Source organism: Nothobranchius furzeri, chromosome 5 (genome assembly GCF_043380555.1).
Source record: "Nothobranchius furzeri strain GRZ-AD chromosome 5, NfurGRZ-RIMD1, whole genome shotgun sequence".
NCBI lineage: Eukaryota > Metazoa > Chordata > Actinopteri > Cyprinodontiformes > Nothobranchiidae > Nothobranchius > Nothobranchius furzeri.
This window is the reverse complement of record NC_091745.1, coordinates 72,186,543-72,258,631: the sequence shown is the minus strand read 5'-3', so window position 1 is coordinate 72,258,631 and position 72,089 is coordinate 72,186,543. Positions and strand designations below refer to the sequence as shown.

Genomic DNA, 72,089 nt, shown 5'->3' with positions numbered 1-72,089 from the left:
TGCCATGTGGGTCTCTACTGCCTCTATAACCATTCCAAATATGAAAAATAGATCCTTAAAGTTATTTTCTGTCAGTGTTTGGTTTTAGGAATTATGTGTCCAAAATTTGCCATTTCAAAAAGTCCCCATTTGTGATGTCACACACGGGGAAATGTTTCACCCCTCCAGGGTTGAGGAACAGCAACTCTACTCTGAAAGCCTCCATCTGAGCTTCTCAGCTTATAGCAGCTTGAGTGGGGGGGCTAAACCCTGATTTATACTTCTCCATGAGCTCCGCAACGGAGAGACGCACACGGAGTGTCGGAAAGGTTTTCACATTCGAACTTCTGCTCAGGCAGCGGAGTGTTGCAAAGCAATTCCCCACCAGGACAACAGAGGGCGTAGCGCTGTTCTGTGGTATCCTGCCACCATAACACTCATGTATCCGGTCCCCGATAGTGTATTTACTAATGTGTTTATATTTTTCAGAGACTTTATAACACAGACAAATTTGTCCATCATTCTCTTCCACCTCTTCATGTGGTCGCAACCTCTAAACCCACATTTTCCATCGTTTCCATCCACTTTTGCTCCGTATTTTGTACTCCTTCACTCACGGGTGAATAAGAGTTAATATTTTCTGACTTTTTTTGAGATGCGTTCTTCAGTCTGTTCTGGGTCTGCCACTAAATATCTGTTTACTTTTTAACGGAGCTACAGTGGTGCTGGTGACAAATATACAGGAAGCAGCGTTCTGACCAGTCACAAGCTTGCGGTTTCCATCATTTTCGCCAGATGTTTAAAATGTTGGGCATGTCTCCATCACCCTCTGTAAGCCCGTCAGAGAGCCCTTACGCCGATGCATAATGGCGTTGTGTGTCACCGCACCGACGCAGACAGAGAAGTATAAATCAGGATTAAGTGAGCGTCGCCAGCTCCAGCTTGTTTTCTTAGAGGGAAAGAGCCCTGAAATGGCTCATTCTGGAAGGTACTGAAATTGTCGAGAGTAAACCTGCAGAGATTTGTTTGTGTGAGAGCGATTTTAAACAAAAACCTTCAAAAACATGTTTTTAAGTCATAAAAAATCTTTAAAGATAATCCATCCATCCATTGTCTGAACCCGCTTGTCCACGTAGGGTCGCCGGGGTGGGGGGGGGGGCTGGTGCCTATCTCCAGCGGTCAATGGGCAATCAGGCGGGGTATACCCTGGACAGAGTTCCTGTCCATCGCAGCCTTTAAAGATAATGACCATGTAAAACAATAATATTTGACTTTTTGTTGAAACATACCCACTTTCTATAAGTTTATAGTTCCTTTTCATTTAAGTTCAGTCCATGTTTGAGTAAGACCCAAGGACTAGAACATGCTCTAAATTAAACTTAATGTCAAATAATCCCCTTAAAATTTAGAATATGAAAAGGTGACAACATAAAGACTATTGCTTTTTGGTTTTAAGAATGTTAAAAAGAAAAACACTTGAGCATTTGGTAGAAAAAACAATAACTGAAAACAATGCAAGTCATCATTTCCTGTTAGTGATAAGCTTGACTGAACGTATCCTGCAAACACATCAATTTTATTGCGTGTTTTGCAATATGTCACAAGGGCGTGTCTTAGCTCTATCTGTAGCCTATTGCTATTGTAAATACAGTCACATGATCCCTCTCTTGTGCTCTTTCTTGCTGACATGCAGCCACACATGCACACACACACACACACACACACACCATCCTAAGGATAGAAATCAATAAATGTTAGAAGTATGGCAAAGATCTCCTCCCAAAGCTGTCATCACACCAGGAACAGATCTGTAAAACACTAAAATAAAACGCATGGGAAAGAATTGAGCAAGTCTCCAAGACAACTACAATAGGACAAGCTGCAATTTACTCATAACTACATTGCATATCTTGCGGCACAATCATGGCTGATTAGGACTTCATGCAAATATCCCGGGTTTAAACAGATGCAGGGATGTGATTGATGAGTTCTAAATGCGAAGCACACCCTCGGCTGAAAATAAAGACTGTTTTGATGTATTTTGAGGGGCCTTGTTGTTACATTGACACAAGCCACCGTAGCCTTGCACACGTTTGCTCATCTGAAGGAAAATCACAACACACAGCAGAAACCTATGTTGATTCTGTGCTTTAATTGCGCTGACTGGCTGGGTGATTTTCTCAAGAGTTTCCACACCTGGGAGTGGCTTACTTAACATCAGCAGGCTGCTGGACAATGCCAGACAATGACAAACCCCCTCACTGATGGGTGCATGTTTACAGACAAATTCCCTTGACAACAGAGAGCCTCGACTGCCTAAAGTGGTTTCATTCATTTGCAGCTGCAGGCAAGAGGCTGTTGTCCTAAAGTGAGCAATCAGGAGTGCATCTGAGGAGTGGCTGGGCAAACACACACACACACCAACAAACACATGCTCGGACACGCAGGGACAAGCGTGCATCTACAGTCACGTAAAACGCATAAATGAGCCGAGCTTGCGTCCATCTACAGCTGTAGTCAGCGCTGCTGCTTACAAACTGGGTGGCTCAGAATAGCACAGAGGCTACATTCCTCTGCCCTCCCTCCACTGCCTTGCTATGAGAACACACAGCAGACAGGGGTTGCATGGACCAAGAGTGATCTAAGATGAACATAAACTATCTACTCCTTTTTAAAGTACCGATTTAAATGTGATAAACAACATTATTTAGACAGCCAAGTTCACTTTCACCGGCCACACCCAGGCCTGGCTACAGTCAGATCTGTCAAATTAAAATATCACTTCAGTAGAACCTGTCTGACTACATGTAGGCTAAAAGATCTCAAAAAGAAGCACACCATGCCCTGTAAAGGACCCCAGAACAACACCCTAAAACTGTAGGCTTGATTTACTTAAGGCTAAGGTCGAAGGTCATGATTTAACAATATGAAAGAAGCCCAGCAACATTCTGAAAAAGCATTTCAGAATAAAAGTTCAAAATGTTAAATATAGTGGTGGCGGTGGTGTTATGATCTTATGATCTGAAGAAATTATTTTGGATGCAAACATGGGCTCAAGACCAAAACATCTTGCTGACCAAAAAACAAACAAACAAAAAAAAAAAACACTGAACACATTTTCCAGAACCTTTTGTGGACTTCTGTCGGTAGAGAAAAATATTTTGTAATGTGTGTTCCATTTTACCCAGACATAAAATTGGAAAAGAACACCATACTCAGTCAAAAATGGTGCTGTTCACGCTGGAAAACCCATCAATTCAGCTGAAATAAAACAGATAAGGCAAATATTCCTCCGCAGCAATGTGGAAGACTCATCACCAGTTATCACAAATGCTTGATCACATTCCGAGGTTGACACAACCAATTATTAAAGTTAGAGGTCAATTACTTCTGGTTTGAATAGCTTTTAATCCCCTTGGAAATAAAATGATAATTTTAGAACTTTTTTTTTTTAACTCATGTCATATTTATTGTTATTAAAATGTATTTCTTGATCTGAAACATTTCAGTGAAACTGAGAAACCCGAAAGAAACGATCAAAAAGTAAACACGTAAACAATCATTATTCAGAGATAAATTGTTTGGTGGGGTGATTTAAATTCACACCCGTGTCCCAAATCTGGCCCGGCCCCCTTCTCTCTACGCCCGTGCACAATTATATTAAACAGGGCCAATAGGAACAAAGAAGCGACAGGACGGAGGCTCCGCCTCTCCCTGACTGCCTTCCTCTCAGCTCTTTACATGTACATAATCCCTGAGCTGACCCAGAAAATAGGCAGTCGTTTCAAGATCTGATGCGGTAGTCTTTGTGCGCGCCGTCCCCGCTCGAGCATGAACCCCGCGGAACACGCACCACTCTAATCCCGAGGAGCTTCGCCTCGCACAGGATAAGTGTTTTTGGGCAAAGGAAGAAGACGGAGCCGAAAGCAAAGTCGCGCAACTTTGTGAAAACGCAGCGGACACGGGTGAGCGATTTGGATCGGCTTGGTTTGTTGGAGGAAAACGGCTCTTTCTGCTCCGCCGTGGTCTCCTGCTGCTGCTGCTCCCATTGTTTGCACGCTCTTGCTAAAGACGAGTGAAAGGTGTTATCGCAGCGTTTTAAACGTCCGTGTCGAATTTAAAGCAGGATAAAAAAGCAGCGTCGCGGGCGGAGGAGGGCAGCAGGAGCGTGGTGTGTTTAATTGCACGCCTTCCTTGTTGGTATTGTGGTGATTCGGCTGTTGGGGAGATGTTGCATGATGTCAGTGGTCTTTGTTGCAACCTTACGTGCGTAAAGATGTTCCAGATCTCGCCACTTCAGCTGCTGTGCTGCACCAGGTCCTAATGTTTCCCCCTCATCTTGTTTTTCTGGATTTTATTGCGCCTAAACTGATAAACGCTCTCTGTTTGTTAACCTGTAATTTCCACCTGGGCGTCCTTGCTTTGGCACAAAGAGGGGAGGGTTTTGTATTTATTTATTAGGATCCGTGAGATTTTCTGTTTTAAACGCGATTTTTGAGTCACGTGTAGAATGAACTTGTGATTGGAGGTGTTTCCTAGGTTTGTAAAGTATCTGAGAAATGTGAACAAAAATCTCGTGGCCATTGTTTACCTACACCAGTTTGAAACTGGTTCAGATGGATCTTCTCTTTACTTTGTCCTGACTGCTTCTGCTTTCTGCCCTATGCAGGAGGCATGGCGGATCATCTGATGATGCCCATGAATCACAGCTCAGCAGGCGCCAGTCTCCACGGTTACAGGATGGGCATGAATGGCGGCCTGCAGGCAGGTCATCAGCAGCATGCCAACCAGCAGGGCATGCGGGCGCTTCCCAATGGCCAGATGATGCATTATGGCCAGCAGGCCAACATGGAGACGACCATGAGGCAACGGCAAGGCATGGTGGGCGGGTCCATGAATGGACAGCTCAACGGGGCTCAGATGGCTCACCATCAGATGACCTCTGGTAGCATGATGTATAATGGGCCTCAGCAGCAGCAGCACCAACAACAACACCACCCTCAGCAGCAGCAACATCACATGCATCCACAACAGCACCAGCAACAAGCGCAGCACGCGCAGCAGCAACAACAGCAGTTCATGAACGGAGGACTGACATCCCAGCAACTCATGGCCAGCATGCAGCTGCAGAAACTCAACACCCAGTACCACGGACACCCACTGGGACCAATGGGTGGGAACCACATGGGGCCAACAGCCCAGTACCGCATGAACCCAGCTCAGCTGGCTAGCATGCAGCACATGGCTGGTCCCGCGCTAGCCTTGAATGGGATGGACGCGGACATGATTGACGAGGATGTCCTCACGTCTCTAGTTATGGAACTGGGGTTGGATCGGGTGCAGGAGCTACCAGAACTCTTCCTGGGCCAGAACGAGTTTGACTTTATCTCGGACTTCGTTAGCAAACAGCAGCCCAGCGCTGTTAGCTGCTGAAAGGATCTTACATCATTACGGGCCACAAAAGGAGAACGTCCAGAGTGGATGAAGAAGAGGCGACGGCTTTGGTTTTTGTACGAGCACAGACCCGTGCAGAACTCTGGATATCCACCGCAAACACCGCGTCTGAGTCTCTGTTTCTTCTTCGGCTGGATTTAAAGCATCTTGGCTTGTTTTAGTATTTTCTGGACATGGATGTAACAAAGAAATGCTAAAATTCCTACAAGCCGCGCTGAACAACTCAGTGACACTATATAGCTTCTAAGTCCGGACTCCATGACAGTTTACCAGTAAACAGGTGTATTTATTTATTCCTATCTGAGAAAACTGATATTCAAATGAACCACCTTCTGTTACGGGATCCAACTTGTTCCTTTTATCCTTTTCCTGAGAGTAGGTTTTTGGAGAGAAATACTAAATTTATGTTCTCTGGTCATGGTTTTTGGCTTTGTAATGAAGTTAGCTTGGATGACATCTACAGGAACAATAGATTTCTTTTTTTTTATGACAAAAGTACAATGTTGTCTTATTTCAATGGGAGCGTCATCCCAACTTTAAAAAACTTTTTAAAAACGCGACGTTCTCAATTTCAGAAAAGATAATTACTGCTTGTACTGTATGAAGCTGTATGACTCCAACATGTCCACACTGTTGTGTTCTCTTGGAGATGTAGAACCGCCTTAATCACGCAGATCTTTTATTTATTGGTTGTTTATATTGTCCCTTTTTTTGTGGTTGAGATTGAGGGGGGTTTCTTTGTGAAAGGGGTTTTGAGGATCAATAAAAATGGCCTGGATAGAAGTGTGGCCTGATTTTCCATTCATTGCGTAGCTCTTTCCCCCCAGGCTCTGAAAGCAAGCTAACTGCTTTGGTGAAGGGAAATCTCGGTTTTCTTTCACGTCTGGGATGAGAACGTTAAAAACCGATGTGATGTTATGATATTTAGGAAGGGTATGCCTTAGGAAAGCCATGTTTCTTATTTACCATTATCATCTCGGAGTTTGTACCACTGAAAACAATACAATTTATTATTGGAGGGTTTATTTTTTTTTTGTCGTCAGCATTTTATCTGATATGTTCTACAGTGAAATTCAACATAAATAATATTTTGACAGGTTTTACTTGGTGAAAATGTTACAAAAACTATTATATAAACCACTTAAAGGTGCAATTTGTAAGAATTATTCTGTGAAATATCCACAACACAGTCCAATGTCTCAATCGTGTTGGAAGGAAGGTTTCATTCACAGTCAACTGTCAGGTTTTATCCTTTCAAAGAACGACATAGTTACTGTTTACGCTCCGAGTTTGTGAGGCTGCCGAATCTGCAGCGAACCAACGCGGGAGCGCAGGTATTTGCAATTAGGCACCCAAAAAACTCCAGTTGTTTAATGAACCAAATTCAGTAAACAGGAGCGACCTAGAAGTTATTTCTTGTACCGCTAAGAAGCCACAGCATCTTTTGGTTTACTTTGGCTACAGGCTAACATTGAGCTAACAATGCATGTCTCCTCATTGCTTGACTTCCAGAATCTTCTGCTGCTGATGCGTAACTGGCAAAAGCCATGAAACTCGGGGACACCAGTGAGAAAGAAATATTTTTGCTTAAAAAATGAACTGCAGTAACCACATTTGGCCACAAGATGTCGTTCCTACAAACTGCACCTTTAATACAATAAATATATAAACTTTATGCAAAAAGAGAGGAATATTTGTGTTTAGGTTATTTCTTTGTTATGACGGTGCCTCTTGGTTAAACATGTACATAGTGTAGCTTGCTGGCAGCACAATAACAAAATGTTGGAAGAGATTTCGGGATGTTTTTGGGGAGTTAATCCTACATGGTTATGCTGTGTTGCTTATTCCACAAATTTACAATCCATACAAGTTGAATCTCTTGATAAAGACTACCTATCAGGCTTTTATTTTTTGCCAAGAAACATCAGAATCAGAAAACTTTATTGGCCCCCCATCAACCAATGCCTGTAAAAGAAAGAATTAATAAAAGAAAATATGCAGAACTTGAGGAGTTTTGTCGAAACTCGGCACAATGACCAAAAGAAACGGTACCTTGATTTAAGTAGTTTTACATTTTTAAACCCTAACATGAACACAGAACAAGCAAAAGCTGACTGTGAGTCGTTAGCAGTGACTCAACAAATGGCCGAGACTATTTCCAAGCAGCCCCTCACTAGTCTGCACTGTTGCCAGTTGGAGGAATAACACTGTTGTAATATAATTGCGTTCATTACGAAAAGAGGGTGCAGATTCTCTGTGGTGGCAGAGCTGTTGAATTGTTTTGTGACTCCAGGCTGTGAAAAATGCCTGATTGAGGTCACGTTGGGAATGCTATCAACACAGTTAGCATTCCACACCGTCAACAAAGGCGTCTTTAGCTGCATCATGAGTAACAAGGGGGAAATGAGAGCAGTGTTATAAAAATAGCGTGAGCTGATTGCTCAATTTTTAAGTCAGCTAGACTCTTAAAACACCCCCCCCCCCCCCCCCATCCCTAGGCTCTATTATCCACTTGCAGCGATGGTCGAAGTGCTCTGCTTCTAACGTGGTGTCGCCGGTGATGCAAATTGAAATATATTTGACTAAAAACAGGGATTGTTTCAAAGAATGATGACGAGCTTGAGGGTGTGTGTGTGTTTCCTGAGCTGTACTCTGACAAGAGAATGGCTCATAAGTAGGCCAACAGTCTCTGGCACGGCGCTCGGTGTCGGTTGCAAGTCCGTTTTGCTCTGTGCCAATCTGGTGAGATGGTCTTCTGATGTGTGGCACATGGGGCACGCTGTCACACACTTAATACTCCCGTCTCCTCATAAAGCTCATAATTGCACGTTTCTCTACGAGCTCCTTGTTTTGCCACAATTAAACACAGAGGTTTGATTGTAACTATAGAGAAGGATGGTTAAATATGCCAAACAACCGTGTTTGCTTTCCCAATCCCTTGTTTTGACTGCCGCTCACCTTACCGAGGCCGGTCTAGACGCAGGCTAAGCAGGGTGGGACGTTTACAGTTACTTCTGTTTTTCTTCTCTCGTTTTCAGCCCACCCACAGCAACCGCTCAAGACAACACAGTGTCTTCCTGTGGCAGCTCGACGTTTCCACCATAAAAAGCCACAGTCTGATAGACGAGCAAAGTGAAAGACAGAAGGGAGGAGAAAGAGAATGTGAGGATCTCTTCGGTTTACTACTAGAAATTAGCTGGAGGGATTTTCTTCAGCTCTACTTCTCGGGGATTTTTCTTTCTCTGGGTTTTTCCCACAAAATTTACACGATTCCTTTGTGAACCCTTCAGCGTACGTCACGCGAGGCATGTGAAAAACAGTTCGCTTTGCATCTCTCTTTCAAGGCCCTAAGATCTGAACATTTACAGCAGGTCCGTATCGAGTGCTGTCTAGTCTTCTTTCCAGGCACTGGTCCAGCTGGTGCCAAGCCCGAGCTCGCGTTAATCTCTGGCTCTGGCGCCAGAGACGGATAGGTGGTCATTTGCTATTGTCACACATGGCCGGGTCTTCACATGTACACACACATACAGAGAACCTGTGCACAACCTGATCAAACAGACTATCAGTGATGCCAGTGCGGAGTCAGGAGAGAAGATAGATTGTCTCATCTCTGCTCGTCGTGATCCCCTTTGCCTTTACCTGCAGCGTGTTGATGGTTTCACTCGAACACTGATGGTGTAAACGAGCGGTGAAGGAGCGTTAAGATGATGTAAATGGATTTTGTAACGTTCAAGACGGTGTTACTACACCAGAGTGGTTTATTTCATAACAGCGGCGAGGCAAATTTGCAGAGCAAGAAGCAACATGAGAAACAACAAGAGATTTAGTTCCATCAAAGGGGACATTTCTGTTAAGTGTGACTGCTGCGTGAAGGAGACACGTGTCAAAGCTTGTTTTTTTTAATTTTCATCAAGTGAATTATTTGCAGGCTTTCTTTGCCTGCTTTGCATGAACCTTGTGCAGGTTTGTGTTAGCAGGGGGTAAACAAACAGCAGCTCAGTGGACATGCTGCTCAAGCTGGACTTCCTGGTTTCCCAGCTGAGCAACCACCACGTGCTTCTTGCTTGACCTTTGGTCTGATTGCACAGTCTCCTTTGAAATTTTTAAAGACCAAGTGCACTTGTTCTTTCAATGCTTTGAGTCAATCTCTGTGGGGAAAACGCTCTGTCGGTTCTGTTTCAGGAACTAGAAGTGAGCCAAAGGAGAGGGGAGCAGAGGACGAGTCTTATTTCCTGATTTTCAGACATCTCGCTTCTGATTGGCTAGCAGCAACACAACTCCACCACTGTCTCCATTTGTTTTGCTTCATTGATGTTTTTTCTCCACAAATAACACAAGTCTGAAGGAGTTCTGCCGTGCTGTTGAGTTGCTAATGCTAACAGTTAGCTTCTACTAGCCAAGACGAGCTCTGCTCTCTCCTGGATGCTAAATGAACATCAGCCTATCCCGTCGTGAGCCAAGAAGAGTGAGTCCATGAATGTTAATTTAAAAAATGACGTACAATTGACTGGCTATTTCTAACCCGAGCGTTTCCTCGTCTATTTTATGTCAGAAGCTAATGCAGGAAATAGGGCTAAATAAGACTATTTTCATGTTCAGCCTGCATGTTAAACTCAGAGGGACGATCATATTTAAAAAAATAACAAGTAAAAACAGTTTAACAGTGAACTTGCTCTTTAAATATCACCTCTTCCTCCCTGGAGATGCATAATTTAACCAGTGTTGTTTTAGTTTTCCTAATGAATTCTGCAGAGGAGGCTTTTCAACGCTGGCCCTTTTGTTTCTGAGGCCTCCAGAGGTAAGTAGCTGATTCTAGCATGCCGGGGCAGGTGACATAGAGGTTGCTTAGTGACGAGCAACTCCTCCTCCATCCCCCTTACTGAAATCTGGGGTCGAGAGTGTTCTCAGCTCTTTGAAGTCAAAAGGAAAGGGTGTAAATAATTTATTTTCCAGCACGCAGCTGACACGTCTCAGTCAGGCTGCCTCGAGCACACCAAATGTGTCTGAGCAATGTTAGAAGTGGTAAAGCTTTAAAGGTTGTTTGACCCCAAAATGATTTAATCATCATAACGTTGCTCGACGCCAGTTCCAAACCAGTGTTTTCATTTTAAAACACAAGGAGGGACTTTTTAAACACACCTGAACAAAACTACAGAGATCGTCGTAAATCACCTTTTCTAGGACACGGTTAGAAACCCATTGGCTTCAAATGGTAGTTAAGCCTTACAGTTAAGGTTCACATCACATTCATGTGATACCCAGTGCCCTGTTCTATGTCCAAAGAGTTCTGGGAGGATGACAGAAAATTCAATGGCTTTGGCCTCCCAGCCATTGTGTTTACATTCAAAATTTGTCCCTTTAAGGAAATTGCGAAGACGTCAGTTCATCACATCCGTTTCGGAAGTGAGTGACATAACTAAAAGGTGTCCGCAGACATTAAAAAAATGTTTTATTCTGTTAAAGTACCCTGAGGTTTAAAGGTTGAATATGGAACAATTTAATACAAAGCTACATATTTTATAAAATAATTCCTCCACAGACATTTAAAGGTGTGCAGAATGAAGGTACAGTACTTCCTTTAAAATCTATATTTTAATAAAAATATGATAAGATATTTATTTTTGACGAGTTTGTGTTTACGTCTACCAGCCAGCAGAGGGCACCACTTCGGGTTGCCACATACGGTAAACAGTCCGCTCAACGCAGCGAGGTTTGCACTGTGGAGAATGGCGGACTCGGCATGTCAAGCAGCTGCTTCTGAGCTCAGAAAAGGCCGTCATCCTTCTCAGAAGAGGAGCAACCATAAAAGTGAGTTTAGGTGAAGCCTACAACAGATGAAAAACTTCACGAATCGGCCGCGAACCTGTTAACCCAACAGCTGGAAACTTTGTTCTGTTGTTGCAACTACAGCCTCCACACACTAGGTGTCGCTTTGGTGTTCATGTTCTATATTCAAACTTTAAAAGACTGAAGCGATGCCATGTGACGTTGAAAAGCAGCGTTCAATAACCAGAAGAAGCGCATATTTTTGCGGTGCTCTGGGTCAGGCGTTAAGAATTATGACGCGTTTTTCTGTGCTGCGTTCTTTTTTTCTCTTCCGCTTCACTAGCAAGTCTTCGAATCAACATCTGCTAATATCATTTCCTACTGAGTCACAAATAATCCACATAAGTTAAAGTTGCTATAGCGAATCTACAGAACAAGCTAGCTTTTTAAAGGAGACCACTGAGTCCACTGATGTCAGGCTCAGGGGGAGAGAGTTCCAGAGTCTGGGGGCCACAGCAGCAAATGATCTGTCACCTTTGGTCTTTAGCCTGGTGCTGCACAACCAGTAGGCTTTGATCACTGGACCTCAGGGACCTGCTGGGGGTGTAGGGACTAAGAAGATCACCAATGTAAGATGGTGCTTGTCCATGTAAGGCCCTATAGACCAGAACCAGGATCTTGAAATGAACCCTGAAGTTGACTGGCAACCAGGGAAGCTGGAAGAGAAGCGGGGTGATGCGAGTGTGCTTTGACGATTTGGTCAGAAGCCGAGCACAGGCATTCAGAAACACCTGCAGACCGTTGCTTCCTGAAATGGCCTGGAAAAAATTCTTTCTGGCAGGATTGGTGAAACGGAGACACGTGAATGCCGGTAAGGTTTGGTAAAATTCCTTTAAAGTTCTGATGGCAGGAACGGGTCTAACGGGTGAAACTTGAAAAATTAGAATATGATGCAAAAATCCATTTATTTCAGTAAATCTACTTAGACTGAGAAACCATTTAAAGGCTCAGGAACCCTTTGCAGGTGTTTCAAGTTGATTAGTGTGTGATACTTTGAGCTAGAATGTTGAACCTTTTCACAATATTCTACTTGTCAGAGATTTTAAACTTGGGGTTTTCATAAGCCATAATCATCACAATTACAGCAAATAAAGGCTTGAAACATCTGGCTTTGCATGCAATGAGTCTATCTCATAGATTAGTTTCACAAACTGATTTACTGAAACAAAAGAACTTTTGCACAATATTCTACTTTTTTGAGTTTCTCCTGTATATTTTGTTGTGTGGTCTACCCAGTTACTGCAAATGCAAATCATCCTTGTGACTATAATCCAGCATATTTACATCTGCTGTTGTTTGAATAAAAGTTCATTAATGTGCACTGTCCAATCAAATAAGTACAAACATGCATTAAGCTGTAAAAACTGAACACCTCAACTGCAACACAGACGATTCAAGCTGCATAAAATTAGCCTTGAGTCTCAAAAGCAAAACAGGGAGGTTTAAAATGTTTTGTACCTCTCCTGAACCCTTTGCGTAATTGCATTTGACCAGTTTAATGCCAGCTGGGAAATGATTTGGGCCGGCCCATGGGAGTGAGATTCATAGGGATGAAATAGATGGCAACGGTATTAGCACAGTTTATGTTCTGTCTTTGTGAGTAGGGCCTTAAGCCTTCTCGCTAATCTGGTGGTGGCAGAGGCAGGCACATGCTACCAAAGGCAGAGAAACCTGCTAAAGGATGTGGGTGGAGTTACTGCAACAGAGCAGGCATGTCCGGCGTTTTCCCGCAGGTGACACTTTAGAACAATCTAGCATCAGTGTTTGTGCCTTGCTTTGTTTAGTTACTGTTTAGTTACTGTTTAGTTTCCATGTTTAGTTACTGATCAACTTCACGTACGTACAGGTGGCTTATTTGACACATCAGTTTTCGTTCCTTGTTTTCGTTGAGTGCAATCCTTTGTTTGCACCTGTTGATAGGAGGTGCATGCTCTGTTGTAGGTAAGTAAAGTTTATTTATATAGAACTGGTCACTGTTGTGTGATCAACAGTTTCCTCAGAGCACAATCCCTCCATTTGATGGCCCTCCTCTGCATGCAGGGTGTAGTCAAAGTTTCAACACAGCTCATACACGTCAATAACAACCGAAAACTCCTGGAATTCTGTTGTGGCTTTTGGTTTTGGTGTGCCAGCTCAAGATTAGCGGCCCTCATTTGGCCACACCTTTGAAAACTTGCTGAAGGTGCCCCTGATAGCTGATCATTTAACCCTTAGAAGTGATTCTGGACTGAAAAGTTGGACATTAAAATGCAAATAAATAAAAAGACCTAAAATCAATAATATGTTGAATGTAATCAATGTTGCAGCTAAAGTTCAGTCTCATCAGACCGGTTCTTCAGCTCTCTTATTGTTCAGTTTTGATGATCCTGCCTGAATTGTAGCCTCAGTTTCCTGTTAGCTGATCTGTGTGGTCTTTTTTATTATTTATTTATTTTTTTATTTCATTCAAAATAAAAACAAATAAAGCATATAAACAATAAGAAATACATAACAAAAATCAAATTTGAGCGAAAAGGAGCAGAATGAAGAAAAACATCTTATAATTTCTGCCCCCTTTTCCAGAAGAAATAATCAGTTTATATATAATTACCATTTGTCAGACACACAAACAGATTCATTTTAAACTTTTTCCTGTTCTAAATTTCAGTGCGATCATGATCATTGATTTAATTTACATTTTCATAATTATTTAGTACACTCAATTTGGTACATTTTTTGAATATATTACATGACAGAGTTTTTTTAATTTCCCTTTTAAGGTTATTCCATAATTTAACATCATTTACAGCAGGGGCGGATTTAGGACTGAAGAAGATCCGGGGCTTAACACACACACACACACACACACACACACACACACACACACACGTGACACGTGACACGCACTAGTCAACATCATATATATTTGTCTTGTACCACATATCTTTTAATCTGAAGCTACATAATAAGCATTTTCAGGGCAGAGTATTGTTCCTGTTAGTGTTTAGTGTGAGATGATGGTAAATATTCCCTTTCTTTCTCCATCAACTTTACCTGATAGTAAGCTAACTTTAGGCAAACCAGCAGCACAACAAATATTTTCAAATAAGACTCACAAACCTGAGTCAACACCAGTCTCATCAGAGCTGGGGTTCTGGTGCGGTACTTTTGGTCTAAAAAATGTCCTTATGTCCATCTTCACTCATGCGTTTCAGGCAGAGACTGTAGAAGAAGCCGGTGGAGGCTCAGGCAGGCTGTATACAAACTACTGCCAGCTGCTCCCTCTCTGTTGGACTTTGGTACTGCATGTTACCTCCACGATTTAGATCCGGGGCTTTTCATAAAACATTCGGGGCCCAAGTAGCCGGGCCTAACGCCGCCCCTGATTTACAGATATATTCCTTTCCTTAATTTTAGTTCTAAATCTATGTTTTGTAAACACAACAGTTTCTTTCAGCATGTAATTACTAGTTCTCTTTTCAAATATCCCCTGAATGTTTGTTGGCAGAGTACCTAAATTGGCTTTTTGCATGGTTTGTAAGATTTTCCAGTCTTTTAAATCATGAAATTTCAATAATTTATATTTAATAAACAATGGGTTTGATGGATCTCTACAGCCACTATAACTGATGATTCTCAGAGCTCTTTTCTGTAAAATAAATAAGGGTTGTGTATAGTTTTTGTATGTTGCTCCCCAGATTTCTACACAATAAGTCAAGTATGGAACAATCAGTGAATTGTACAATGCCAACAAACCAGAATTAGTCAGTAAAAACTTGACTCTATGTAATACTCCTAAGGATTTGGCAATTTTACCTTTTATGCAACTAATGTGGGATTTCCATGTCAAGTCTTCATCAATAAGAACTCCAAGAAATTTAGTTTCTTTTACTCTTTGAATTTCAACCCCGTCTTCTCTTTCTCCTTTTGCTTCAAGGTTGAATATAGTGTACTGAGAGATGGTATTCTGCAGACCTTGGTTGTAATGGCTGGTTATTTGAGCTACAGTTATCTTTCTATTATCTTGACCCAGTCTGCCCATTCTCCGCTGACCTCTGATCTCAACTTCAGTTAAAACTCTCCAGACCCAAAACACGATTGTGTGTGAAATTCCCAACAGCTTCTAAAGTACTCAGACCAGCCAGAACAAAAGAAAGTCTTCATTCTACTGCTTGGTTTCAACTTCAGCAGATCATGTGATTGGCTGATTGGCTATTTCTGTTGAAGGTGCAATGAGCAAGAATTTTACAGTGATCTAATCACAAGGCAGTCAAACGTCTCCATCACATTCAAGGAAGGTCACGCTTGGAGCTGAAACAGGTTCTTCAACCGCCAGCTGAGGTTGAAGAAGGACGTCGGTCACTGTTTACAATCTGTGAGCTCACAAAGCTTGCTCCGTATTTTGTACTCCTTCAGTCGCGGGTGAATAAAAGGTTCATATTTTTGGACTTTTTCTGCAAAGCGCTTTTCAATCTTTTCCATCTCCACCGCTAAATATCTTTTTACTTGTTGACGGGGGCAATGTCGGTGCTGTTGACAAATTTACAGGAAGCAGCGTCTTGACCAATCACAAGCTTGCACTCTTTATCACTTTTGATGGATGTTTAAAGATTTGGACATGTCTCCATCACCTTCTGTGAGCCTGTGGAATAGCCCGTGTGTTGTGTTGCGTATCTTTGCATCAACGCAGATGGAGAAGTATAAATTAGGCTTAACATTTTTAATTTGACACCAGCCTGCAAAAGCTCCAGAGATGTGGGCAGTAAGTTAGCCAATAACAGAAGTGACCCAGATGTTATTTCTTGCACCCCTAAGAAGCCACGGCATCGTTTTGATTTAATCTAATATAGGGTGAAGCAAGCTAGAGGCTAACGTTCAGCAAACAATGCTATGCTAGAAACAAATAATCGTCTCTAAAAGTAACTGAAGCTACTTTTTCAGTTATCAACAACTACATGTTACAGTGAAAACTACTGTGGATGAATCGTCTTTGCTTGTCATCTAGAAGCTTCAGGTTCTGAACGGCGACAGTCACGAAACTGATGCAACAGGAGTACGAGATCTTGTTTGTTTTGAAACATGGACTGCAGTACCCATGTTTGACCACAGGATGTCATTACTTCATGTGCCTTTAAAGGAGACATATTATGATATTTTTACTTGAGTTATAATAGTTCTATGGTCTATAAAAAACATAAGTCCTTTGCATAAAATCCCTCTTGCATAAAGCAATTTCAGCAGTTTTATTCTTGGCAGTTTCAGTACTTTCCAGAATAAGCCATTTCAGTCCTCTGTCACTTTAAGAAAACCAGCTGGAGCTGGCCACACCCACCCATTCCCCGTGCCGGCTGCTGCAAGATAAAGTGCTTTTTGCAAAAGGGGCTTGGATTAGAGCGCTATTCCTCCAGTGTAGAAAGACGAAAGATGGCTACATGCTAATTTTCCCATTTGTGACATCACAAACGGAATCTTTTAAATAGCTTGTTTTGGGCATAAAATTCCGACAAGCAAACACTAACAGAAAACAGATGGACCATTTTTCTCTGTTTATAGAGACAGTAGTGACCCACATTACAGCTCTAAAGGATGAAAAGGTGAGTTTTGCTACTGAACAGGTGTCTTCAATAAAGAGTCTGATGAGTATATAAATGACAGGAAAATCCCAAGGATCAGATGAACAGAGAAATCCAAAGTCTTTGTTCTTAAAGCACACTGGGACGCTTGGGAATTCAAGTGCTATCTGTCCAGGAAGAACAAATTATTTTTGGGTTATGACTTTCAAACTGTATCCACAATTGTCTGCCGAATGCAACACCCAGGGCTTGTTCAGCAGAAGAAGAAGAAAAAAAGTGGCAGTTTTATGCCTAAATGTGAAGGTCATTTTCTGTTTTTAGTGACGCCTGATCTGCAAGCCCACAAAACTTTCTTTTGTACGTAATAAAACTGTGATTTTAAAAGGGGTGTCAAACAGAGGAACTCTGCACGTTACCGGTAAATATCAAAGGCAGGGTTTCCCGGGTGTTACTGTATGTGACAGCCAAAAAGGCTGATAATAGAAAAAGAAGAAAATAAATCTCACAATAAATAACGTTAAGAACTGAAATGAAAGTTGACTCCACAACCCTCAGAAACACAACACACATGACAAGGAGCTGTTACTTCTATATATAGCTGTGGCTTGGTGCACAACAACACTGGCTACTATTTCACATCAACAAGCTCAGGCATCAGCCACGAGCCCCTTGCTTGTCACGTGTCAGAGCAAAACAAACATGGCACAGATGTGTGTGTGTGTCATATGCTCTCTCTCTCTCTCTCTCTCTCTCTCTCTCTCTCTCTCTCTCTCTCTCTCTCTCTCTCTCTCTCTCTCTCTCTCTCTCTCACACGCACGCACGCACGCACGCACGCACACACACTGTATCGGATTTGGTCACCGTTGACAACAGTTTGTGGTCTGCCTTCCTGTTTTGACTCAGGTGTGGTTTTTTGTTTTGTGAAGAGTTGCTTCTTTAGAAGTCAATCTAAAAAATATATTTTACCAGAAACATGAACTTTAGATTCATCTAACCGTACGTCTTATTTTCCCTCCACACTAAGAAATGTTTCTGATCAGTGAAACTTGATCTGTTCAGGGAGTTCGACACCTTCTTTTAAACATTTTCAAGGAATATATTTGCAAACTGGAACAAATAACATTTTTAGACACAGTTTTGTAACTTTTTCTGAGTAAATTTTGAGTACGTCTGTGTTTTATCATAATATTAGATATAATGTTCTGTTATGGATGTTAAATCAGCTTCTGAAAAGTGACAGGTGGTGTTTGGGACAAGGATTTTAAAGGCCTGAGTGGTGATGGCGGTGTCAATTTTGGTAATTTATGTTCAATAGACCTCATTTACATAAAGATCTAGCTTATTTCAGTAAAAATAAGAAATCCTGAATGAACCAAAGTGTCTTGTGAAAAAGTGGTGGTGGTGCTGCTGGTTCCCACTCTGTCCAACCTTAAATGATGTCCACATCTCAGGAAGGGTCTGCTGGGGGGAATGGTGCCTATATCCAGCGGTCAATGGGCAATCAGGCGGGGTACACCCTGGACAGCGAGCCAGTCCATCGCAGGGCAACACAGAGACACAGGACAAACGATCATGCACACACACTCACACCTAAGGACAATTTAGACAGACCAATCAACCTAACAGTCATGTTTTTGGACTGTGGGAGGAAGCCGGAGTACCCGGAGAGAACTCACGCATGCACAGGGAGAACATGCAAACTCCATGCAGAAAGATCCCAGGCCAGCAAGCGAACCCAGGACCTTCTTGCTGCAAGGCAACAGCTCTAACGTCTACGCCACCCCGCAGCCCAACAACATGAGCCAATTAATACAAAAATAAACCACAAAGTAAAAAGATCCACACTGTTGGACGAAAAATATTATTACTTACATGTCCAGTAGCAACAAAGATAGGTCATCATCAGTCCGTGACTTTGTATCCTGTCTGCTCAAATCTAACATTGTGCAGCTCTACTCTCGAAACTATTAGGTGCAGTATCTGGCCAGGGGAGGGCTGCAGAGTGGTGTCAAATGTGAAACTGGTCAAGTTACTGACGCAACAATCAGAGATCAATGTTAAAGCTCTAGTTTGAAGTTTACAAAACTATTGTGTGACTTTAATGGGAGACTAGGAAAATTTGGCTTGCTCTTAGCACCCCCTAGTGTCCATTTGTAAAACCTCCTTGCTGTGCTTTCGTCTTTTTACCACCTTAATCTGAAAGCTGAAATGTCTACAGGAGCGGTTTGTCACCAAATTAAACAAATCAGCTGAGTTCATAAGCTAAAACATGCAGGAAAAGTGCTGGAAGCAGACTGCAGGGCCAGGTATGTCAGCTCAACAAACCGAACTGGCACTCTGAAGTTGCAAATGTCATATAGACCCTTTTACTACCTACGTCATCAAAAGTTGCACGCGCAGCCTGGCAACGAGACTGATGGCTTCCTCATTCACACTCGATACTAAAACAGCGTTTTAAACCCTTTGTTTTGAAGTTCTGAGCACATAAAAATGTCGGGTTGTTGCGTGTATGGATGCCAGAATCGCTTCTCTTCAAGCAGTGGACTGAAACTACAGAATTCCGAAGGGAGCAAATCCATTTCAACCAAATCGGAGGCGTCTGTTGCTGCAGGCCATCAAAAGGGTTGATGAAAACTGGACTGAAAACACGATCCGAAATGCTCGAGTTTGTAGCGCCCATTTTATATCAGGTAAGGTAATTATGTACTAAGATTACGTAAAAATTTATATGCTTTATTTCATGCTTCAAATTAACATTTCATTCTAATTCATCTGTATTTTCCCACTGCATATTAGTATAAACTGTATTTCTCTAAAATGAACACGATTGTACTCTGAGCACGCTAAAAAAGAAACCTATGCTATACTCACCCTGCCATGCAGGTACAGTTGGCTGTGAAGACGTAGTTCTCTGGTTTGTTTACTATGACCCAAGCCTCGTACATAGCAGTCTTGTGTCCTTGTCTTTGGCTAGGAAGGACTTCTGCCTTCAAGACGCAAAACTCAGAGTCTATGTCGTGATATTTTACTTTCTGTACGTGGCCACAGACAACATAGTTGTATGCATCTAACGATTTGTATGCCCGTAGCTTCTCACGTGTGTACTTACTGGGCCTCTCCGCTAAAAACGTATATATATAGCATAGGATATCTGGCCACGCACCTACATCTTCCACCCATTCCGTAATGCCACAGGGATCCATTAGTCTGTTGCCATTCGTTAAAGTGAGTTTAATAATATAATATTCGAGATTTGCCGGTGATAACCCCACAGCGTAGCTTGATAAAGCCTGAAACAACGCCATTCTCTGTTGCCAAGCTGCGCGCGCATTCTCGCTGACGTCATATTGTTTACAAACAGTAAAAGGGTCTATTCTGACCACAAAGGGCGGTGGGGGTCCGAGTGACATTTCATTAACACTGTAAAGTCATTTTAGCACATACTGGCTCAAGAAAATGATTTAAAATATGAAAAAGTAAAAAAAAAAGTAAAAAAAAAAAAACATACTGTTCCCGATACTAAAACAAAACAAGGATATGAATATAATGATTAATAATAATAATAATGTTTCAAGTTCACTAATAATAATGATAATAGCAGCTTTAACAGCAGTAGTAATAGTGATAATAGCAGCTTTAATAGCAGTAGTAATAATGATAACAGCAGCTGTAATAGTAGTAGTAGTAATATTGATAATAGCAGCTTTAATAGCAGTAATAATGATAACAGCAGCTGTAATAGTAGTAGTAGTAATATTGATAATAGCAGCTTTAATAGCAGTAGTAATAATGATAATAGCATCTTTAATAGCAGTAGTAATAATGATAATAGCAGCTTTAATAGCAGTAGTAATAATGATAATAGCAGCTTTAATAGCAGTAGTAATAATGATAATAGCAGCTTTAATAGCAGTAGTAATAATGATAATAGCAGCTTTAATAGCAGTAGTAATAATGATAAGAGCAGCTGTAATAGTAGCAGTAATATTAGTAGTAAATAATGAGTAAACCTGCACAAAACTAATGTTGAAAGATTAAATGAGTCGGCTATAATGTGTTACATCTTTTTTAAACAGCAGGCATGGAAAAAGATTGGAAAAGGTGGCTTCCAAAGTTAAATTGTTTATTTTCCTTCTCTTAACTGCATTTTCAGGATCACACAAGGAAAGCAGCTGCTCCATTCACACACCTGTTCTCATTTTCATTTCAAGGATTTAGCTTAATGTGTCATGTTTGATGTGTGGTTAATCATTTATTCAGTAGAAACTCTGAATGTGTGGAAGGATTGATTTAAAATCAGCAAAGGGGTCATTTATACATTCAGCATAAAAAAACTTGTCATGATGCTAAAAAGAAAAATTTAAGCACACAAAAATAAAATATTTTGGGATAAATGTCAAAAAGATATTCAGATATGACCAAATGTCTTAATATTTTTTTTAGCAAATTCAAATGTTAAGCTGACAGCAGCCCATATTTCTTAATCGACTGAAATATCACTAGTTTTCTGGTTTATTAGGCAGAAACCTGATTTTTTGTACTAACTCTTCAAGTGGCTCTTCAATCAAGCAGACATCTTGAACGATGCTGGAATCCTCTTGAATTTTATGGATTTGCATAAAGATGGGTTTTGATTTTATTGCACAAGGAGAAGGCATGATTTCTCAATCCTGATAGTCCTTAGGAGTTCAGCAGGAATGATTTAAAGGAATAATTCTGGAGCCCGACAGGAAAAACTCTAATATTTGGAACAAACCCTTGTGAAGTAGGTACATGGTATAAAAATATCAAATGATCGCGCTGAGACAACCAGATGGAAAGATGACCACCCATGGCAATGCACTGCAGAGGGAGAAATTACTGAAAAAGGGTTATGCTGCCCTCTGCTGGTGAATTATTGATCTGCGTGCATTTTAAGGTTTTAGCTCGAAAACGTTTTTAAATAAATACATTTTTATCAAATGATCCAGAAAAAAATAAATGTTTTAATTTAAATACATGCTGCGATGTGACATTTCAGGGCAAAAAGAAACAAGCGATAATAAAAAAAAATAAATCTGTGGAATTATACATTTATTAAACAAGTTGATTACAGGATTTTTCCACATTGGAACATTAATAATATAGTATAAAAAACTAAAAAAAAGTACAAATAACAAAGACATGACAAGGCATTGTAAACATTCAGGATAAAATAATATAACAGCTTTTCTCATGGCAGTATTTTTTTAGAATAAAACTTTATCCTTTTTAACTTTATAAAACATGTTTTCCCCTCCAGGATTTAGCTTGAAATTGCAAAAACGATGCCTCAAACCGAGACTATTAGAAAAGTTCCCAATTATTGGGATGAATGAAATGTTTCTTTTCCTCCTTTAGGGGTTTCTGCTCTTTTCACACAATACAACACGAAATATCGAAAAATACATATCCATATATTCATGAAGTAGAAAAATGAAATGTACAGGATGAATTTAACATATTTAAAATAGTCACACCGGATTTCAAGTTATACTGAAATGCAGATCTGATGAGAGGGCAGCCGGTGATCCTACGTTTCCCATACTGCCTTAAGAGTTGGATTGTGCTACACAAATTAAAACACTCCTCATTTTATGAGGCGATGAAGGAACAATGGAGACCAGATATGGAGGTGAGCTGGACGTTGCTACATGGAAATGGTCGGTTCATGTCTGTCAGGAAGTGCGTGATCTACTGACTCTAAAACGGGGAAGTTGGGGAGAGAAAAGTCCTTTTGAAGGCCACATTGGTGGAGAACCTCCTCAAGCCCGTTTCAGCTTATCGATGTGGAAGATGAGTTTGAGGGCGGGGCCAAGTTTCAAACCCATGTATTTCATCATGGTGTCGCTGCGCAGCAACAGGAGGGCTTTACCATCAATCTCCTGCAACAAAGAGAGAAAAGGATGTTTTAACTCATGGCTCTAACTCCTCAGGGCTGTGTGCCTGGAATCACTTAGATTTTATGATTAACGGGCAGATTTTTAAAGCACCACAAATTGGTTAAACTCCACATAAACTTGTTTTAAGAGCCAGACCCTGTTTGGTACTTACATGTTTCCTGAAAAGGTCAGCATGTGGGGCAAGCACCGGGTCAATATCGCGAACATATTGCATCACTTCCTCTACAGTCCACAGATTTGGATCCTGACCACTGGGCCTGGGGCTCGCCTGGAAACTTCCTGAACCTGCGAGAAGAAAAGCACAAAATTAAAAAGACGAGAGTCAAGTAAAGAGTTCACTTTGATCCAAATTACTGTAACAATCTAATAATCTGACCCCCAAACACCAAAGGTTCAGTAGGGTTGCACAATGTTGGAAAAAAGGCACATCACAGTTTTTTCTCGTCCAGCTGTTAAAAAACAGGAATATGACAACCTGTTGGGTGTTTAATGTACCGTGGGTAGCTAGTTACCTTCTTTCAGGGAAAGTTAATGTTTTGTTTCGCAACATGATACAATCACAACCATAGAAACAAAGATTACCGTATTTTCCGGACTATAAGCCGCTACTTTTTTCCCATGCTTTGAACCGTGCGGCTTATGATGAGGTGCGGCTTTACTGAAGATTTTCCTTCACCTGCCACTAGGGGGCGCTTTAGCAGAAAGTGAAACAGGTGGAAGTCAAAAGTGGAAATCGAAGAAAGTGCTCATTTTAATTTAGCACATGCAAGCAGCCGGCACGACGAAGACTTTGTTTCAAATCCATACCCCCTCATCATGGTAACTACACGTATGAGTTCATATGTTGCCGCATTTAAGTTGAAGGCCATCGATCTGGCAGTAAAGGAGGGAAACAGTGCTGCCGCACGTAAGCCTGGCATTAATGAATCCATGGTTTGGCGCTGGAGACGGCAGCGGGAAGAACTCATTCAAGCCAGCTTCACCCGGGGAGGATGACAGCAACACGGACAGCGACACTGACATCGCCACAGAAAAGGTATGTGACGAAGCTCTTCTGAGGCTGTTCAACTCAGACACTGAAGAAGAGGACTTTAATGGCTTTAGTGCGCAGGAGGAAGATGAGAGCGAATGACTTTTTCTGGTAGGCAAGTGTGTTTTATCAGGGTTCCCACTCTTTTCTTGAAATTATTTTCCAGGACTTTTCCAGGACATTTTCAAGACTTTTTCAGTGTACAAGTCAAGTTATCATAACTATGGTTTGCCGATATCCCGATATATTTAGAAACATATATGATATTGTACCTACCTATACCGTTATTTTGACAATATAGTTGTGGAAAGATTTTTGTCTTTCGCAATCCCACCTGCTTTCCTCTACTTACAATGCAACACAACTAAAACAGAAGTTATTCTCTACTTTAGTTCATACCAGAGATGTGACATTGTGGCATCATCAAGTCATCTCCATGTCATGTTTTTGTTCTGCTCAGCAACTGAACCAGGTTAATTCACTGTGCTGATTGAAATCGTCGTCATCTTCCTCCGCTTATCCGGGTCCGGGTCGCGGGGGCAGCATCCCAACTAGGGAGCTCCAGACCGTCCTCTTCCCGGCCACCTCCACCAGCTCCTCCGGCAGGACCCCAAGGCGTTCCCGGACCAGATTGGAGACGTAACCTCTCCAACGTGTCCTGGATCGACCCGGGGGCCTCCTGCCGGCAGGACATGCCCGAAACTCCTCCCCAGGGAGGCGTCCAGGAGGCATCCTGACCAGATGCCCAAACCACCTCAACTGACTCCTTTCGATCCGGAGGCGCAGCAGTTCTACTCCGAGTCCCTCCCGAATGTACGAGCTCCTCACCCTATCTCTAAGGCTGAGCCCGACCACTCTACGGAGGAAAGTCATTTCGGCCACTTGTATCCGCGATCTCGTTCTTTCGTTTATTACCCAAAGCTCATGACCATAGGTGAGGATTGGGACGTAGATTGACCGGTAAATCGAGAGCCTGGCTTTCTGGCTCAGCTCCCTCTTCACCACGACAGATCGGCTCAACGTCCGCATCACTGCAGATGCTGAACCAATCCGCCTGTAAATCTCCCGATCCCTCCTACCCTCACTTGTGAACAAAACCCCACGATACTTAAACTCCTCCACTTGAGGTAGGACCTCTCTCCCGACCTGGAGTTGGCAAGCCACCCTTTTCCGGTTGAGAACCATGGTCTCAGATTTGGAGGTGCTGATACTCATCCCAGCCGCTTCACACTCGGCCGCGAACCTACCCAGCAAGAGCTGAAGGTCAGAGCTGGATGAAGCTAGGAGGACCACATCATCCGCAAAAAGCAAAGACAAGATTCTCCTGCCACCAAACTCGACACACTCCACACCATGGCTGCGCCTAGAAATTCTGTCCATAAAAGTGATGAACAGAACCGGTGACAAAGGGCAGCCCTGGCGGAGTCCAACCCTCACCGGGAACAGGTCCAACTTACTACCAGCTATGTGGACCTAACTTACGCTCCTCTGGTAAAGGGACTGAATGGCCCTTAACAAAAAGCCACCCACCCCATACTCCTGGAGCGTCCCCCACAGAGAGCCCCTGGGGACACGGTCATAAGCCTTCTCCAAATCCACAAAACATATGTGGATTGGTTGGGCAAACTCCCATGCCCCCTCCATCACCCTTGCAAGGGTATAGAGCTGGTCCACAGTTCCACGGCCAGGACGAAAACCACATTGCTCCTCCTCAATCTAAGATTCAACTATCGATCGGACCCTCCTCTCCAGTACCTTGGAGTAGACTTTTCCAGGGAGGCTGAGGAGTGTGATCCCCCTATAGTTGGAACACACCCTCAGGTCACCCTTCTAAAAGATGGGGACCACCACCCCAGTCTGCCACTCCACAGGAACTGCCCCTGATTACCACGCAATGTTGCAGAGACTTGTCAACCACGACAGCCCTACAACATCCATAGCCTTGAGATACCCAGGACGAATCTCATCCACCCCGGGGCTCTGCCGCTGTGTAGTTGTTTGACTACCTCAGCAACTTCTGCCCCTGAGATTGGACAGTCCATCTCCAGGTCTCCTGGCTCTGGTTCCTCCTCGGAATGCACGTAGGAGGGATTGAGGAGCTCCTCTAAGTATTCCTTCCAAAGTCCGACTATAGCCTCAGTTGACGTCAGCAGCTCCCCATCCCCACTGTAAACAGTGTGAGCGAGTTGCTGCCTTCCTCTCCTGAGGCGCCGGACAGTTTGCCAGAACCTCTTTGGAGCCGATCGATAGTCTTTCTCCATGGCCTCACCAAACTCCTCCCACGCCCGAGATTTTGCCTTGGCAACTGCCACTGCTGCACCCCGCTTGGATATCCGGAACCTGTTTGCTGTCTCCGGAGACCCACAGACCAGTCATGCCCTGTAGGCCTCCTTCTTCAGCCTGACGGCTACCCGAACCTCTGGTGTCCACCAGCGGGTACGGGGGTTGCCACCATGACTGGCACCGGCCACCTTGCGACCACAGCTAACAGCAGCCGCCTCAACAATCGCAGAGTGGAACAAGGCCCACTCGGAGTCAATGTCCCCCACTGCTCTCAGGACGTGGTCAAAGCTCTGCCGGAGGTGGGAGTTGAAGACCGTCTTGACAGGTTCTTCTGCCAGGCGTTCCCAGCAGACACTCACTATGCATATGGGTCTGCCAGGTCTATGTAGCATCTTCCCCTGCCATCTGATCAAACTCACCACCAGGTGGTGATCAGTTGACAGCTCCGCTCCTCTCTTCACTCGGGTGTCCAAAACATACGGCCGTAGGTCAGATGATAAGACTACAAAGTCAATCATCGACCTGCGACCTAGGCTGCCCTGGTACCAAGTGTACCGATGGGCATCCTTATGTTCGAACATGGTGTTCGTTATGGCCAAACTGCGGCTTGCACAGAAGTCCAATAACAAAACACCACTCGAGTTCAGATCAGGCGGGCCGTTCCTTCCAATCACACCCCTCCAGGTCATGCTGTCATTGCCCACGTGAGCATTGAAGTCCCCCAGTAGGACAATGGAGTTCCCTGATGGAGCACTATCTAGCACTCATCCCAGGGACTCCAAAAAGGGTGGGTACTCTGAACTGATATTTAGCCCATAAGCGCAAACAACAGTCAGGACCCATTCCCCGACCCGAAGGCGCAGGGAAGCTACCCTCTCGTCCCCCGGGGTAAACCCCAACACACAGGCAGAGAGTCTTGGGGCTAGCAAAAAGCCAGTTTTGAAAAGTTTTGAATTTGCACCGTCTTCCTGACATCACACTCTCCTGCCTATAAAGGACACAAAGACATATTTTGAAAGATTGTTACTGTTTATATTGACTGTTTATTCAATAAATTAGGCCTGCTTTTCAAACCTTAGCTCTTTCATATCTTTCATATTCTATGTATTATACTTACTGTACACACCACATTACACTTTACTGCTTATTTCACATAGTTGGATGTTAAACTGCATTTTGTTGTTCCAGTATTGGTCATTTTAGGTTAGTCCAGTCATCCAGAAACAAGATTCAGGGTAGATGACTAGGCTAATATCTCCCGCTAACACCACAGACATATTGGACCTGAGAAAAATTTTTTTTTCTACCTCAGAGATAAGTACTTGTAGTTGTTTGCTACTTTTTTAGTCTGGACTGTACGTAGCGTTACTATGATAAATATATAGTTACCACTTAAAATCATTCTAGTTATTAATTTAGCCGTGTTGAATTCAATTTAATTACGTTAACAAGTTTGTTCAAACGACCATGCCAGTCTTCAGTTCTCACTGCCTCCTGGCTGCGGTCTGTGTAGCTAGCTAAAAACAGTATGAACAGCTGAGGCTCTGTCCTCTGAGCACATACTTAGTATTTTTGATAGAATCAAATTCATGACATTTTTCTCATTCACATATTTTTGTTTCTGCTGTCGGACGATAGAACTAGTATGAATTACTGAGTGGAGCGCGGGTCCGGTAGACTACCTGCTATCCGTTGCTATCCTGAAGCTCTCGTCAGGTTCGCTCGTCTCAATGCAGAGTGAAAAAAACAAAAGCTCTCCGCTGCTCCTTTGTCACTCAACAGAGAGAAGGAGAAAAACCTCTCACTCTATAAACTGCAATAAAGCAATACTCGTGAACCGAGTCGCTACTTTTGGCCCTTCTTTGGGGAAATAAATCTAGGGGTGAAAAATCTGTAAATCTAGCAAAAAAAAAAAAAACAGTTAGAAAAACAGAAGTGGAACTGGAACTGAAGGGGAATATGCAATCTGATTGGTTGGAAGCATCATGTGGGGCACTGTGCCAGCTAGATGCAGAAATGAAAGGAGAAGCGCTGCAGCCCAATATTGCCCAATAATCCGTTTGTTTATCCACAAGGAGGGAAAATTATTTTCCAGGACAACTCAAAAATTTCCAGGACATTTTGCAATTCCCCCCATTTTCCATGTGTTTTCCATGACTGGAAAATTGGACTATCATTTTCCAGGTTTTCCAAGTTTTCCAGGACGCGTGGGAACCCTGTTTATTTACTAACCAGGCATGTTTTGTGTGCAGTTTTTATTTTCTAATCATCCAGGGCTTATTAATGCTGTGTCAGCGCTGTTCTTTTCTTCTAAACATGCAAATTACCGGTAATAACGTGTCAGTTCTGTTTTTATTTTAGAACCATCCAGAAATAACCATCCAGAAATAAGAATGCTATCAGCGCTGTTTTCTTTTCTAAACTTGCAGGCACATTCACCCATGTTTAAAATTCGTTTTGTTGAATTAAAACAACAACGAAAAACCTCTGTGTAGCGTCTTTCTGTCTAATTATCTTATGTTATGGCCATACATGCGCCTGCTGCGCCGCGGCTTGTATTTGAGTGTGGCGTGTGTAGAAAACCTTTTTTTTTGTTGGTGCGGCTTATATTGAGGTGCGCTCTATAGTCCGGAAATTACGGTAACCTTCGGACACAAAAAAATAATTTCCAACTTACAGGTCAAAGCCTCACGTCATCGAGAGCAGAATCATGTAACAAAACAGTATTTTTACATCCACAAGGCCCCAATTAATGTCCTCTAATAAAAGTGTTGGTTCACAAGTCTTATGTCCACAATCCAACATAAAATACCCCTGAAAAAATCTAATTTTCCTTCACGTGTCTCTTTCTAACAAAGTTTTCATCGTAGCCATTAGCATCCTCATCTTAGCTTCAAACTTTAGACTGGCACGTTACCTGAGCCAGCCGGTGAAGGGTTACCCCCTCTGCTGGGGCAACATCTTCCAACTACTGGTCGACAGGTCTAAGGGGTCGCCCCCCATTCTCACGTGTATCTTGAACCAATATATCGTTGAGTTCTCCAACACCATAGCGGGTCTTTTAATGTGGCTATCACTCGGGTTGGGTATCATTTGAATTTAAACAATTCCAGTTCCGATTCAAAGTCCTTGTTTTGATTCAGATTCCTAGCAATTCCCGATTAGGAAAACTGCAGGTATTAAATGAGCCAGCTAACTATAGGTCTTACTTGACAAAACAAACTGAACTTCTACATGAATTTTAATTCTACGATCTTTCTCCTCGGCTCGTTGTCGACGATTGCACGGAAAGGCAAAAACCTCTGGCAGATTCTTCTTTGTTGGTATTCCGCAGTGGATCTGGTTCAAACTATAAATCGGAATTAGAAAATTTGTACAATTCCGAGAGAAAATGGTCCCCGTTCCAACTGATGCCCCACCCTAGCTACCACGTACGCTGTGATGTCGCTGCTGAAACGTAACATTGTGCAGCTCTACTCAAAACAGTTTCTATACAAACATAAAAGGTACGTGTCAACACCTTAGAAATAATAAACCCATCCTAAATACAACACACCAACTGTATTGACAACCAAAATGTATGGGTTCCCTACCCGTGGAGGTGTTAGGATGAAGCAGTTTGGATGGAGATCTGGGTCCAGGGGTCGCTCCCGGGGACTTTAAGGGGATGGGGACCTTCTTTAAGTGCTCTGGTCCTCCAACTTTGCTCTCACTGAATGACTCACCTGTGGAGAAAGCAGGAGCACCGTCACCAAAAGATTCCAACAAAACAGAAACAAGTTTATCCCGATGGCTCACCCTGTGATTTAAGTGTGTGTTATGGGCTTCAGTAAAATGGCACGGGCACTTTCAGGGAGGATATCAGGCCCTGTCCACACGTAGCCAGGGATCTGCCAAAACGTAGATATTTTTCTACGTTTTGGCCTGTCATCCACACGAAAACGGAGTTTTTTCACACGAAAACGGATCTTTTTAAAAACTCCGGCCAAAGTGAAGATCTGCGTTTTCTCCGTTTTGGGTGTCTGCGTGTGGACAGACAAAACCGGAGTTTTAAGGTCCGCAACGTCACTTTCCGCGACAAAAAAGTGCTGACATCACGTGTGCGACCTGTGTTTACACTAGCCGACAGCATGGATGCCCTCAGAGCTGCGCTCGCTTTATCAATTGTCCAAGCGCTTTTTGCTTGTTTGTTTTTGCAAGCGGAATTACTGCTCCTTGCGGAAGACCACAGACGAAGGACGAGGTTAAGAACGGGGGAAGTACTGCCGCCTACAGGTCTGGCATGTCCTTAACAACGTCTTTATCCGGGTACGTGTGGACAGAGTTTTTTTTTTAAACGAGGTGGAGTGGATACAAGTTTTTGGAGGGGCGGATATTCGAACCCGGCTACGTGTGGACTAGGCCTCAGTGTTTTAAAGGAAGCTCTTTAAATATTCCATTAATCTAATTAAAATCTAAGGAAATTGAAAAATGATTACATGATTAACCTCCTTCTCCTAAGACTTCACACCACTTGCTCTCCTCCTATCTGCTCCTGTTTAACAAACTCCTTTATTTAAAGCTTTGCTGCACAAGTCAGAGCAGCCAGTTCTTAAACACTTTGTCTTAAACGTGGTCCACCAAGAATTGACCTTTTTAATGCAAAAAGCTTCGTTTTAGAAAAGCTTTAATGAACTTGCATACCATCAGTGATGAGTCGGGGGATTTTTGCAAGTTTCTGAGACAAAGGACTACTGAAGTCCAGATGGGAGCGCTTGGTGCCTCGGCCTGGGCCAGTGGTCAGGCTGTCTCCACAACCTCTCCTCTCTAAAATCAGCACATAAGGAGGAAATAACAGCAGCTGTGACACGGCTAGAGACTTCTGTGCCACATGAAGCAACACGGAAGAAGCGGTGTGTGCTTTAGATGTAATATGCGGCTCAGATTGTGGAAAGCCCAACAAGCTCAAAGAATCAGACACATAAATAAAAAGGTCATCTGTTCAGAAGCCTCTTCAGTTTGAGAGTCTCGGTTGCGTTTTGGTCTATTTTGTTATTTACAGAGCAGATCAGGACAGAAACAAGTGGGGAAAGTGTTGCTTCAATAATTAATTGTTTATCCCAGGATTAGAAAATAGAATGATTTACACCTTAAAAATAAAAATAAAAGACTGAAAAATCACTAAAACTCTGCCTTTATTGCACCTTCAAACTCAGCTTTTTAAAAACTTCTGTAGACGTAACAAACACCTGATTCCCATGAGACACTATTAAAGTCAGAATATAAACTTAAAAGCATAGGAGCAATAAGAGAAGTGCTTCTGACCTGTAGTGTATGAGTGAGTGTCATAGTGAAGGCTTCCCCTGGCTACTGGCTGGCTGCCAAACAGAGGGTCACAGTGAAGGTTGTGGCAGAGTTTTTCCAGGAAGCGGAGAACGTACGTGACGCTGCTGACTGTAGGGAGGGTCAGGGTGTGCTGCTGCTTGTTAAAAAAGGCTGAAAAACACAAATAAAGCAGAGAGATCAATAAACTCGCCAAAGTTTACTTTAAATTAGGACTGGGTGATACGGAAAAACATCACATCACAATACTGAACTACATGTTGGTTGATATAGATCACGATATTAAAAAAATAAAAATAGATCACAATTTTTGTCAAATTTTTATGCTCTCTGAAACGTTTAATTGGCATTTGAAGATAGCAGAAAGTTATTTTTAGATCTTTTTAAAAAAGCTGAACTTGTCATCAAACATATTCCTGTTCAAGAAAAATAAAAGAGGTTCTTCAAGGATCAGAGAACAAAACTCCTTAAAAAAGGCATTGAATTATAAATTGTCAAATTCTCTCTGGTTTTAAATGTATTGATTGTGCAGGGATCGATTCACTTAGTCTGCTGAGATTTGCGCTTGCTCGGTCTTGACCTTCTCTTTTGGCTCTGGAGCATGTCGTACAGAGGAGTGAAATCAATGTTCTTAAAGTAAATCTCTTCAAGCCGACTCATCTGGGATTTTTCTGCTCCAGCGCGTGGAGCTGCTTCTTGAGCTCGGACAGATTAGCGGTTTCCTCGACTTTGTCAGAACCTGCACTCAACATCAGCTACGACATTACTAGCCAAACTATGTCCACATGGATGAACTGTTTGGTCCATAACGACGACATTTACTGTGTCCTCCTTCCTCTTTCTTCCCCATTTTCTCATTTTTACCATTTGTGTAACCAGTTACCTGCGGCAGGCTAAGGCTACACAAACATTAGCCGTTATTCGCGTTTCCGTCTGGCCGTTACTGAGCCGTGTGACTCTTTTTCAGATCAAATTTCTATCAACCCATTCAGATATGTTTATTAAGAAAAGGTTATTTCAAAACATATATTGCTATTGTTCTATCGCCCAGCCCTACTTTCAATGTCAGATTGTTGTTAATAATGCCAACTTGTGTTTTTGAGACAGCAGCACTGAGTTCATGTTTAAAGTTCCGTCCACACCTGATATGACCTCGCCTCCTTGTCCGGACTTGAGGCAGGAGAAGACTGTCGCTTGGTTGCAGGCAGAGTCCACACAAGCCTGAACACACTGCTGCAGAACCGAAGAGGCTCGACCCGGACCAAAGTGGTCTGGGAGTTGCTGGATCCGCCTCGGATCCAAGTGGGGTCCCACCTTTCCGTACTTGTTGAGGTACACGCACACTTTAGGAGGGAAACACAAAAAGAAGTTACGCGATCTCCACGTTTTTTTTTACCTAGATGGGCTGAAATGTGAAATTCCTGTTTGCAACACACTGGTGCATCCAGCCTGGGCCTGTGGAGGCCGAGTACCTGTGGGAGCCTGGAGGGCAGACTTGGGGATGGTGGCGTTGTCCTGGGGCACAGTGCTGGTGTCGGGTTCTGGGGTGCTGCTGGTGGGAGACGTGGGGACTGGGTTAGGCATCACTCGTGGTTTTCTCTGTGTGGACACACAATCACAACAAAACTCACAACGCTTCATAGGTAAATTCCAATCTGCAAAGATTAAAAACATGAAAAGTGATTTATTGTGACATTCTTCATTAGAATTAAACGTTCAACAAAAAAAGAGTGAAATAAAGTTTTAGACGACTACCTTGCTGCCGGGCTTGGGCCCTCTCTTCTTTGGAACCTTTATCGGTTCTGCCGGAGTTTTGGCTTGTTGCAAAATGATCCTCTGAGCCCAGCTGGCCAGTAGCCTGCCTCTGGTTCGTCCCGGTCCAGTTACCGGCCGACCCGGTCCAGCCATGGCCTCCTCCAACCAGCCGACCCTCTTTGCCCAGCCAAGCTGCTAAGAGAACACAAAGTAAAGACCAGGCACACCATCATTACTGTGAACCCCAATACATATTAAAGAAAGGAAAATGTGAAAAAGAGCTTTTAAAGAGACAATGTGTAGTTTTTACCATTAATTTCTGGAAATATCCATCAATATTTTGTTGAAAATCAATGAAATGATGCTCAGTTGTTGAAAAATATTGGTGGCTTCGTAACATATAACCATAAAAATCAGGTCTGAAATACATGGGAGCGGGTCTAAGTTTATGGGCGACGCCATATTAGATGCCATGTTTCCTTCTACAGAAGCCCATGAGGACAAAATGCATTTACCGATTTGAAACAAATGGTTGTTGTTGTTGTTTTACACATTTACTTCTTCACTTGTTGCCAGTGATGAAATGGAGTCTGATGTGCTTGTTATTTTGCTAACGTTTGCACTCCCCAGGGCTTTTTGACCCTAATGGGCATCCATTGGTAAAGTCTTACTCCAACACAAAAATACTGCTTGCTTGCAAAAATTTAGGTATCTGCTGCCCCCTATCGCCAGGGAAAATACACACTGTCACTTTAAATCAGCACAAAGCAGATCCATGTCTATTACTTTACCCACAGAAGATATAAAAACGACAACCACAAAACAGTTCCAAGTGTTCCGAGACCAACCCCTAGCGGCAACAATATAAACCACTTACACACTAGCATCGGCTCCACTCCTCTCTGCCCGCCCCAGCCTGGCCGCGTTCGTTCCAAACCACCTTAGAAATGTGGACGTGATTGGGCACATGGGCGGTCTCCAAAATTGGCATGAAAAATAGGTATCAGTGATGTCATGATTGCACGAAGCAAGTGGGCGGGAAAAAAGAGCGCAGGGAAGTTCGCAGTGTCTCCATTATTAAACAAACGTGGCCTGAGCAGTCTTGCTTTTGGAGACTCTGACTCTGCTTTGGTGTGTCTTTGCACGGTGTGTGTGTGTGTTTGTGTGTATGTGTGCGTGTGTGTGTGTGTGCATGCGCTCCTCACAGCAGTGAGAGACAGAGAAAAATAGCAGAGGCTCGTTCACTCCACAGAATGATAATGAATGGTGCATGCGAGAAGCCCCCACAGGCTAATGGTAGGCATGATTTTAAGCCGGCCAATCAGTCAGCAGTTGGACCGGTTTGGCTCGAGGCAGAACACCTCGGGAAGAAGTCTAAAAATATGTCCAGCGACAGAAAACCCAAGGCTTCCCAAATGAGAACACTCCAAACATGATCCAGGCCGAGTTGAGCCGATGCTAGTGTGTAAATGCCTTAACATGCAGACATCTAACAGGTTACCTGCAGCAGGCTAAAGCTACACAAACATTAGCCGTTAGCAGCAAGAACAGGAGCAGAAACAGAGCCCCCCCCCAACCTACCTTACTACCGGGCTTAGGTCCTCGTTTTTTGGGGATCTTGATGGGCTCTGAACTTTTCTCTGAGTGGATGCTCTGAGTTATCAAGCCAGAAGCCTTTTGACTCCAGGACCCCGTCACTTTTGTTTTCCTGCGGCCCGGCTTACGTCCTCTCTGACCCGGGGGTCTACCCACTGTGGGGGTGGCATTCATGGCGGGGCTCTCCACACCTCCCTCTGTCAGCACTCCGAGGCTCTTAGGCAACACGGCTGGGATTGCACACATTGACAGACGTTAAACAGAAAGAGCCACCAATGATTCTTGTGCAGCGCCACCCATCCATTATAGAGAAAGCACAAGTTATATAGTTCCATTATGTCCTGCCTGCAATCCAAACAGTTTATAGTACTTGAGCTTTTCGGTCATTTAAGAGCTCACACAATCAAACAAGCTCAACCGAGCTCTATTTTTTATTTTTACTACATGACTCTTCAGATTAAGAGAAAAAGAGAACAAGGTCGTTTCCCAATACTTAAGGACGTTAGTACGTTCTTGCGTAATAGACAATTACGTTCTTGGTAAGGACACCAGAAAGTCTGTTCTACCGAGTACGGGAGGACGAGGACGGCATTTGGAACAGAACCGTACTCCGTTGTGTCCTGGCAACACACGCTGCTTTTTGCTACAGTTAAAAAAATGACCTGACATAAAAACAAAAGTCTAGTTTGTTCCTTAAATAGCAAAATAACAACAAAAACATATTATTTGTACTATATTTGGCACACTTTAGATCAAAACTATTAAAATACTAGCATCTTTAATGAATAAAAAGTTTATTTTTTTATCAGAACAGACCTACGGTGCTATTACTTTGACAGTGGGTTAGCTAATTAGCATTTTGAAGGATCGAGTAAAACCCAAGCATACACAGCAAAATTTGCAGTTTACACACAATTATTTACAGACAGCTTTAGATTATTTATGTTTCTAATATAAAACATTACAGTTATAAGCTTTCTCCTCTAACGTTCGGAGTTTAACAGTTTGCGACGCAATGCATTTTGGGAAACTTTGCTGTCCCAAGTCCGCAGAATGATGCATCGATGCATTCTCGATACGATGGGCCATCGTTGATGACGTTTCACAAGGACGTGGGTACACAAGTTTGGGCAAGTATGCATATTGAGAAACGGCCCAAGACATTCATGCTCCAGTTCGGAGTCCAACTGCTCACTCAGTGAGTGCCAATCTAGTAACTGCAAAGGAAATGGTGCATTCAAATCCTCATGGGGCACAAATAGGACAAGTGATTCCCTCAGATTTCTTTTAATGAAATAACACAAAAACATGCTACATCGGCCCCGCCACTATATATGCTAACGGACTACATGAAGACACACACACATAATGAACCAGAAGCATCACAAAAACCAAAAAGAGTGTACAAGAAAGTGAAAGAAAGGATGAAAAATGAGGGTTTATTCTTGATTAACTTGCTTAAAAAATGCTCTAAAACATTAACTGATGTTAATTTACTTGTTTTGTATCTTTAAATATTGGTTAGTTTATTGATATGGTTGATTAATTTTGGTTAATTGTTTAATATCGTTTACCGGTTGTTTGAAAAAGTGTTCAAAACTGATTCAGGTTCAGAAATCTCGTGCCGTTTGTGACATTTTAGCATGTAAATAAGGTGGAAAATATCGGTATTGGATATAAAAAAAACACATTGGTTGAGCTCTAGTTTAGTCTATTGCAACTAAAAATGCAAATAATAACGGAACATTGGGCTGGACAATAAATCAAAAATTTATTGTTATCAAAATTTGTGACTCTTATCGAGATAATCTTTCTCCATGTCAATAAATTTAATTAAAAAAATGGAAATGTGTGTGTAGGTTGGCAACATTCATGTCCCTGTAAGAAGCTGTAGCACCTTGAGTCGCATAAAAATGTGACTCAACATAATACATGTGACAGCCCCATCTAGTGGACAACTTTTGTCTCTGCACATACCTGTAGTTATCGTCCATTCATCTTTATCGAGGTGAAATCCTCAATATATTGCAGGGTTTCCCTTACATAGCTGAAATCCCACCGCCACACCTACAACATCCCAAGTTGTATTGTTTTTTTTTTTTTGCGCCGTTTCCCGAAGAAGCAGCAGGAACTACTGTGTTGTTGCTTGTGATCACAGCCGGCAGGTAGCAAGGAGGAGGAGGCAAGGCAGGGTGGTTACAGCTATGAGCGTACGGATAAAGCATTTTTGACGAATACGAGCATGAAACGAGTGTAAAACTCGGAAATATCTGTAATCGTGCTGAATGAAATTCTCATTGGGTAACTGGCTGTCTTCAAGCTCTGTGATTGGCCAGTCAGATAGAGCGCCCGGCCCTCCCTACACGCAAAACTGCAGCCGGGAGCTCCGTCAGCTCGGTCCAGGCATCAACGCACACACAGACAGTAAAGCCGGGCGTGCACTGTGCGACTTTTTCACTTTTTTTGAGCAGATTTTCCACTCGTGCGAGAATCCACACGATCGGGGCGAGTTTTGCGCTGAGCGTCGAGAGGCGATTAACACCACGTGACCAGCTACCGATCAGCAATCGTGAGCTCGCACGGACTTCTGGAGTGTTTAATATTTATCTCGTTCCTCATGAGGGTTGAAGCGGCGCTGCGAGCAGCTGCGACCCAAAAAGTATCAGAGCCGATCACGGCGCATTCGCAATCCTGCATCAACTCCGCTCGCCCGCTATTTCCCTAATAACACACGCTGTTCGTTTTTATTTCTACACGTTTTTTTACTCACAAAGATTGTCAAGAAAGCGTGTTTGTCGTGTTCATGTCAAATTAAACTGATCACAAAACACAGATTTACTTTCTTTATTTCGTTTCCTCATCCAACCCCCATAAATCCCCGTGTGTCCTCCTGCAGCACTCCCGAAGGACAACAGGCAAAATGACAAAAAAGTCTGACGTGTTGTGTAAAAACTGCTATTTTTAGCATATTTTAGGTCCGACGTGTTGCTACCAGACGTATGTGAGCACATGACTCGTGAGATCTACCCTGCGCTGAAGTCGTACAGTTTGAGCTGAAGCTGTGTTACGAGTGAAAAAGTCGCACAGTGTCCAGCTTATTATAATGTTCATTGTAATGCATCTTGATGTTCTTAACAAATAAATCAAATCAAAAATATTGGTCAATAATGCCAAATAGTAAATTTGTGTTTCAGTCATTTTTATACTGGCTAAAAAATACTCCATTAAGTCTACTAAGCAGGGGGGTAGAACGTTTTTATTAGGGCCAGCCCAGTAATGATCTTGGACCAAAATAAAGGGGGCAGAGAGTCAAATAAAGGGGGCAAAACATGTTTTTCCAGACGCCAAGAAAACTTAAATGCCAAATCCACCCTGCAAAGTGTGTCACTGAGAGTTTAAAACAGAAATTATTATTGTGCAAATATTGGTGTACTCACCTTTAATACTAGTTATTACAATGCAGCAGTCGCTGGATTGGTGCAGTTCAAAGTGGAGTGCATCAAATAAAACATAAGGGTGAGACTTGTCATATCCCCCCCCCCCCCCCCCCCCCAACACCACCACAGCTGGAAAAATTCCTAGGGGAAACACTGTATTGTGATATTTATTTGAGGCCATATCGCCCAGCCCTAACTGAACATACCAACAACAGGAACCAGCTTAGCCTCGATTACAGAGTGGAGCAAACTGAGCTTGAATTATTTTGGTTTTATGCACTTTTTCTGCTCCAAAGCATGAAAGTTAATAGGTGAGATAATGAATTTTTTCATTAAGAGAATTACCCTCTTTTTTGTTTGTTTTTGTTGTTGTTGGCCCGTGAAAAAAGATTGAATCTACTTTTAAACAGGAACTGGAAAGACTACAGATAGATGAACAGAATAGAAAATCCTTTTATTGTTACTCGTCGGTGAAAGCTTGGTGTCACAGTAGCAATGACATTTAATACAGGAGAAAAAAGGGAGAGTATAAAATAAGAATAAAGAGTAAACAACAAGAAAACATAAAATAGAAATACTAAAAAGATTCAAAATTACAAACAAATAAATAAATAAATAAAAATAACGCTGAATATATACATATTTTAAGGTATAAAAAGAAGAAAATATTGAGACATAGGTAACAAATATCACTAATATGTGTTTTGTTTTTTAATTGACTTGCTTGTGTGTAATTTTGGTTATTCCACATTCGGTGTTACTGTAAAAATAAGTTTGTTTCCAAATGAAAAGATTCAGCAACACACATCTGTAGACAAAGGAAAATGTGCACTTTTGCTGTCATTTTAAAAAAAAAAAAAAAAAAAAAAAAGAGTTTTGCCCGCAGCTTCGACACTTTTTCATTTCGGCCCAGTGTGAATTTGAGTTTGACACCCCTGATCTAAAGGCTCAGGAGCCTTTTGCAGGTGTTCTGGAGTCATTAGCTGATTACAGCGCAACACTTTCAGTCCAGAATGCTTCACAATATTCTGATAGTCTGAGTGTGGGGTTTTCATAAGCTGTAAGTCATAAACACAATAATAAAAAATAAAGGCGTCAGATAGCTGGTTTACATGTAATGAGTCAGTCTCGTATTAGTTTAACCTTTTAAGTTGAATTACTGACATAAATGAACTTTTGGACCATTACCAGCTGACATAAAAGAAATTTAAAATACATTTATACATTTTACTATAACAAATTTACAAGATTAAAATAACCAAATGAGAAAAAGTCTTCTGTAGGTTTTAGGAATCAGTCCTAATATAGCAGCAAGCTGCAGCTGGCTGTGAGCCGGGTTGAAATTTATCTCCCTAACGCCGCCCTAGAAGAATGATCAGAGAGAATTTCAGGAATCACAAACGGAACCGGCACAAAGTAAAAACACAACAGAGAAATCAGAGGGCTTTATAAACACCGTCAATCCTGGCAAAGCCTCAAGAATGTGTGTGTGTAATAACACACACAGACAGGAAACAGACACCCCAGTGTCATCAGCATACCTGGTTTTAAGTACACCTGTAGTACACACACTCCAGAAACACAAACACAGCCACACTCCCTCTGGACCCGCTCCAGACTGACTCATGAGAGCTACAGCCTCCTTCATGAACACGGGTCCCCGGCCTGTGGGGCTGTATTTAAAGACTTTTACACAGGAACACTAATCAATGTGAGGCTCAGCCAGCATGCTGCTGCTGCTACTTCTCACGAGGGAGTAAAACGAAGCTGAGAAAAAGGCTTCAGATTGATTCTGAACCGATTAGAATCATTCTTAATAACGTGTAAATGTTTGGAGGCCTCGAGGTTAAAATTGACCGCAGCAGTCGTTAAGCACAAACCAAACAAACCCTTGTTTCCCTCTTGCCTCCTCTGAGTGCACAGAGTTCACCGAGTTCGTGAAGCTACCACTGCCTGCCTCGTATTACAGCAACATAACTGCTCCACGGCTTTAAACCCACAATTCAGACTGCAGATTGTGACTCAATTCATTTCACTCACCCTGCAGCTCAAACAGATGTAAAAAAAAAAAGGTTTGTGGATGTCTGCTCAGCTGTCCTCAGGTTCACCCTCTCCTGCTGCTCGTCCTGCGTTCCCACTCTTCCTCGGCATTGCTGCTCCTCCTCCTTTTTCCACCCTGCTCTCCTCTCCTCCCACCTTCTGCTGACAATATAAATAATCTACCTTTCACGCCATTGGTTGGTCTTTTCTTCCTTACTTCTATCTCTTCTCTGAGCTCTTTTCATGGAGCCAGATCAGACTGTGGTGGAGTGGGTGCCAGAGAGGCCCGTGGAGGGGCACCTAGAACCGTTTCAACTACGTCACGGCCGGCGATGCCAACTGGGCTCTTGCCAGAACTTCATAAAACACAAGCAGGCTACAAAGACGAGCCCTGCCTCCCCCATTCCCCTCCTTCCTCCCTCTCCTTCACAAGCTTTGGAGCATGAGGACAGTTGACCTTGTGGCTGATGATGACCCACATATCCACTGCTTCCTTTAATGTCTCTTCTACAATAAACTGCTTTATCTCGCTCCAAGTCTTTGCTGTAGCTCATGCTTGAAGGAAAACATGAATGACTATTTAGAGGAGAAGCAGAGTCACAGGCGTTGCTCCTTTGAAACCTTTTACAGGCTTCGTTGGAAAAAGAGTTTAATTCAAAAAGCCTAAGAAGGATCTGATTTTCTTTTTCAATCCCTTTTCCATGTTTGGAGATTTTGGACAACCTTTAGATGAGTCTTGCAAAATTTCACCACATTTTTAGCACATGTGAAGTTTGAGCAGATGCCTGCAACTTTCTCCTGGTAAGTACTCTATGAGTGGACCTGACACCAGTCAGTCTGCTTTCTCATGTCAACCTTAAAGGGGCCCTAGAAGTTTTGTTTTTTTTTTTCAAATGGAAACTGTTTTTTGAGCTTCTATATGAAACTGTGTTGGGGCTCAAAATAGCCCATAATAAAGCTCTATAATAATAATAATACATTTTATTTCAACAGTGCCTTTATAAGCACTCAAGGACACTTTACAGACAGAGATAAAATACACAACAATAAAAGATAGAACAGCATAAAACAGACAGATTGGAGCAAAGAGAGTAACTATTGGAATGCTAGACGGAACAGGTGGGTTTTGAGTCTGGTTTTAAAGAGAGTGAGGGAATCAATGTTACGGAGGTCAGGAGGGAGTGAGTTCCAGAGCTGGGGAGCAGAGCGACTGAAGGCCCTGCTCCCCATAGTGACCAGACGGAAAGGTGGGACAGAGAGGTGGGTGGAGGAGGAGGACCTGAGGGAACGGGTGGAGGTTGAGGGATGAAGGAGGTCTGAGAGGTACGGGGGAGCTAGGTTATGGATGGCTTTGAATGTATATAGTAGAATTTTGAATTGGATTCTGGAAGTGACTGGGAGCCAGTGGAGCTGCTGAAGAACAGGGGTGATGTGGTGGAAGGAGGTAGTTCTGGAAACGATGCGGGCTGCCGAGTTCTGGAGAAGTTGGAGTTTATGGAGGGATTTGTGAGGAAGACCGAAGAGAAGAGAGTTGCAGTAGTCAATACGGGAAGTGATGAGGCTGTGGACAAGGATGGTGACCGAGTGAGTAGTGAGGGAGGGGCGTAGGCGGTTAATGTTACGTAGATGGAAGTAGGCAGACCGGGTAATATTGTTTATGTGGGACTGGAAGGATAGTGAGGAGTCGAGGATGACACCCAGACTCTTGACCTGAGGGGAGGGGGAAACTAAGGAGTTGTCGACAGGAAGTGTAAAGCTGTGGATTTTGGATAGTAAAGATTTAGTGCCGACAAGTAACATTTCTGTTTTATCACTGTTAAGTTTGAGAAAGTTTGATGTGAACCAGTCTTTGATTTCAGATAAACAATTGGTGAGGGAGGAAGGAGGGAGTGAAGAGGAGGGTTTGGAGGATACATAGAGCTGGGTGTCATCCGCGTAACAATGAAAATGGATGTCAAATTTACGGAAAATATTTCCCAGTGGAAGAAGGTAAGTGATGAAAAGGAGTGGATCAAGAACAGAGCCTTGGGGGATGCCAGTAGTGACAGGGAAGGGACGGGAAGTGAAGGATTTGAGTTGAATAAACTGAGTACGGCCAGAGAGATATGAACGGAACCAATCAAGCGGGGTAAGAGAAATGCCAAGGGAAGACAATCTATGGAGGAGGAATGATGGAAAATGAAACTATGATGGAAAGACCCCGCCCACTCTGCCAGGACATGAATTTTAAAGGGACTTTACGGAGTTTTTAATTTTTATGCTCGCGATTGCCCCCTCAGGCCAAAAGCGTAACAGCAGCTTCAATAGTAGGCTCGTGCACGAGGCGTGCACACTCCTTAAGGAAAATAGCAGCTGAGACAGTCCTGTGTGTGTGTGTGTGTGTGTGTGTGTGTGTGGCCCGGAGGACAGAGGACAGGAGAACGCGCAGCTAATTAATTAAATAATTTGGTTCTGTACCTTTCTCTTCAGCTCAGCCGACAAAGGTTTAAGATGGGTCAGTCCTCCTGCATGCTCAGATCATTCCCTTCCCTTGCTTGAAAAATTGTTCCAAAATGAAAGTTGAACCCACATCTTTTTTATCTGTGAATTCAATGCCGTTCGGCGAGTCTCAAATAAAAATGTGGGCATCTTACTGTAAATTTTTTTTTACCATTAATGTAAAAAAGAAACTCTAAATAAACTAAATTCACATCCAGAATCGAACCTGGGTCTTCTGCACGCGAGTCCGATGACTTACTAGGTGAGCTAAAGCGCCAGCAACGTCTTTTGTATCCGTCACATTTATATTCTTGATGACAGCTGAAACAACGTTCAAAGAACGATTCGGAGCGAAAATGGCTATTGTGTTGCTAATTTGCAGGAAATATCTAGAAGAAAGTAGCTAAGGGTCCTCAGAAATGTAGCTAGGTTCATCACTAGGCGTTAGGAACAGCGACAAAGTCGCTGAGTTGGCACTGCCTCTCTCTCTGCTGTTAAAGCTACGGATAGCAAATGCTACGGGCTATGCCTGAGCGTGAACGCGCACGAAGCAGCCTGCTCGACCCGAGCATCTCTTTTTCTGTGATTTTACAGAAAAACAGGCAATCACAGTAAAAATGCCAGGGCTCATTCTACAGGACCAGGGCATTGCAGGAGAATGTATGAAGAAGACATTTATTATTTCTATACATGTTTTGGCTGTCAAACTTCCATAAACAGGGTATATACAGCAATTCTTAAGTAAAATGTACTACTTTTTAATAATTTTTTTTACTACCTTCAGAATTTTTTTAAAACCATCACAACACTAAATTAAAAAGGGTTAATCAGCGACCTATTTACACACATTTTAACATATATAACATACAAAAAGAATAGACTTAGAGACTCACTGATGTTGACAACGAATTGCACATATTTATTTTACTTAGAAAATAAGCCAGGCACTTCTGTTCAGCGGTTCAGACAGTTGACCACGAGGCCAGAAATGATGCAGAACGACCACTGAATATGACGTCATCATTATGTGACCGGATATGCTAAAGTAGGGCTGCTCGATTATGGCGAAAACAATAATCACGATTATTGTGACTGAAATTGAGATCTCGATTATTTAAGAAGATTTTTCAATTTATGTAGATTTTTTGTTGTTTTTATTCAGTCATAAAACTGCTCAGGGCACAATCAGGGCAAAAATAAACAAGAAACAAGATGATCACTAAATTAACTCCTGATTCCCAGTATAAAAAGACCAATATACTTATAGCAAATGACCCAAGGGCTATAAACCTTGGTTTAACTCATTTAAGTCTAACCAGTACAGACCCAAATACCAATATCTTGCAAATACTGACAGCAAGAATTATACAGTGGCATTTATAACAAATACATGCAAATTGATGTTCACTAAATTTTGCATAACATTTATTTAGTCATGTCAAGGTGCTGTAGGAGAGTGCTCTAGCACCGTGTCCTCAGAGAGATTAATTATTTATCAGCGTGAGGAACTTATTTCTACCTTATTTATAAACTATTTATTTACAGGTCCATCAGTTAATGTAATAATTGTCCCAACCACAGCTACACCCCCCACCCCCCAACCCGGTCTCACAGCAATCAGGGGCAAGCTGCACGTGTGTTTAGCACGCCGCACGCGCACATTTAGCCGTTTTTATCGGCTCAGGAGTCCGCAGGTGCGGTGTGTGTGTCACTCACTCTGGTTACTCCAACATGGAGCCGGCTCTGAGAGCCGTTTCTTTAGCGACTGACACATCACTACATCATTCCCTTTCCTAATGTCCTGAAAAACGGTCCGGAGCGCAGGCGGAGTGTTTAGCTAACCTGCAGGAAATGTCGACGACAGTTATCCAGAAAGTAGCTAAGGGTTATCAGAGATGTATCTGAGGTGTTCGCTAGGTACTTTTAAGATTTAAAAAGTCAAAAAGGGGGTCTGAGAAGCTGTTAGAAATAGCGTCAAAGTCGCCAAGTTGGCAACACTGTGGAGGAGCGCTTCATTTGTAACTCAGGGCAGCGCAAGTGGGAGGAGCAAATAATCGGCTTGTTTTATTTTTATAATCGTTCAAAACATTTCATTCAGAATATATTTCTATGTCGATGTTCAGAATACGACATCTGATAGTCTGAAAAAGTAATACATAATTTGGAAAAAATAATACCTCTGAGACCAAATTTAACACTTTTAATGGCCTTAAATTTGACTATTTTTATTTATCACTTTTTAATACTTTTTAAAACCCCGCGGACACCTTGATAAAGTCCCTTTAAATGTGCTGTGTGCTGATTTACCCTGATGACCCTATGACACTGCTGGAGGTTAGAACCTCTGTGTGCAGCCATGTACAGTATCCACATAACTGAATAGACAAGCTATGGATCTTTCCAGCATTCGTCCAATGTCCCAGCGCATTCTGGTGCTCCAACATTCATCTTTATTGTTCTTTTCTCGTCCAACAAGGACAATTGTCATTAGGGCTGAACGATTTTGGAAAATAATCTAATTGCGATTTTTTTTTCTTCAATTGTGTTTTAATTCACAATTATTTTCTCAAGGGGCTTTTCTCATTTTTCAACTAATGGAAGCAAAAAAAAAAAAAAAAAGATCTATGTAACTTGTACTGAATATAAACAAGTTTATGTATCTACATATATCAACAAGTTTATTTGTCTACACATACATGAACACTCACAAGTAAAGACACCATCTTGTATTTGAAGGTGCAATGCTTTGCAGCCAGGAGCACATCCCTTGAAGGAGTATAGGTACTAGCATCAACTGTGAAAATTTATTTGCAGGAAAGAAGTGTGTCCCATTTATTGAAGTCTTTTGTGTTTAGTTTTTGACATCTTGTCCATGCAGAGCTTCTGTTTTTCAGCTACGTTCACAGCTGCTAGCCAAAATTCAGTGGAGTTGGAAGTAAGGGTTGTATGAACTAGTCGACTAGTCGAATTCACTGCTCTGTAGTGACTTTTTATGCCTGTCATCGACTAGTCGCTGTCATGTGATAATGACAAGATGCAGTCCTCGGAAAAGACAGCAGGTGATGAGCCCCTGCGCGTCTGGATCGAGGCGGAGGCGACGCGCTGTGCCAGAGCGACGGTACTGACACCCGCCGTAAAACGGACATTTAACCAAATTGTGACCTTTACCCTCTTGCAATTTAACCTTCCCCTCACCCCCATCCTAATCTTAACCAGCTTGCACATGCAAAGCTCTAATCGTTGACGCGCTCCAGACATCTGCGTCCTGAGCACGGCCACAGTAACATTATCAAATCAGGTGTCACCACTCAAAAACAAATGTAACGCGATCGTTCATGTTGGCGCATTTCCTTTTATGTTCTCTTATTTTTGCCTGATGCACCCCGCTGCTGTGGAGCATGGCGCATCACCATGTCCTCCGGTGACGCACTGCGGCCGGCGAGCAGCGCGCACTCTGCTGTTTTTGCGGCCGGTGGATCTTTTAGAACTGCAGTTCAAAGGTAACTCATGAGGTGAATATATATGAACCCAGGTAGCAGTTTTTATTTAGGATTGAGAGGAGATGCAGGAAGATAATAAACAGACAGGACAGAAAAATAGTCAAATTAAAACAAGTTAGTTTTCATACCTGCTGGTTGCAACAAACAGACACCACTGAAGGTAATCAGAAGTGAGGAACAGAAAATGAAATAATTATTTTAATGTTTAGAGCAGCAGGAACTCTGAGAGGCTGCAGGCGCATCAGTGAGTATGCGGCCGCTGCGCAGGGGGAGGGGGGAGAGGGCTGAAGCAGGAACAGTATATATATGCAGAAACTACTGTTGTTAAAAGAGATGCGTTTAACTTTGAAAATGTGGGCGCAATTTTAATTGTCAAAAACTCCAGCGAACCAACCGACCCCCCACCGCATGACGTCATCAACGACTAGTCGACGTCGACTCGATTTTCATTACTTGACTGTCGACTTTAAAAAAAATTAAGTCATGCAACCCCTAGTTGGAAGTACAGTTTTCTAGCTTTACTAAAATATCTGTCCGTACTTATTTGATTAATGGCAGTTTTTACTTTTTATTAGACTCCAAATGTAATAATTTGGCACGCTCCTAATTCGTAATTTGTAAGAATCTATTCGGCGATATTAGCATTAGCATCCCTATGGGTTTTTCAATGTATATTAGCATTGTGCTAACCACTCGCTGCCAGTCAAATCGCAGCCTTTGCGATTAGAAAATCTCCTTTTGTCACATCGCAATTTAATTGCATATGCAATTAATCGTTCAGCCCTAATTATCAGTAGCTCAGGATAGCGTTAGCAGTAGCTATGGCTAGGGCTAGCAAATGCCCAGGCTAGGGTTAGCAGTAGCCCAAGCTATGGTTAGCAGTAGTTTGGGACAGCATTGCTCTGCGGTTAGCATTACCTCCAACGTTTTATATATTGCTAAGATTGAAGTGGGTTGGGAGAGTGTGTGATGATGATGTGTTACACCAGCTTTCTCAGGAAAAACGGTTTCTCTGTAGCTATTACACCAATACTAATTAGCATAGGAAAACAGGTCAGAGACTTTTTGGTATGCTTCATTAAGCACCCCAAGCTGCATTTATTCAACACCAAATCAAATGTGCTTTTGAGTTCTAGAACCACTTTAAAAGGTGAGGCTGTGTGAGCTCATAACAGTGCGACGGTATTGGAGATGCTTCTTTTTAAAAGAATTAGCCAGAATAAATAAAACAGTGTGGGGTTCCCCATCTTGCCTTGTTCGTCCTCTCCAAGGAAATGTGGTAAATCTGTCAACAGTTTACATGTGAGGGTTGCAGAAGTCTGTCCGTTTCCATCATCTCAGACTTAAGTCTGAATAACCACACGTTGATTTTGGTTTGGGAATGTTTACCCAGAGGTTCCACTAAGTTACGATTCTCCACAACAATTTTTTGACGACTGTGACAGTTTACAGCCACTTAACCTCACCTGCCCAAACGTATAACATGCGATAATAAAAGACCCAGAAGGTGTTTGAATAAGATACGAAGAACAAAACAAACGTTTGTATCCACTGAACCCAACCACCAAGGAGCAGCTTAACAGTTACAGTCTCTGACCTTTGGTGCCAGGTGGCTGCAGGTTGTCTCCGGTGAGTGCGCACCAACCAACTGGGAAGATGTCACGTGAGTCATAGCGGCAGTGGTAATCAAAAGCCCCACGCCATCCATCGAAGGTGACCAGCACCTCGACTCCACGCAGTGCACCGACTGTCGCAGGGCAGATGAAGTGTGGATTTTTCCGATCCACCGCCTCCAGCTTCATTCCCACCTGGAAAGAGTTCTTCTCCGGAGGAGGTGGCTCCTGCTGGAGAACATAGGAATACAAAAAGGGGTTCAGGCATGGCAGTTTGTGTGCACAAGTATATGTCCACATCTAAAAGTAATTAAATGAAACATCCACTCATTTCTATGTGTGTGAGCCTTGTAGAGAGGTACCTTGTGAAAAATGCGAGAGGGAGCCATTTCAGCACCGTTTAGTGTTTTCAGCAGAAACATGGGCCAGGAAGAAGCATTGAGACGAAAACCTGGACAGGAAAACAATATTAGCTGAATATCAATGAATGGATTTTGGTCAATTATTTAAAACATTTGGCATTGAAACATGTCAGGTTAATTTGCAAAGTCACATTTCCCCACTTCTGTTAAATGTTAGACTGGATTTATCCTAAATAATCATTAAAACAATCATTTGCAGAGCTAAAATAATGAAATTGCACACAAACTTCCACACAGAAACCAAACTTTATCAGAAATTGTGAAGTATTATAATTCTCAGTGGTCAGTTACTGACCTCTAGAGGACAAATTATGAAGAACATTTGATGATAAACAAGAACGGTTTCATAATATTAAAGAAAAATGCTATTTTTGACATTAAATCACTGCTTACCCAGTGGTGGCTGCAGCATCCCTCCATTCTTCTCACAGCTGCCTATTGGCTGGATCTCTGAGGAGTCCACCAGGCGCCAGAAGTCGTTCTTATTGTCTGACCCGTCCAAGCGCAGCCTCAGCCGAGAGCCTGTCAGACCCACCACCGTGGCGATGCAGGTGGACGTGGTGTTCCGGGGGTCCTGGGCCTCCAGCTTCATGCCCACCTTGAACTCATTAACTGGAGGTGTGAGGCTCTAAACGTTGGAACAGCAGTTGAAAAGGTGGCGATAAATTCAGCAGACAAGTTGAAAGTCTTGATGTTTAGTCAAATCTTGTTACCTGTTTGAAACACGACGAAGGAGCAGCTGAAGCTCCCGTCTCTTTCAGGTACTTTTCCCAACTGAAGTGGCCTGCAGACGAATATCAGTGTTAAATCAGCAACACTGACACAAAATTGTCTTTGTGATTTATTTAAAAACAATCAAATAACTAGTTCACCTTGGTACAGCGAGGGTGCTCGGGAGGGCCGACCGCTCCGTGCATGCTTGATTATTTGGGGATCTTTCCATTCTAAAGCTGCGGGACACAAAACTCTTTCACTGGGAGTCACGGCTCGATGAACTACAGTATAAAGGTATGGTACAACTATTTTAATAAAACTTTTACGGCCATTTATAAAAGATAAATGCTCACGTTTTTGTGGCACAGGCTTCCTCATGCTCCAACAATTCTGTCCAGCTAGAAACCCAACCGCTCTAAAGACAAGAAAACAAACACAAAACAAAATATGAGATATTTGATGTAAAAGTCAGGCTAAACCACTATTAGCTTGTTCAGATCTAAAATGATGCATCAACTATGATACAGAATCCATGTAAGTCACTTTTGCAAAGAGTCGGTTAAAGATAAATCCAGTAATGATATTTTTGTGCACGGAAAGTTAGTTTAACAACTGGTTTGTGACCCTTTAGTGTAAATACGGCAAACAACACAAGTGGAATCGGTTTTAATGAATAAGACCTCTTAAGACTCTGAAAAAAAGCACAATCATGCCATAAAAATTAGGGATGGACAATATATCGGCATCAATATCGGTATCTGCAAGTGTTAGTCATTTTTTTTACATATTGGTTCGATAAATAAAACTGGGTCAATATTAACAACTAATATTTTTTCCATCTCATCTCCATTTGTTTGCTTGTTTTAGAGGGTGAGGGGGTTGATGTGCAATTGTTTAGTGATGTGACAGTGATTGTAATCCTCTCAGAACCGTAAATGTGTGTGGTGTGTGTACATAATAACGTAAATTCAGCTTTAATCAGTTTTATTCTATACAAAATCTAATAAATTTAGAAGCATTAATGTCAGTATATCGGTATCGGCCCAAAAATGTCATATCGGTGCATCACTAACAAAAATAACAACTTGCCTCTAAAAGTCTAAATTTTACATCAAGTTAAAATGAAAATGAGGTCGTTGTCGTCTTCCTCCGCTTATCCGGGTCGCAGCATCCCAACTAGGGAGGTCCAGCCCGTCCTCTCCCCGGCCACCCCCACCAGCTCCTCTGGCAGGACCCCAAGGCGTTCCTGGACCAGATTGGAGATTTAACCTCTCCAACGTGTCCTGGGTCGATCCAGGGGCCTCCTGCCGGCAGGACATGCCCGAAACACCTCCCCAGGGAGGCGTCCAGGAGGCATCCTAACCAGGTGCCCAAACCACCTCAACTGACTCCTTTCGATCCGGAGGAGCAGCGGTTCTACTCCGAGTCCCTCCCGAATGTCCGAGCTCCTCATTCCTATCTCTAAGGCTGAGCCCGGCCACCCTACGTGGTGGAATGAGGTAATTCTAAAACAAACACGGGAAACCTGTCATTAACTAAAACTTTTAGTAGATATTATTTTATTTTTGTCACGCATCAAGGTCAGATGATTAAACTAGACAAGAAAAAATGAGCCCAACGAGCAAAATAGTTTGCGCTATAAGCTGGAAACACTTAATGAATGAAAGAATGAATGGTGAAAGAGTGAACATAGGAAGAAGAGACTATAAACAATCCAAGGCGATCTGACAAATATTTGAATGTGTCCTGGCAAAACTTCCTTTCCACATCATCATCATCAGGGCTGAAAGAACTATTAAAGTTTGGATCTGAATGAAACCTAAAACTTGGGATTTTCTGCGGCTGGGATCAGGAAGTGGGCAGTTCCTAGAAACAAGCTTACCTTAAAACTTCATAACCGTCTGGCAGTGTTCCTACTCTCCGGACGATCTCGCTTTCGCAGAAGTGCGCCTTTTTCCTACGCGAAAGGGGGATGGCGTCCAAATTAAAGTAACCCTGCTCCTTGTTTTCAAATCTGCAAATCTGACAGGGAGACGGGAGTTAGAGCGGACGCACCTTCCTCCTGTTGCCAACCCAGCCCCCAAAACTCCAGCCGCTTTCGTTTGTCAAGCATCTTCGTTCAGACGCTAGATTTTCAACACGCCCGGGAGCCTGGAACATGTTAAGCTCCATTCAAAACACAAAGCTAACACATGGGTAGAAGAACGCCCTCCTTTTAGGCTACACGTTTGCATAAAACATTCGTGACAGCAGCGTGCCGAGTGTTGTTTATGAGTTATCGTCGGCTTAAAACAACACGCAACGGCTGGAAATAAAATATTACGAAGTGAAACGCAACATTCGTGCAGTTGCTACGCTACACACGCACGCAGACATGCCCACTGTCTTGAGATGCTAACCTAGCACGCTAAGCGACTCACGCGCTGAAACTGATTACAAATATTAGCATTGGTAAAACGGGGCTTTAGCTAACGGTAGTCTGGGCTCAAGCCGTACCCAGACCTTAAACGGGAGTTTGTACCTTACCCAGTAACGCCAGAATCGGCCTTTAATGGTAATTCAGCTTCTTTCCGCCATATTTTTTCATCCCGATGAGGAGGGGGTGCAGTAGCCAGCGTTTCTTGTTGGACGGTCAGGAAGGCAGACGGACACGGCAAGAAGGCAAGGCAGGCGGATGTAGGGTGAAACTACGGCATCTAGCGGTGAGAACTCGCTACTACAACCCAAAGGTGAATTAAAAACAGGCTCCGCATGGAAATATTTTTCACACAACAGTAAAAATCCGCAGTGTTTGATATATTTTTAATGTATATCTAAAATGACAGATTTATTTTTATTTTTGGGTTTACTTTCCCACATAGGAGGCTTCATAATAATGAGATTATTTTCCATCACATTTTTAAATCTCAACTCAACACAAACTAGTATTAAAATGATTTTCTTACTTGACAGGTCATTTGTTTATATGTTTAATGTTTTAAACAAGTCTTTGAACAACCTTTAGCCTCTTAATGGAGTACAGTAATGATAAGAGAACCACATGAATCACAGGAAAAGGGGAATTTGATTGATTTTAAATGCGGTACAATTTTTGGGAGTCGGATAGGCTGGCTAGAGTTTACAGCTGCAGAAGACAACACCTGGTTGTCACTCCTGAGGCTACAATTCACACGGAATCACCAAAACTGGACGTAAAAGGCTGAGAAAGTGCAGATTTTATCTCCAACATTCAGAATATGAGGAAAGGCAGGATCCATCCTGTCTCGTAGCAATGGTTCAGGTTGCTGTAGGTGATTTGATGGCGTGTGGAGGATGTTCCTGATGCACTTTGGTCTCCTCACCCAGCCAGCATGCATAGGTGTGCCCCATGTGGACACATATGGGCAAAGTGTATGGGTGCCAACAGGGTTTGTCTACGGTTTCTGTGGTTGGGTAAGACACTTAACCCTCCCTACCTGCCTGCTGGTGGTCGAAGGGACTGGTGGCGCCTGTGTTTGGCAGCCTCGCCTCTGTCAGTGTGTCCCTGGGCAGCGCTGGCGACATAGCTCATCATCACCAGCATTTGAATGTGTGTGAATGGATGAATGATACACTTTAGTGTAAAGCGCTTTGGAGTCCTCTGATTCTGAAAGGCGCTGTAAAAGTGTGGGCCATTCATCATCATATATGACGCTGGCTGGGTCAGTACGAACGGAGCATTGGTTTACCCCCACAGCCTCCCTGAGTATTGTTGCTAACCATTTCCATTCCTTTATGACCACACTGGACCCATCCTCTGATGGCTACTTCCAGCAGAATAATGCACCATGTCACAAAACTCAAATCATCTGGACACACGGTGAAGAGTCCACAACGACCTCCTCATTCTCCAGATCTCAATCCAGTCTAGAGCCTTTGGGATGCGGTGGAACGGGAGGTTTACTTAATGGGAGGACCGTTTACAACACCTCGTTGAATCAATATGAAGTGACCAGTTAGTTGTTCCAGTTTCTGTCTTTATAGAGTTTCTATGTAGTAAGATGTAAACCTGATCTTTAACGGAACCCAAAATAATTTTACATCTACTTTAGTAAAACATACTGCAGCAGTGCAAAAGGTCTGTACTAGTTTTTTTATTATTGCTCTAGTTTTGTGTGCTGAAATCAAAACACGAGGAGTTCGCCTTGAGCGTTACATGAATGAGATTTATTTGTAAGAGAAGACTTAGTTTAACCTTTTAATCGTTATTTGTTCCCATCAGGATAATTAGTATTGTGAGCCGATTTGACGGAAATACAGCTTCATTTCTTAAAAACCACAAACTCAATATTTATCCGAGTTACTCACTCCTTATGTGCCAGGCAGGACTCTCCGTTCAGGTGACCTCCACCTACTACAGATTCCCCGTCAACGCTGCAAAACCCGTGGTGAACGAGCTTTTTCTGTCTGCGCTCCAAAACTTTGGAATGATCTCCCACTGAATATCAGAATCTCCTCCTCCATTGGGGTTTTTCAGTCCCACTTAAAGACTTATTTTTATTCTCTTGCTTTTACTACCTAGCTATTTTATCGATGGTTTATTTACACTGTTCTTTTACTGATTTTATTGACTTCTCATGGTTCTTTGTGTTTTGCTCTAGTTGTTTTATTCTTTTAAATTATTCTTTTAACCCTATATGTTTTTACCCCTGTACAGCACTTTGGTCAGCTCACATGCTGTTTTTAAATGTGCTTTATCAAATAAATGGAATGGAATTTAAAAACATAGCAATGTGTTAGAAAACTGTTTTATCCTAGATGTGATCCTAGTGTAACAAATGTAGCACAGGATAATATCTCTAAAGACATTTTAGATAAATTAGAAAGGTGTGAAAATTAAAATCAGGGTTCATTTGGTAATATCATGCCAATTAGACGAGGGTAGCAACTGTAACTATGTGATTTGAACGGACACCTGGTGGTTCAATTGTGTGTAATGGTCACCTGGCAGCACGGCTAATGCCCATTTTAGCCTACGCTGGGCAGGCCACGGCCCATTGGCCCCATGCACACCAGGCAATTATGTTTGGTTTCACACGGTGAAAAGGGTTAATTGGCAGCGCCCACGTTCCTGCTTGGACCTGTTTCACGCTTGTCAGCCTTCATCGTATCAAAGGAAGCTTCAATTCACCCGGCACCAATATTAAAACACACACACACACACACACACACACCTCAGCAGTGTGCAGGAAGTCTACATGGGCAAATACTATCTTTATTCTTTTAAGAGAGTAAACAGATTTAATCTCTTTAAAACGTAAATATAAGCACACACTCTTGTATCACTCATAAGAACGAATAAGCAAACTGCTTGTGAGTGTGTGTCATCACCTGCATGATGTAGATTGTTTTTGGGAAGTAATTCCACATAAAGTCACTAGGGGTCAGTGTTGTCCCTTAAAAGAGCATGCCTCATCATCGCGACACTAAATTGCTCCATCTCACGCTGATGCATTCTGTATTTCCTTTGACTGCGTATTCTCATCATCTCGCCAGCATCATCCCTTTAAACTTTTATTCCATCTCGCATTTCGTAATTCTTTTTGAACAGTCCTCTCTGTTTTTGTGTACGAGTGTTTAGTTTCCTCTTGTGTCAGATGCATTTGGAAACTCATCTAATTACAGTGTCTCTGTCTGTGTTTTTACAGTTAAAGCCAAAATACGCCTTGTGCAACCGTGCCCACTGTATATTGTGTACGCTTCTGTGTTTTTGTGGTGTTAGCTGTTTATTTAAAGAAATACAACAACTGTGAAACTTAGTGTGCACTTCTGTAAAAAGTAAACATGCTATAAGAGAAAAAACAATCTAAGATTATCAATTTTTATTACACTTTAAAGTCTTTTCTTCAAGCTTTTGATCAGTATGATAGCGATTATCAGACATATGTTAGCAGCTTCACAACAAACCTGCAAAAGTGCAGCTTTTTATGAATGCACATTTAAAAAAATCCAATTTTAGTGGGTTTGTGTGTGTGTGTGTGTGTGTGTGTGTGTGTACCAGCATTTTTCTTTGCAATGTCTCACTTTTGCTCTTTTCAAGTTCTCACACTAAGTGAATTTGGCTCACGTAGCCGGGCAACAAGTTTTTTTGGATTTCCATCGTCTGGCTGAAGATGTCCACCAGCCAACGGCACAGCTCCATCACTGAGGCCCCGTTTCAGCGCGTGCAGAGGAGAGAAAATTTCTCCCTCACTGTGTCTCCTTGTCACTTTCAGCACTTTGGCACAGCACAACAAAGTCAACCCTCTTCCACATAAATGCCTCGGCACACACATGCACGCTGCGAGATGCTCGTTGTGTGTGCTCTCTCACAGCTAAATCTCAGAGGGTTCTCGTCAATTTCCATGAATGAGGACATGCAGGCGTGTGCACACACACACACACATTTGAACCCAGTGTCCTGATACACACTTCCCATCTCTGCTGGCATCCTGGGTGTCACATGCATGGAAAAGTGCAAGAGCATATGTTGAATAGAGGCTTGTTGTGTGTGTGTGTGTGTGGGGGGGGGATGTTTCTCTTGGATGTTGTCTTACAAGCTCTGACGACGAGGTGCAGAAAGAAGGCTTTTTTTTCGTCCAATTTATTAATCCTTTTAGGCAATGTTCTCTGTTCAGAAATGCAAATTGAATCAATCTGAGGCTGACTTTAAGACTTTTCAAGTGGGATTTAATTAGAAACCAGGGCCTGCAGTTTTTAATGAGAGAGGGGGTGGAGAGATGGAGAAAGAGCGAAAGAGAGAGGCATGGGGAGGGAGAGTGGGTTGCGGTTTTGATCTGGGGGTCCTGCTGGAGAAAGGATGCACAAACACACACACACACACACACACACACACACACACACACACACACACACACACACACACACACACACACACACACACACACACACACACGCACCCTGTGGAGCAAAGAATGAGGCGGATGCCCGCTGTTTAGTTTGTCTTCACTTCCATCATCTTGATCTTGTGCGAGTTCAACCAGGGACCTCGTTACTTCAGTGAATCTCAAACTTAAACACACCCAGCCTCTACTATATATATATATATATATATATATATATATATATATATATATATATATATATACATAAAGTATCGTTGCACACTCGTGTTAATAGGACACCCCATCTCCAGGTGTGAGGAACTGTAGGGCTGTGAATAGAAAAGTGAAAATGTGCAAGTTCAGCTTTAAATATACTAAACAATTTCTTCTTCATGCATCTGTAACCATCCAACCTGTATTCAAACTGAAATGGTTTTAAAATCAGTTTTAAACCAGAAAAAAGCTCTTCCCAGCAACTGTTTGTTTTCTGTTATTTTTTGACCCGCCTCTCTCTGTGTCACTTAAAATCCAGTGCCTCGCCTTGTAACAACAAAAGTTGTGTAACTCCTTAATGGTGTTTTGGAAATGTAAGTATTTCCTAGGAAGCCATTTTGGGATGCCAGCTACCTTAGCACACTTTGGGTGTGTGCTAATTGTGTGTCCGCTAAAACTGAGCTGTTTTTAGGTTGTTTATCTTTCATTTTGGCAGATCAGAAAGGTGGGAGAGTCCTGACCAGAGCGCTTAAACAGTGGAGTTGATGGAGATATATATAAATATATATATTTTTTGGTTTTCTGAGTTTCTTTTTACAGAAAGTACATAAAATAGTCTTTAGCATTATGTGAGCAGTTTCATCTTATCTTTAATTAAACCAACAAAACTGTCATTTAGACGTTTGGCTGATAGGGGTGAAAGCCGTGGTTTACCACAAAACAAGATTATTATGGAAGCTTAAGGCCAGATTTTTTATGGTCACCTTCTTCTACCTCTGAGTTTCTGATTTTAAATCAGTATTAATAATTTTACTGACACCTATGAGTGACACATTCTCAGATCTATGATTTGTTTAGATGTGCAAACCTGTTAATTCCTCGGTTTCTCTGCAGCTATCGCAGTTCCAAGTCTAGTTCTGGTATTGTCACAAAATGCATTATATCATAGCAAAAACCTTCGTTTATATTCAACTTGTCTAGCTGCCAAGTTAATTTTGTTCTTTGGCACTGCGGCTGATAAATTAGAATATTAAAATGACAAAAAAAGTTTTTAATTTAATCACAAAGAAAAACACTTGTTTTAATTTGAATTAGAATAATTTTGACACATAGAAAATTGTTATTTTATTGGAGGCAGATGAGGAAAACCTGGATTAAAAAGCAACAGTGAGGTTCTTTGTAGTTTTAGACAGTGGCACCCTCAGATGACAGCCAGGGGGGCTATGGCCACTCCATTGGCCACCCTACACAAAACCACTCCCTTAATAAATCACATACATTCATCTTCTTTAATCTAGACATACATTTTTATGAATAACTGATTTAACTAATTCCAATTTACATACATACGTACGTCACTGTGGCTCACCATTTTCAAAAGAAAGAATCTCGTTAGCTTTTGGGGATATTTTTGTTGAAACAGCAACAAGTAAATTAATTTTTTAAGATTCTAAAACAGTAAAATCTGAAACAATAACTGGACTAACTGTTTGAACTTTTGTCTTTTTTAATCTGAAACTTTTTGTGCTTCTCAAACGTTACGCATTGGATGCATAGGTCTGTTTAATGGAGGAAGAGTGGAGGAGCAGTGTACTGCACAGCTACAGCTCCAAAAGTTACCACAGGGACAAATTTGTTGAGCCACCCCAAAATATTTGATGGTCCCATCCGGGCCCTTGCCCCCATGAAAACTTTCTAGGTGCGCCACTGCTACTGGAGCTTTATTTTCTGTAAACTAACCCTTTGAACGGGCTGAACGAAATATTCTTGTGCAAGAAGTGTCTTAGTTTGTTTCACTGAGGCAGTTTGAGTAAATACGTGCACATTTACATTTATGGCATGTTTAGTGGCTTGTTGATTACGATGGCCTGAAAAAATTCAGATCTAGCCATCTCTCCTTAAAAATAATTCCCTTCCCTTCAGAGTGAAACTTGTCCCTTGATTTATCAGCGGGGTTTCTGCCATTTGGCTATCATCTGATGCATTTTGGGGGAATTTGGCGCTGTTAAAAAGGGTGTGGTGTGGGGGATGTGGTTTGAAAGCTCATAATCTCTTAAGTCTCAGCCTTATTTTTTCTCTCCTCTTTCTATTTCTTTTCAAATTGGGGCTGGAGGACATGCTGTCTTTTCTTTTTTCTTCCCAGAGACTGCATGACGTCTTCACAACCACTGTGTCAGATTTTGATTTCCAAAATAAAAGGGCACTGTGTAAGATTTAGCAACATTTTGCAGCGACACTGTAGATTGCAACCAAATGCTTCTCCTTTCCAGCATGCAGTGGAATCTAAAAATCAAAAGCTAAAAAAAAAAGTGAAAGAGCTGATTTTTGATCTACAAGTTCTAGTTATAGATCAAATAAAAATATGTTGGTGCAAAATGGCAATTTTTTGGAAGCGATGTTGCAATATTTATATAATTAAAAGGAAACTGTAGTTGTGACTTGCTTTTACCACCCGCTAGAGTCTGTTTTAACTCGCTGTCATAAAACCAAAAGGGAAACTCTTCTCCTCGCTATGCGTTTGTCTTTTTAACAGAGATGTGACCAAGTCACTGCTTTGCAAGTCACAAGTAAGTCACAAGTCTTTCCGGTGAAGCATCCAGTCAAGTCAAAGACAACCAAGTCCAAGTCGAGTCCAAAGTCAATGATCTGGAAGTCCAAGTCCTTAACTTTGAATTTTCAAGTCATAATCAAGTCATCTGTCCAACTTCAAATTAATGACAATGATAAGAAATAAATTCCAGAAATAAAGCTTCTTAAAGCTTCCTTTATTTGCTAAAAAAAGCAGAAAGTGCAACTGAAACCGATTATAAACAAAGTGCTGCTGCAGTTAGCAGAACAAGATCTAATCCAGAAAGAAGAATGATTTGTAACTTTGGTCCATGTCGTGCCACTTTTGTGATAAAACATCAAATATGCACAAGTCATCATCAAGTCAACAACTGCAAGTCGATTTAAGTCGCAAGTCATTGGCGTTCAAGTCCGAGTCAAGTCGGAAGTCTTTATAGATTTTATCAAGTCAAAAGTCGTTAAAATAATAACTCGAGTCCAAGTCATGTGACTCGAGTTCACAACTCTGGTTTTTAACTGCTGAACAAATCCTCAGCCTTTATTAGTTTCCACAGGAGTGGTTCATCACTAAATAAATCTCATCAGCTGTGTTCACGATCTAAAGCAGACTCCAGCGCTGGCATGCCAGCTCGACTAACAGGGACCAGTCTGGACACTCTGAAGTTGCAAGTGCAGGATTCTGACCACAGAGGGCATCTGAGTGACATTTTATTAACTGTGTAAAGGGTAATTTTAGCACATACTGGCTCAAGAAAAGGATTTAAAATAGGAACACTTTGCATAGTGTGCCTTTAATGAACTTTCAGCCAAAACCTGTTAGGAGTTTATATAAAATTAAATCAAACTTTTCTGCTCTGCTACATCATGTTATATTTGTTAATCCAGTAAATAAAATTAAGAAATGAAGATTATTTCAAGCTAAAAATATGAATATATCTAAGTTTAATAACAATATGGTACTTTATGTGCAAAAACAGTAATTATGCATGCCATCACAACTGATGGTCTGCTTTTAGGAAACACAGGAAGGAGGGAAAATACACAAATTCAGCCTCTAAAATCAAAAACTCCTGTGTGCATCTCACAAAACGTTTGACAACTAGTTGATAGTGTCAATTTTTAAATAATACTAATTAATCTCCATCACAGAAACGTGTAATTAATCTCTCACGCTGTCCCTGGCTGTCTCTCTGTTTCCTTCAAACTGAAATTTAATGGAACATGAAAGAAAAACCCAAAGAGCAAATGCTGTGTTTGTGGTCCTCGCGGAGAGCTCGGCGCGGGAGTCACATCAGAGGAGATAACAGGCAAAGAGACAGACAGGCGGACATGTTTTGACAAACAGACAGTTGGTCCAAAACTCCTCCCTGGTTCCAGCGAGCGGTGCCTTTTCTCCCTCTCTCTCTTTTCACTGTGTGTGTCTTTGAACTCAGCCCTTCATTAACAATCTGCTGATTAGCATGCTAGGGAACACGGGGTAGATGGATCAGAAGTAAGGAGTGCGATGAGACAGAATGTGGGAGGAAGTTAAAATATGTCTACAGTAGGGCTATTTTCAGATCAAAACACAAGTGTGTAAAAATAGGTAGCCCCCTTGTTTTAAAAAGCATGTTAGGATGGAGACAGGGAGTTTTAGCAAAACCAAACAAGGAGAAAAAGAAAGGTTTTCCGGCGAAGCCGTAGGCTACGTTAATTCAACCCAGTAAAGTAAATGTCTAGAAACCACAAATATGTACAATTTCAATAAAGTTAACGACGAGAATACACCCAACTGCCCCATGAATCCCACAAAAAGAAAGTAGGATATCGAGAAAAAAAAAACGGAATGTGACTGTTTTTAACTTGTCTGCATTTTTATGTTCTAGAGTGGAAGACAGAAATGGGCAGAAAAGCCTCGCAGCGGAGAAGTGGTTCGATTTTTTGCTTTTTTCAAGAAAGAAAAAACTCATAAGTCAGAAAAATAAATGTTGCAGCAAACCCTCGCCATCTTCTCACTGCTGGTGGTGGTTGGCAGGAGAGCCCGTCCCGTCGCAATTTCTAAAAAAGAAAGTCTCATTTCGTAATGAATCTGCTTAGAGATGCAGAAATAAAGAGAAAACAAGGCTGGAATCAAACCAGAGTAAAAGAGCCTGATGCAACGACAGTGGGAAGAAACTGGATTGGTGGACAGAGAGACAGACTCAGAGCCTGTCTGAGGGACAGACAGAAAGAGACAGACTGACAAAGACAGAGAAGGAGGGACGGGCCTGTTCTGAATTAATGACTGCTCTCATCAGAAGATGAATGTTCTCCCACGTTCCCCTCGGAACACAGCTTGCAAATGAAAAGAGAGTCAGTCCAATGAAGAATGAATACACAAATGAATAAATAAGCCAATAAATAAATGAATAAATATGAAAGGCAGATTGCGATAGAGTGTGTGTGTGTGTGTGTGTGTGTGTGCGTGCGTGCGTGCATGTGGGTTATGTAAATACACTTTTTGTGTGAGTTATGGTCATGTAGAGGAATGCAGCAACACTTTGTGATGTTTGATGTGTAACAGTTTGGGTTTGTGACCATGCATGCATTTGTGTGTTTCCTGTTGTGCACACGCATGGAGTAAATGTGTGTGTGTGTGTGTTTCTTGCATGTTGGTATTTACTTGCGTGTGGCTTTTGTGATGGTGTGCGTAAACCCATTTTTATTAGTGTGAGTTTTTGGTGTGTGCACTAGTGTGTGTGTCTAAGTAGGGGGCTCTCTGGTGAGTCTCCTTAACATCAAACAGCTGGAAGTAATAAAATATTTAGGAAGGGCTGGGAGTCTGTGAATATTAATACTGCCTTTTCCTTATGTCTCTCAAATTTCCCTCAAAATTTTCTTTTTTCTTTCTGTTTCCCTCATTTTTCTCTTCGGCTTCTCTCTGCGCTCAGACTCGCCCGGGCTCTGGCTTTCCCCACTGGTCCTCTCCTCTCCTGCTGCCTCTGCCAGAACTCCGTAACTGTGATCCCAGTATTTTTGACCTTGTTTATTAGGGAATCATAGATGTCTAATTGGGGCCTGCTGGCACTGGGTGCAACAGAGCAGCTGACCTACGCCGTTCTGTCATGTTATCGTGTTTCTTTAGGAGGATAAGCAGTGTCAGAAAGTCAGGAAAGCAGATTTCAGCACCCAAACATAAAGAAAAATGGCTGCACTTGCTTCTGACCAAAATATGTTTGTTGTTTTAATCACATTTTGTAAATAGAACCAACATCGTCACCACCTTTAACTAAAAGTATAAAAACAAAATCTGAGCAGTAAAACAGGTTTTAATTCAAAGACCTTGAGTGAAATACCTAAACCAGAACATCTCTAAAACATCATCGTTTGTTTTGATAACATTTACTACTTTATATTTTAATGCTTTGTCAAGTAATAAAAAATTATGTGAATTTAATTTAAAATATGCAGTGGAAATACAAAAAAATAATTAGACGATTAACGATTCAGTTTTGACAAATGACAGATGACAAAGAAGAAGAAGATGAAGAGGGGGATGATGATGATGATGAAGAAGAAGAAGAAGAAGAAGAAAAACAGAAGAAAAAAGACAAGAGGTGATGATGATGATGATGATGATGATGATGATGATGATGATGATGAAAACATAGAAGCCAAAGAAGAAAAAAACAGACAAGAAGAGGTGATGATGATGATCATCATCATGATGATGAAGAAAACATAGAAGATAAAGGAGAAGAAAAAAGACAAGAAGAGGTGATGATGATGATGATGAAGAAAACACAGAAGCTAAAGAAGGAGAAAAAAAGATGAGAAGATGTGATGATGATGATGATGATGATGATGATGATGATGATGATGAAGAAAACATAGAAGCTAAAGAAGAAGAAAAAAAGACGAGAAGAGGTGGTGGTGATGATGATGAAGAAGAAAAAGAAAAGGAAGACAACAAAGAAGAAGAAGAAGAAAGGGTTTCAAGCATATTTTAAGATAAAAATCACGTGGTGCTTCATAAGCACAATCGAAATTTAAAAAATGATTAAAAATGAAATAGAAATAATAAAGAACGTTTTAGAACAATGTTTAATTAATGGACAGATGAGTCCAAGGTAGAGATGTTAGGTCACGATGATCCATAAGAAAACAGAGCCCAGGTTTATTTCTGACAGATGATGAAATATTATCATCATTTCCCAAATATATATCTATATAAATCTATAAATATATAAATCTCAAAACATTTGCAAAGGTTCTCCATCACATGGCTTTAACATGTGAATTCCCATCCAAATTTGTCATTTTCAACATTAGTATAAATCTCCTCTAAAAATAATAACATGGAACTGGAACTCTGTTCAATAACTTTACCATGAGTCAGCAGTTTTGAAAAACGTGGGACAACTTTGGAACAGGCTGGTGACCAAAGTTGTGGAGAAAATGCTTAATGTTTCCAAAATGACCACATTTTGAATTTCCCAACCACACAAATGAAAGAAGGTGCCACTGAGTGGAATGAACTGCTGCTGTCTGTACTTCACACCTACTCACCAACTCAGCCCTGTGACTACCTTCATTGTTGACTCAGACGTATTTCAGCAGCGGATCAATGCTGACCCTTAAATTCACCTCCGTCATTTCACACAGCGCCGCTGCAAAACCAAGGCGCCTCGAGCCCAGCTTGAAAGTTTTGTGTGAACGGGGTTACCGAGTTGGCCATGAACTCCTCTGTAAACCAAAATACGGCAGAGGTCAACGTGAGGCCTTCTGTTTGATGACCTAAACTTGACCTAAACGGGGTAATGAGACGATGCTATCAAATGCATTTGAATCAGCAGTTATGCTGTTTATTTTATTTGAGATTGCGATCACATGATTGTATGTGTGCAGTGATGAAATACACACAAGCAAATACAGATTCCCTTAGTTTAATTCATCGTTATTAAAAAGAGCCCTGCTAAAATAAAAAGAACCCTGCTAAAACTAAATACAAAGAAAACAAGATGCATAAACAAGCAGAATGAAAGACGGAGTGAGACACATTCCACTAAGGGTGAGACAGGTTTTAACCAAGTTTTTTAAAAAGGCGATATATTGAAGGACAAAGAGATAAGAAGACTGGCTGCTGTCAGCATCAGTCACAACAACAGCAGCCATGTAATTATAGGCTCTGATTAAAATCAGTCTCATTTCAGCCATTCACAACTCATTTTGCCTGCTGAAAAGATCTAAGCCTCCGTGACACCTTAACTGCTGAGAGGAAAAAGGAACAAGTCAAGGTGGATGGATGGGCTGTAACTAGGAACAGAAAACAATAATAGACCCACATGTGGTGGCTGAAGCGGGGCTGTGATTTGTGCATAATTTCTCAAACAGTAATTCCTCACAGCTTTTATGTTTTTGCCTGTTTGTAAACATTTATTAGCCCAAATTTTTTTTTATCCTTTTCAAATTCATCCATGGTGGCAATGGTTACCAATATGGTAACTGTGTTCTTAAAGAGCAAGTTCACTGAAAAATCATTTTTACGTATTATTATCTAAAGTGATCAGTCACTCTGAGTTTGGCTTGTGGGCTGAATGTGGAGATTTCAGCTGCTAGTTTAAGGTGTTGAAAAGACGAACGCACAGCGAGGAGATAGGTTTTGCTTTCGTTTCTATGGACAGACACTAGGGGGTGCTAAACGCAAGCCAAAACTCCCTAGATCCCCTCTAACATTCACATTGTAAATCAGTAGTCATGGACCCACCCATACTGGCTCGCAACAGAAAGCTGTTGTTGGCTTTACGTCGAGATCAGAGCATATTTTGACTAGTACAGGGATGTCCAAACTTTAAGACGAGGGCCAAAATTACGAAATTAAAACTCCTCACGGGCCACAAAAATAAATATATATATATATATATTTGTAGAATGCAAAAATTTTATATTTTTCATTTGTTCTTCTCAAAAAAGGCCTAGGTTAGAAATATTAGTAAAAATTTTAACATAAAATATTGAAATATATGAATTGATATCAACAGCCTCCTGGAGACTTAATTCCACAGTTCTAAAAGCGCTAGTGAGGGCCCCCGGGCCGCAATTTAGACACCCCTGGACTTGTAGAAGCTAACAGTTAGCATTAGCAACTCCACAACATGGCAGAACTCCACCAGGCTTGTGTTATTTGTGGAGATAAAACACGAACTTTGCCAAGCAAACAGAGTCAGTGGTTTGTGTTACTGTTAGTTAATCAGAGGCGAGATGTTTATTATATTCCAATATAATTACTGGGACAGCAGTAGCTCAGGAGGTATAGCGGGTTGTCCAGTAATCGGTTGCAGGTTAGATCCCAACTCTCATGAGCCGGGGTGAGTACTCTTCTCACTTTTCACAATCTCTGAATTTTTGGTTGGAGGAGAGGGAGCAACAGCTGTACCTCGTCAGCTAATCAGCGGGTCTGCTTCATAAGGAGGTTGGTGAACGCGACTCGACGCCGGATGATTACTACTGACTGGTAGTCTCTTGCCCTCGAAACTCGTCTCTAGTTTTTTGTACTCTTGTGTGTGTCGTTTCTGACCTCGACTAACCACTGATGTTTATTTGGATCACTCACCTCAGGTTTGGCTTCACTTCAGGATTTCCATCGAACTCCATAAGACCTCACACCGGCTCTGCTTCCTGGTTCACCATCCACCCGTCCGGACCGACCCGCTCTCCATCGTACCCCGCTCCCTCTCCAAACCCCACACCGTCCTCTCGGAAACATCCCTTCTCAGCCTCTTGGATTACTCGCTATTCATCTTCTGGATTATTACCCTGGCTCATCCCCTCCCCAGCTCATCAGGTCCCCTCGAACCCGTAAGTCCCTCCTTCAGTTTCCCTCGTTGGACTACAACTCCCAGTACTCACCTCTGTTTGCGCTCCCCTCTAGACGCAGCTTCCCGTTTTCCTCACCCGCTGGACTTCCAGTGCGCCCTTAGTTCCTCGTTAAATCAAATATTTTATTTTTCCCTCTAATTTGTGTCCGTCCCCTGATTCTGCATGTCTTGGGTTAGACATTTGCCCCAGAACATGACAGACTCTGACCAGAGAATGCTGCTGTCGTGTCCTTGGGCAAGACACTTAATCCACCTTGCCCGCTGATGGTGGTCGGAGCGATCGTTGGCGTCAGTGTTTGGCAGGCCTCACCTCTTTCAGTGCGTTCCAGGGTAGCTGAGGCTACATTGTAGCTCATCCCCACCAGCGTGTGACTGTGTGTGTGAATGGGTGAATGACTGTGTTTCTAAGCACCTTGGGGGGTTGTAAAACCCTAAGAAGGTGCTATACAAATACAGGTCATTTACCATTCACCAATATCAGCAAATTATACGACAAATCCTACCATCTTCTATCACTTTCTCCTCCAGCTGACTTCTATGTACTCAAACATATGCACCGGAGCTCTGTTGATGCATGATCCTGAATAAAAGAATTGAAAAATAGGAAGATGGAGTCAATTCAATGGAAATGTTAGACACTCAGGGACATGGCAGTCTTGACGGGATTCTTTTGAAGTGAGTGGTATGAAAACTGAATGCACAGCATACGTGTGCATGTGTGCATATGTGTACAGTGCACCCACAGGCAGACACATGGGAGCCTGAGGAGCAGCGAATATTATAGAGAAGTGGACCACAGAGGAACCAGGCCCATAGCCAACAGACAGGCCCCACTCATAAATTCTCTCTGACGCCAGTCCCATCTGACTACATGTCACTCTTCCTCCATCATTCCATCTTTTCTTTTTTCTCAAGTTTATTTCTGCTTGGTTTACATTTTAGATTTTTAAAAACGTGAAAAAATAAGTTTCCTGGTCTATAAATGCAAAACGCGTCTATCATTGGGCTAGCATACAGTATGCTCTGAATCAAGGAGAGTGAATAAAATAAATAAGCATCACCATTCAGTGGTTTTTCATCTGTAAACCTGTGTTTTGATGCCAGTATCATCAAAAAAGGCTAATACATGTTCATATCATATGTTAAAAAACAAAAAAACAAAAAAAAACAGCATTTTATAAAAATCTTGTAGCATTTGTTTAGTACAAGCCAGTCAACAACCGAAAAGAATTAAAAGAGTTAAAAACTTCACATGTTTTATTTACATTGCTTTTTATGTGGTTGAAATGATTGATCTCTGACAAATAAAAACCAAAGTTACACAATGAAAAATATATAACTTAAAGGCCACCTCTACTCATATTTTTAATATATACTAATTCTAGTAGGAATGAATGACTTGTAAGTTGTTTTCCGGGGGAAAAGATCTGTCTGACCTGACATCTGACCAAAGCCGCCTCTATCTCTGTAGAATTTAATAGTGATTGGATGCAATCAGCCATAGTGGCAGAAAAGTAGTCAAACTCTTGCAACATTAACCCTCCCACTGTCCTAATGGGTGTGACCCCGCAAGGAAAGTTGACCATTGAGCAGGATTGATGGTTTATCCCTTGAGGTCCACGTGGCAGGAGCACCACCTCACCCCTGCCACGTGGACCTCAAGGGATAAACCATCAATCCTGCTCAATGGTCAACTTTCCTTGCGGGGTCACACCCATTTGGACAGTGGGAGGGTTAAAAGAAACTTTGTTACCAGTGAAATGCTCAAATGTAGAAAAAGCAAATATTTATTAAAAAGTACATGGAATATGTACTGTGGCTGGAAAACCAATCAGCCAATCACGAGGCAGCAACTCAACGTATGTTGACATCTAGATGTAGCACCATTGGGAATGGGACATTCATGTCCTGGATGTGCAGCTGGCAGGTCTGTAGCAACTGAGTGATGCTATTGAGTAAATGGGGAATTAAGTAATCCGAGGAATGTTTCCAAAACATTTGCACAAAGAATTAAGGCAATTCTGAAAGGAATAAGGAATCCAATCTGCCATTGAGTGTACATGACACTGTTCTGGAAGCTTCAATTGGCCAAATATTGACGAGGAAGTGTGACAGGGTTGGGTTGGGTATAAATAACAGGTTTGACATTCCCAGGTAAACGTGCTGTATATCATATCGTTTATATTTATCAGATGAAACAGTTAAACGGGCCACAGTGGCACAAAAAGTGGGCATGCGACACATAGGGTCTCCGTGCTGGAGGGGGCGCCAAATTGATGATGCAAAAAAAAAATTTGTTTGCATTTCCTGTGTTTAATAACAGCTGTGTACTTGTTCGTTTGTGCAAATTATATAATCAATAACAGAGACGCACATCATTAAAACACTTTATACACCCAAATGAGTAAAGTGATTTGTTATATTCAATTTTATAATTAATAATAAGTTAATAAATACACCAAACACACAGGTGATAGAAAATAAGATTAAATAAGTCTGAATATTTTCTCCCACAGCTTAGCTCTGAGGGGGGCACCCGTTATGTGTCTGCACACCCCTCCAAATGTAGGTAGTTGCACCCCTGACAGGCCATATATCAAATTATGCTTCAGCTTAGTTCGGACTCTCAGGCAGAAAGACAGTGAACATGTGTGCTCATGTTTCGTTTGACGTTTTATTAAAACTCAACTCATGTTTAACCAGTAAAAGAGGAAAAAAAATGTCACACATTCTTTTGGTGAAAGGTGTAAGAGCAGGTGTTTGTGATGGGAGACATCCGTGCTCGTGCTCTGACTCGCTGTCTCTCATATGCTGCAGCTTATGTTGCGGACGAAGGAGGTAGAGGATAAGAACCACAAGCTTTGGATCTATCTGGCATTCATTCTAATTCCGAATGTTCCTAGTATACATCCTAGAATGTGAATGGTCCTCCAACATTCTTCTTCGTTGTTTTCCTCTTTTCCAACAAGGACATTAGCAGTAGCTCAGGCTATTGTCAGCAGTAGTGTGGGCTAGCATGCTGCAATTAGCACTTCTGCAACTAACATTTAGATGTTGTCAATGTAAAGTGGTGTGCCTACAAAATGTTACAAAAGTTTTCAACACTTTAAATTGTTGCTTTCAAAATGGTTTTAGTGGTTCTTTAGATTACATTTAGGCAAACCTCCAACTTCACAGCCAACTGCTTAACAGAAACTGCGCTTAACAGGTTTGTGGCGCGAGTTGGTTTAATAGAAGGGGGTCTCCATCTGCTTTATGGCAATAGCTGCTTACTGTTCCAGTCGCTAAAATAAAGGCTAGCAGTTAGCTTTTTCATTTTGCCAACCTTCAATAAAAAGCAGAAGAAGTTTAGCTTTTTGGTTGGCATCATGGAGGAACCTGGAAGAAATAAGAGTCTTTGAGGGTATAGCAATGAGCTAAAACCAGAGTGAACATCGACGCGGCCTACGCTTTTTTGAGGGAGCTAAAGGACAATACAAAATCATGGATTGATGGTGACCTGGCTTTGTTGTTGCTGGACTTGCAAGTAGGATTTTTGTCCAACAATGTGGTTCTTTTCACTTAGTGGCTCATTTAGTATTAGCTAGCTCGTGTTAGTGTTGGCTCGTTTTAGTGTTGACTTGTTGTTAGTGCAAGCTACAGCAGGCTGCAGCACAGTTTTGCCCCACTTTCAACCAGTAGGAAGGAGAAGCAGGAAAACTTATGTAGTTTTCTCAGAACAAACCAGTTCTCTGTTTCTTATTTGCTTACGAAGAAGGTTAGAGACACTACATACTCTTTAGTTTGATACAGCTGACACCCCAAGCCGCCTATATTCAACATCAGCAATGGTTAAAATTCTAGGTCTGCTTTAAAGGATGACAGACATTTGCCTGTTTTAAGTCAGACTCCATAATGCACTTTTAGCTCTACATAATTCCACCAATGATCTCTAGGAGTCAGAAAAAATCTGAAAAATTGCTAATGCTATTCAAAAAGCAAAACTTCAAGTGTACCACACTCGCTCTTCCATGCATCAAATATTCAGATGAAAAATCAATGCTCCATAGCGATCACAAATCCACCTTCACATGTGTCAGACCTACTATTGAGAAGATTCTTGTTTCTCTGAGAGGGAGGAGCCTAAATGGAAAGTGTTTTGCTTTGACCCGGGTCAATAACCACACTGTCACAAGGTCACTGAAAAAAGTGAAGGAGGGAGACATAAGAGACAAATAGGAGGAGGATGTAAATAGGTTAAACTAGGAGAGGATAAGGCAGTGTGCAAGGTGGCTAGAGCATCTGACTTCAAGTTTTAGCTGCTATAAAATAGAAATATGGCTCAAACTGAATTTGAAAGACAAAATAACAAAAAAATACCAATGTAATGCACAAATACAAAGTGGTGGTTTAAAAAAATGTGAACAGAAAGAAAAGGCATTGCGTTTTATGTGTGTGGTGGTGCTGCATGCTATTAGGAGTGTACAACTACACTTTGAAACAAAGCACAACAGTAAAAAAGAACAAAAGAATAAAAACTATGGTGTCAAGCAATTGAATAATGAGAGGAATAAATGCTGTATAAAATAGCAGTGTGTCAGATAATAATCACACACCAGCTAGATGTGGTCCATGTATGAGAGTCGGAGCTGTACAGATGCATCTGCGTGTTTGTGTGATGCAGGGTTCACTTACGTAACGACAACAAGAGACAGACAGTGGGAGGCTGAAGTCAAATTACGAAAAGAGGGAAATAAAGCAGATGCAATGAGAAATAGGGGAAACAGAGCAATTCATACTAAGACTATCAATGAGAGCAAAGGCTTTGTTTTAATATCTTCACAAATGTATTAAAAAACTAAAATCAAGCTTCAAAAGTACCGAAATGCAGGAAGAAAATGGTGATGTTGGCTCTGATAATTGGGTGAACACCAAGAGGTGGCTTCACTGCAGCAGACAGTGAGAGAGCCAGAAAACCCTCGCAGAGAGTCAGTTCTCAGAAGTGGTATTCTGTGATCCCCGCCACTTCCAAACTGCATCAGGAAAGAGTTTTCCTCTGGCCGCCACCCGGGCTGCCGCCATAGGGTCCAAATTCAAAGAGCCTCCAGCCAAACGATTCAAAAGATGGAGGGGGGGGGGGGGGGGGGGGGGTGAGGATGCTAAGTCCCAGCGGTGTGGAATCAGAGCTGAAACAGACTGTACACGCTATCATCCGGCTCACTAATCAACACCCCCCAGTTTCTCTGTACTTCCTCCATGTTTTTGCAAGTGTCTTTTTTATTCCCCCAATATCTCAATTTCCTTCCCTTCCGTAACCAACTTTGAAGTTCTTTAAAGTGAGATGAAAATCCCAAACTTTCTCTCCAAGTTGACGTCTGTCTCTGGCTCCTTCTCTCTATGTCTTGTCTCCCCCCACTTAGCACATAGAGAAGAAATCAAAGTGTATTCTTAATGGTTTACATGTGTTTCAATTAAGAAGCTGGCATGCACTTCCCATTTTAATGGGCTTTCTGTGCTCTTAGCTCACTGCGGGCCACTGCTTTGTGTTGGGGCTTTGGAGTTGACGGCTTTTAATTGCCAGACTATGGCAAGAATGCGGCCAGTCAGATGGCAGGAATGTGGTATAGTGCACAAGTATTTGTTCCTGGTCCTCTGACACATTTGTGGGCAGAGCTACAGATGCATACAGATGCAACGTTTAGGCAAAAGCAAAGTCTTTCTGTAAGAATGGAAGGCAACTTGGGTAAAGGCTGTACTTGTAGAGGATCCTTTTGATCACCTGCTGTCCAAATCCAGAAAGCTAAATTTCTCATGAAAGACTAGAAACAGTTTACTGTAAATGTAAGAAAGGCTTCACTGGATGATGAACACCTAGAAGAACCCATGAATGGTTGTAACTGCAATTTTTGCAGATGTTGAGCTAATATGGGGTCTCTTGGTGGTCAAGAGTTATCCCCAACACGTGTTTCACAAGAGCTTTGCTGCAGTTATTAGCTTTAAATAAAGAACTTTTGTAAAGGAGCGCTTCCTGGACTCAACATTAGTTGGTTTGAGGTCATCTTTGGATGTGAAGATTCAGTCGACAAAGACACTCCCAAATAGAAAAAGTTAAAACGCCTTTCTTGTAATGGCTAGGTCACATATGGCCTTTTTAAAACTGCAACGCTTTTTGGTGAATGTAGCCTTCGTCAGGGAGTCAAACAGTTCTCAGCAGTAAGATGTTCTTAACCACTTCAAACACCAAAGCTCCACATAGCAGGTGTGTTAGACAGGTGACAAGTGTCAACAATCACAGCAGGTGTCATTCTTACTAAATTGAAAGAAACAGACATAGTAAATAAAATACACCAAATATCATACATTATATGCAAATGGTTAAAATGCACCCAATAGAAGTACAATTATGATATCAAGAGCAAAAGGGACAAGGATAATGCCAACATTTCAAACAGACTAAACCAATCAAAGAGAAACTCCAAAGTCTGGGTCATCATTAATGCCTGGATGTTTAGAAGTGTAGCATCATGAAGGTCCTCTAATTTGTGGCAAAGGTCACATTTTCCCAGCTGGGTCAAGCTGGGTCAGAATGTAACTTTTAAGTCCACAGATTAACCCAGGAGTAGAGCCCTGCACGGGCCTAAAATCTGAGCCCGTGTCCGGCCCGGCCCGAGAGGGTGGAGCCCCAGCCCGACCCGGCCCAAAAAGGTTTTCAGGATTCTCTGGCCCGGC

General features: G+C 42.0%; 2 protein-coding genes across 5 annotated transcripts; one reads left to right on the top strand and one right to left on the bottom strand.

Moving 5' to 3' along the window:
- The first annotated feature begins 3,750 nt into the window (after nucleotides 1-3,750).
- On the top strand, nucleotides 3,751-6,216 carry cited4b (Cbp/p300-interacting transactivator, with Glu/Asp-rich carboxy-terminal domain, 4b). The gene is made up of 2 exons (XM_015950112.3): nucleotides 3,751-3,944; nucleotides 4,649-6,216. The coding sequence occupies exon 2, from the start codon at nucleotides 4,654-4,656 to the stop codon at nucleotides 5,410-5,412; it is 759 nt and encodes a 252-aa protein (XP_015805598.1). The 5' UTR covers nucleotides 3,751-3,944; nucleotides 4,649-4,653; the 3' UTR covers nucleotides 5,413-6,216.
- Nucleotides 6,217-22,384: 16,168 nt separating this feature from the next.
- Nucleotides 22,385-51,578, bottom strand: LOC107379383 (polycomb protein SCMH1). Of its 4 annotated transcripts, none has more exons than XM_015950107.3 (17): nucleotides 51,449-51,577; nucleotides 50,805-50,944; nucleotides 49,276-49,337; nucleotides 49,081-49,158; nucleotides 48,922-48,992; nucleotides 48,602-48,836; nucleotides 48,149-48,237; nucleotides 47,771-48,017; nucleotides 34,704-34,948; nucleotides 33,123-33,317; nucleotides 32,840-32,966; nucleotides 32,510-32,710; nucleotides 31,350-31,520; nucleotides 30,729-30,851; nucleotides 29,639-29,770; nucleotides 22,884-23,017; nucleotides 22,385-22,714 (listed from the first exon to the last, which is right to left on the bottom strand). In XM_015950107.3, exons 3-17 carry the CDS (start codon nucleotides 49,298-49,300, stop codon nucleotides 22,595-22,597), a joined length of 2,193 nt encoding a protein of 730 aa, XP_015805593.1. In that variant the 5' UTR covers nucleotides 49,301-49,337; nucleotides 50,805-50,944; nucleotides 51,449-51,577; the 3' UTR covers nucleotides 22,385-22,594. The 4 variants fall into 4 exon arrangements, with proteins under 4 accessions (XP_015805593.1, XP_015805595.1, XP_015805594.1 ...); XM_015950109.3 differs by having other exon boundaries at nucleotides 33,123-33,314; XM_015950108.3 differs by lacking the exon at nucleotides 50,805-50,944 and having other exon boundaries at nucleotides 51,449-51,578.
- Between the last annotated feature and the right edge of the window lie 20,511 nt (nucleotides 51,579-72,089).

Coding starts and splice junctions, on each gene's coding strand:
- cited4b (XM_015950112.3), top strand. CDS start 4,654: ATGGCGGATCATCTGATGATGCCCATGAATCACAGCTCAGCAGGCGCC.
- LOC107379383 (XM_015950108.3), bottom strand. CDS start 49,300: ATGAGGAAGCCTGTGCCACAAAAAC. Junction 32,967..33,122: donor GGCCCAAGCCCGGCAGCAAG/GTAGTCGTCTAA, acceptor GTGTCCACACAG/AGAAAACCACGAGTGATGCC. Junction 29,771..30,728: donor CCCCCGACTCATCACTGATG/GTATGCAAGTTC, acceptor CTTTCTCCACAG/GTGAGTCATTCAGTGAGAGC.